This window comes from Salvelinus alpinus, chromosome 24 (assembly GCF_045679555.1).
Source record: "Salvelinus alpinus chromosome 24, SLU_Salpinus.1, whole genome shotgun sequence".
Taxonomy (NCBI): domain Eukaryota; kingdom Metazoa; phylum Chordata; class Actinopteri; order Salmoniformes; family Salmonidae; genus Salvelinus; species Salvelinus alpinus.
The window spans coordinates 27,618,852-27,680,455 of record NC_092109.1 but is presented as its reverse complement, the minus strand read 5'-3'; the positions used below and the strand labels follow the sequence as shown (position 1 = coordinate 27,680,455).

Here is a 61,604-nt window from a genome sequence, read left to right as displayed (position 1 = left end):
AGTCACTGCAACCACTAACCACTACCTTCTGCTGTAGTCACTACAACCACTAACCACTACCTTCTGCTGCAGTCACTGCAACCACTAACCACTACCTTATGCTGCAGTCACTGCAACCACTAACCACTACCTTCTTCTGCAGTCACTACAACCACTAACCACTACCTTATGCTGCAGTCACTGCAACCACTAACCACTACCTTCTTCTGCAGTCACTACAACCACTAACCACTACCTTATGCTGCAGTCACTGCAACCACTAACCACTACCTTCTTCTGCAGTCACTACAACCACTAACCACTACCTTCTGCTGTAGTTACTACAACCACTAACCACTACCTTCTGCTGCAGTCACTAAAACCACTAACCACAACCTTCTGCTGCAGTCACTACAACCACTAACCACTACCTTCTGCTGCAGTCACTAAAACCACTCACACTACCTTCTGCTGTAGTCACTACAACCACTAGCCACTACCTTCTGTTGCAGTCACTACAACCACTAACCACTACCTTCTGCTGCAGTCACTAAAACCACTCACACTACCTTCTGCTGTAGTCACTACAACCACTAGCCACTACCTTCTGTTGCAGTCACTACAACCACTAACCACTACCTTCTGCTGCAGTTACTACAACCACTAACCACTACCTTCTGCTGTAGTCACTACAACCACTAACCACTACCTTCTGCTGCAGTTACTACAACCACCAGCTACCTTCTGCTGCAGTCACTACAACCAGTAACCACTACCTTCTTCTGCAGTCACTACAACCACTAGCCATTACCTTCTGCTGCAGTCACTACAACCACTAACCACTACCTCCTGCTGCAGTTACTACAACCGCTAACCACTACATTCTGCCGCAGTCACTACAACCACTAACCACTACCTTCTGCTGCAGTTACTACAACCACTAACCACTACCTTCTGCTGTAGTCACTACAACCACTAACCACTACCTTCTGCTGCAGTCACTACAACCAGTAACCACTACCTTCTGTTGCAGTCACTACAACCACTAACCACTACCTTCTGCTGCAGTCACTACAACCACTAGCTACTATCTTCTGCTGCAGTTACTACAACCACTACCTTCTACTGTAGTCACTACAACCACTAACCACAACCTTCTGCTGCAGTCACTACAACCGCTAACCACAACTTCTGCTGTAGTCACTACAACCACTAACCACTACCTTCTGCTGTAGTCACTACAACCACTAACCACTACCTTCTGCTGCAGTCACTACAACCACTAACCACAACCTTCTGCTGCAGTCACTACAACCACTGACCACTGCCTTCTGCTGCAGTTACTACAACCACCAGCTACCTTCTGCTGCAGTCACTACAACCAGTAACCACTACCTTCTTCTGCAGTCACTACAACCACTAACCACTACCTTCTGCTGCAGTCACTACAACCACTAGCTACTATCTTCTGCTGCAGTCACTAAAACCACTAACCACAACCTTCTGCTGTAGTCACTACAACCACTAACCACAACCTTCTGCTGCAGTCACTACAACCGCTAACCACTAACTTCTGCTGTAGTCACTACAACCACTAACCACTACCTTCTGCTGTAGTCACTACAACCACTAACCACTACCTTCTGCTGCAGTCACTACAACCACTAACAACAACCTTCTGCTGCAGTCACTACAACCACTGACCACTGCCTTCTGCTGCAGTCACTACAACCACTAACCACTACCTTCTGCTGCAGTTACTACAACCACTACCTTCTGCTGCAGTTACTACAAATCAAATCAAATCAAATCAAGTGTATTTTATATAGCCCTTCGTACATCAGCTAATATCTCGAAGTGCTGTACAGAAACCCAGCCTAAAACCCCAAACAGCAAGCAATGCAGGTGTAGAAGCACGGCGGCTGGGAAAAACTCCCTAGAAAGGCCAAAACCTAGGAAGAAACCTAGAGAGGAACCAGGCTATGAGGGGTGGCCAGTCCTCTTCTGGCTGTGCCGGGTGGAGATTATAACAGAACATGGCCAAGATGTTCAAATGTACATAAATGACCAGCATGGTCAAATAATAATCAGGAGTAAATCTCAGTTGGCTTTTCATAGCCGATCATTAAGAGTATCTCTACCGCTCCTGCGGTCTCTAGAGAGTTGAAAACAGCAGGTCTGGGACAGGTAGCACGTCCGGTGGACAGGTCAGGGTTCCATAGCCGCAGGCAGAACAGTTGAAACTGGAACAGCAGCAAGGCCAGGTGGACTGGGGACAGCAAGGAGTCATCATGCCCGGTAGTCCTGACGCATGGTCCTAGGGCTCAGGTCCTCCGAGAGAGAGAAAGAAAGAGCATACTTAAATTCACACAGGACACCGGATAAGACAGGAGAAGTACTCCAGATATAACCAACTGACCCTAGCCCCCCGACACATAAACTACTGCAGCATAAATACTGGAGGCTGAGACAGGAGGGGTCAGGAGACACTGTGGCCCCATCCGATGATACCCCCGGACAGGGCCAAACAGGAAGGATATAACCCCACCCACTTTGCCAAAGCACAGCCCCCACACCACTAGAGGGATATCTTCAAGCACCAACTTACCATCCTGAGACAAGGCTGAGTATAGCCCACAAAGATCTCCACCACAGCACAAACCAAGGGGGCGCCAACCCAGACAGGAAGATCACGTCAGTAACTCAACCCACTCAAGTGACGCACCCCTCCTAGGGACGGCATGAAAGAGCACCAGTAAGCCAGTGACTCAGCCCCTGTAATAGGGTTAGAGGCAGAGAATCCCAGTGGAGAGAGGGGAACCGGCCAGGCAGAGACAGCAAGGGCGGTTCGACCACTACAACCACTAACCACTACCTTCTGCTGCAGTCACTACAACCACTAACCACTACCTTTTGCTGCAGTTACTACAACCGCCAACCACTACATTCTGCTTTAGTCACTACAAACACTAACCACTACCTTCTGCTACAGTTACTACAACCACTAGCTACTACCTTCTGCTGCAGTTACTACAACCACTAGCTACTACCTTTTGCTGCAGTTACTACAACCGCCAACCACTACATTCTGCTTTAGTCACTACAAACACTAACCACTACCTTCTGCTACAGTTACTACAACCACTAGCTACTACCTTCTGCTGCAGTTACTACAACCACTAGCTACTACCTTCTGCTGCAGTTAGTACAACCACTAAACACAAGAGAACAAACAGAGTGGAACATTCTGAACCTAAATGTTGGTAAATGTAAGCATTTCAAAGAATGTATTTGTAATATTGTGAGATGGTAATAAGATGGAAAGAGAAAGGGGGATACCTAGTCAATTGTACAACTGAATGCATTCAACTGAAATATGCATTCCGCATTTAACCCAAACCCTCTGAATCAGAGAGGTGCGGGGGGCTGCCATTATCGACATCCACATCTAATTAACTGTCAAAAGGTTTTGTACTGTCTCTCCATTGCAAGATAAACCGATACAGAACGTGTATTTTATACTTGCTATACATGTTCGGAACATGCATACATTTTTTCTGGGCTAGCTTCTTACATAAGACAGATCTGTACATTCCTATCTGATAATGAGTGAGATCTAGATGATGGGGAGTGAACACACTGACTGCACAAAGATAAGACACACACATTCCCATGGTGCTACAGCATACAGACCCCAAGACACAACAGAACTAAAAAAATGAACAGAGAGCTGTGTAGAAAGTAGGGGCAGTGGCTGGGTCATATAAGACATGGTTGCTTTAAAGGTTGAGAAGGAAAGGGGACTGGCCCTCCTGATGAAGAACAGAACACCAGGTTCAGAAAACAAAGTGGACATGTGGATGGGGAGGAACAAAGTGATGTTGCAGGAGAAGTAGAGGATCGCCAGACTGATAAGAGACCAGTGGGGGTTTAGTTCAAAGGGGGAAAATGTGTATTTTCTTTGGGTTTTCCCCCCTGTTTTTTTATCACAGTCAGGGCAAGTGTGTTTATTTACTTATTTCTTCAGAGGGCAGATAGGCGCTCTCTCTGGAGATAGAGGGAGTGATTGGATGAAGGAGGGACTGGAGAAGAAGTAGGAAGAGGGGTGATTAAAAAAAGCCTTTAGGAGTGTGGAAGACCAGCCAGACCAGGAATGTAGGGGGAAATCCTTAGAGGATTCAGAGAATAATGGAGATATATGTTTTCCCTCTGTTCGATGTGTAGCTGCTATTACCTCAGTGCTGCAGCCCTCCTAGAGGAGTGTGTGTGTGTGTGTGTGTGCCAGTGTGTGTGTGCCAGTGTGTGTGTGTGTGTGTGTGTGTGTGTGTGTGTGTGTGTGTGTGTGTGTGTGTGTGTGTGTGTGTGTGTGTGTGTGTGTGTGTGTGTGTGTGTGTGTGTGTGTGTGTGTGTGTGTGTGTGTGTGTGTGTGTGTGTGTGTGTGTGTGTGTGTGTGTGTGTGTGACTGTGTCTGTGTCAGAGAGAGAGAGAGAGATACAGTGGGACCGAAATAATTGACACCCTCAATAAAGATGAGCAATAATGACTGTATAAAATAAATAATTTAAATACTGAGCTATATTGTATGCTATAAAAATAACAGACAAGGGCCCCAGGACCAGTGAAAGCAAATAGCCCCATAACATCAAAGATCCTCCACCATATTTTACAGTAGGTCTGTGGTTATTGTCTGCTCCTGTATTCTGATTTCGTGGCCAAAGAGCATCATTTTCATGTCATCCAACAAATCTAAATGCCTGAAGTTTGCTAAAATGCATTGGCACAGATTGGAAACGGTGTGTTGGTCAGATGAGGTGAAAACACAGCTCTTCAGCCACACACACCAGTGGTGGGTTTGGCATTGAAATGAGAATGCATAAACAGAGAAGAACCCAATATACCTACTGTAAATGGTGGTGGATCTTTAATGTTATGGGGCGATTTTGGTTCCACTGGTCCTGGGGTTCTTGCTAAGGTCAACGGCATCTTGAACTCTACCAAGCTTCTCACAGGAGGCTGAAATTTGGCCTCAAGTGGATCTTCCAGCAAGACAATAACCACAATACACACATCAAAATCCACAAAGAAATGTATAAATGGTCACAAAATCTAAATGTTACAATGGGAATCTCAGTCTCTGGACTTGAAACCCATTAAAAACACGTGGTTTGATTTTAAGAGGATGGTCCATAAGCACAGACAAAAGATATCAAGGACCTAGAAAGACTCTGTATGGAGGAATAGTCTAAGATCCATCCCAATGTGTTCTCCAAAAGGCTCAGTACTGTTATCCTCGCAAGGTGAGGTATTGAAAGGTATTTAAAACAGGGGTGTCAATAATTTTTACCCCTATATTATTTCGAAAAAATGTGATTACTTGTTAAACAAAATCTCTTTGAGTATAAAATAATCACATTTCCAAATATTTGTGAGCATACAATATAGCTTAGTATTTAAGTTATTTATTTTATACTGTCATTTTTGCTTATCTTTATCAAGGGAGTTAATCATTTTGGACCCTACTGTATGTGTATGATGAGGAACTAGAGCAGGGGTGTCAAACTCATTCCATGATGGGCCTAGAGCCTTCAGGTTTTGGCTTTTCCTTTCAATTAAGACGACCAGGTGTGGGGAGTTGTGACCTTAATTCATCAGTCAAGTGCAACAGAGGAATGAAAACCTGCAGACACCCGGCCCTCCGTGGAATGAGTTTGACACCTGTGGTTTAGAGGGTTGTTAGAGGAGGAAGGCCAGTCTTCCTATCCTTGGATATTCACTGCTCTATCCATTTGTCTTGGATGAGGTGTCCCTGCATCCTCTTTAAACTAGAGGTGTTTTATTCCCATGCCCTCAACAAAGAAAAAAATGGACATTGGCAAAACACAGCAGGATTAGAGGGGGAGAGATAAATCATTACCAGTATGTTAGTAACATTCTCTTCCTTAGTAACTGGGAGTAAACCCTTTAAAGTTACTCTAAAGTCACCAGTAATCCAAACACTAACATTCTGTGTGTAATGAAGGACATTCTGGTTGATGTACTGTATTAAAACAGGCAAAGTGCAGGAAGAAAATAATGATATGACAGAAACAATGATGGGTGGCATTAACATCAGCAGGGAATGAAGAGTGGGTAGATTCTAGGGATGAAATAAATCTCCCTTCATAAGATAAGTTATAATCAGCTCAGACACAATACTCAAAAACTATCCAGGCATCTCATCAAGGCCACGACACAAATTCGATGACAATAAACATTTCTCAAAACATTTTATTTTATTGTATCAATAATACTCACAATAATGTCACAGAAAAATCACAGAGTGTTTAAGACAGGTCTGGTCTATGTAAGATATTTTTATTTTGTTTTAAAACAGCACAGCTTAAAATAAAAACAGTCAGTGGATGAGGAGCAAGATTACAACCTTGAAATTATACTCATGAGGACAGAACACTGAAGGAACCCAAACCTCACTACACATCAGTCTATTTTAAATGTGGCTAAAACTACAACTACTGCCAATCACAAATGCTTCACAATTTTATGAATTTCGTACAATGCAAAAAAGTTGAAAAAGTATTGTGTTTATCAGTTAGATACAGTACAAAGACATCATTCTATTCGTTTACCGGTAATTGTAATGACGCGGTTCTAAGCACCAACCTGTCGGTTGAAGTTATATTCCTTGACTTATATTCATAGATAATTTATACACAGTTAATGAGGAGGTGACGAGGCAAGAGGGGGTTGAGCACCATGAAAATCCAACCTCCCTCTGTTTGCTCTTCCCCGTCCACCCACAATAGGAAACCTTAAAAATATCTGGTGTCCCCAGAGAAGCACCATCAATATGCAATAAATACATTTAAGAAAACAAACATATACAATTATAAATTAAGTCACAATTTACAATTCTTAGTTTTCTCTGTAATCCAGAAAAGGAGATAGCAACCAAAAAAGAGGTATAAAACCGGGAGAATGATCCCATTAGAAAAAGAAAAAGGTTAAGGGGATCTTCTTTCGGGCGAATTGTAGCAATCACATCTCTCTCTACCAAACATTATTTAGGATTATTATGCAAAAACTAAAATCACATTAAAACACACCAGATTTCCAACAAAGAGTGAAACCAGATTAGTCCTCTAGTTCTAGTTAACCCGTATTTCAGATATATTTTTACAATTTCTTAAATTAATATTCCTAATGCTTTAGAAAGTTGTGCCTGCATGTTTGATTTTCTAATTTGCTTTCATCTAAATACAGTTCACAAGGCCAATGTGGTGTACTTTTAGGCTGGTAAAACTTTTGAAATATCTAGGTCAGAATAAATACAATGGAAATAGCACCCCAAAGAGTATACAGACAGGAATGACAAATGTCAGCGTTCACCTGAATAGAAAACCAAACCAAAACAATGGGATTTCAATGAGACTATCAGCTACTTTGCTTGTGAAGCAATTCCCCTGCTGTTACCATAGCAACACGGTAAATTCATGGACATAGAATAACTAGATTGGTGTAAAAAAGTTCCATTGGATTTGCATAAAAGTACCTGAATTAATGCACCATATACCGGCTACTTGACGCTTTTGAATCACAGCAGTGTCCGTTTTAAATAAGACCTGATTTCCAGTGCTAACAATGTTCACATTTTCTGTAGTTGTCTGACATGTTTTAACAAATAGTAGTACCAGTCTAGTCATTCTATCTCAAGACTCAAGTCCAATCAGCAGCTGGTAGGAGGGGAAGACAACAGTGAGCTGGAATTCAATTGGCTGATGGCTGATGGCTGATGGCCGATATCTTATTGTGATGTAAACAAAACTGAGTAAACATGGTTGGCTGTTCACCAAGTGTTAGCAGTAGTAGTATTCCTTGAAGACAACGTCTGTGCTGCCACTAAGTAGGAGCTTTGGTTATGGCTGCCAGACAACAGGGAGGATGCCTCACTTGGAGCAGGGTGATGGAGTCTGGAGAGAGAAAGAGGAAGAAAAAGACAGACAGAAAGGGGGGTAAATATGATGGACATAACTTCACAGCACATAGAAAAATTGTGTGTTTGTGTGTGTGTGTGTGTATGTGTATATGTCTCACCACACAGATGCTGTCATAGGTTCTCATCAGCTCCTCCATGCAGTACTGCTCCAGCACCACTACTCCTGCCAGCGAGGGGCTCTTGGACACAGTCCGGGCACAGTCCTCACAGTGCACCATGTAGGTCTTCCTGCTGCCAGACTCACTAGTTACAAACAGCAGGTCAAACACCTCCACCTGCACACAGACACAACACAATCACTCACTGCAGAAATAACCAAAGGCATACACCAACACTCTGTTGGTAAGATGCTCGGGTCATGGTAGTTCATAGCAGGTCTGATACAGGCATACACCAACACTCTGTTGGTAAGATGCTCGTGTCTTGGTAGTTCATAGCAGGTCTAAAACAGGCATACACCAACACTCTGTTGGTAAGATGCTCGGGTCATGGTAGTTCATAGCAGGTCTGATACAGGCATACACCAACACTCTGTTGGTAAGATGCTCGTGTCTTGGTAGTTCATAGCAGGTCTAAAACAGGCATACACCAACACTCTGTTGGTAAGATGCTCGGGTCATGGTAGTTCATAGCAGGTCTGATACAGGCATACACCAACACTCTGTTGGTAAGATGCTCGGGTCATGGTAGTTCATAGCAGGTCTAAAACAGGCATACACCAACACTCTGTTGGTAAGATGCTCGGGTCATGGTAGTTCATAGCAGGTCTGATACAGGCATACACCAACACTCTGTTGGTAAGATGCTCGGGTCATGGTAGTTCATAGCAGGTCTGATACAGGCATACACCAACACTCTGTTGGTAAGATGCTCGGGTCATGGTAGTTCATAGCAGGTCTGATACAGGCATACACCAACACTCTGTTGGTAAGATGCTCGGGTCATGGTAGTTCATAGCAGGTCTGATACAGGCATACACGACTTACGTCACACTCGTTGCAGTAGTAGGCTGGTTCGTCCTTCACACGGCTCTGATAAGAGATCTTCTTCCCTGCAGCAACCAGCTGGTCTCTCAGAACCTGAATGTGCTTAATGGACTGTAGGAGACAATGTCTGAGAGAGAGAGAGAGAGAGAGACAGAGAGAGACAGAGAGGTAAGGTGTAGCAAGAAACAAACATTCATACTAGATAGATGACGAGGGACACACACACACACACACACACACACACACACACACACACACACACACACACACACACACACACACACACACACACACACACACACACACACACACACACACACACACACACACACACTTGACCATCTTGTAGGTTTCTTGGTCGGTGATCTTGATAGTGCGGGCTACATTCCAGGTGACATGGATCATCGGAACGATGGACTTGACCTTCTTGACCTCATTCCACTCAAAGCGCTCCAGAGCCACTTGATACTGGTATGCTGCAAGGGCAAAGACGACACACACACACTTTACAGTAGAAAAGCACACAAAAGGATTTTGATATGAATTTGACTGAGGTAAAGGATAGTGTAGATACAGTAGTTGCACTGTGTATGACCCAGCTCCCATTTCCTATCTATGTCCTGCTGGACACTGCTAGTAACTCACAGTTGAGAGGTCCCACGTTCCAGGCGATGTTGTTGCACCAGCCCACAGCCTGCACCCAGTGGACGGACCCTGCGTTGATCCACACCAGGTCACCTGGTCTCTGGATGAAGCGGTACACTGGGATGTTGGAGCGGTACAGGTCCTCCAGAACAGGCCACCAGGACCCAGTCAGGTAGTCTACTCCATACCTGAAGGAGGGAGGAGAGATAGTAACAAAGTGGTGGTTTCTGGTTCAAATCCCCTTTGAGTCACTGTTGTTATGCCTTTCAATGAGCAGAACAGCTCAAAATGCTTAACTAATTTGAAGACAGACCCTCACACGAAAACAGAACCATGACTCACTTCTCACAGAAATTGTTGATGTGCTCCCAGTAGTGTTCATGGACTGCAAACCACTCACAATCTCCCGGCCCAATGTTGATGTTCACAGAGCAGAAGTTATTATTCTCCTGGTGGCCTGAAAACAGACAAATTTAGATATTTAAGCCAATGGACAGAGGCATGTAATATGCATATAAACACACACCAATATAACTCAGACACTGACCAGGTGTACGGCTGCCGGGGACCTTCATGTAGAGCTGGACGGTGTTCATGCCCAGGATGGTGTGTCCCACGTGGCTCAGCATGTTTCCATTGTACTCCACACGCATGAAGGCTGGTAGCTTCAGCAGCTCCTGCAGCTGGGGCTTCCACCTGGTAACACATGTCAAACACATGTTAACACTCTACTTCCTCTCTAAGGGTGTCCTTAGCCCTGTCTAAAACAATCAACCACATGTAAAGCTAATCTCACCTCTTAGGATCAGAGATGTCGATGTTGGTGCCGAATTTGATAATCTTCCCAGTTGATTTCGCCTCCGGCCTATAGGAAAGAGGAAGTGTCTTTAATAACGGCAGAACATTGTTTTGATTAAAAGTATTGTATTTGATTACATAAGGAGTCGACTGCACAGTATGCTGTGGATACTATGAGATGACCTGAGTGTGTTAGCAATAGGGGTAGGGCCAACTTTGGTAGGAGTTGCTTTGCTAGTAACCACAGTAGGGCTGGTTTTGCTGGTGCCAGATGCAGGGTTGGTTGATGGGTCAGAAGACAGAGTCTTCTTCTCTTCTTGTTCTTCCTCATCCTCATCCTCACTGTCCTTCTCTTCCTGTAGACACATTTAGGCACATGAACTTAGCTGGGCAAAGAGAGGAAGTGGGGGGGGGGGGGGGGGGGGGGGTATATGTAAGCATTATGTGTTTCTGTGTGTGATATTTGTGTGTGTGTGTTCATCCACAACCTGGAGGCTCTCCTGGAAGCTGGAGGCCTGGTACGCGGCGTACTTGGCGATGGTGGTGTGTGAGCGGCTGCTCTCGCAGGGCCAGGTCTGAGCTGAACCAGTAGCGTCCCAGTTCTCATCAGCAGGCTGCTGTACCTGGGTCCTCACCTCCACAGCATGCTCTGCATTGGCCTCCACCAGAGACTTAGTGGAGAACAGACCCAGGTCTGACAGAGAGGGAGGGAGAGGAAAGAGAGACAAAAGTATAGTGAGTAGATGATAAATTATGTTGCTGTTTTAACTTTTAGCCCTGAGAAAAATCGAAATGGGCAAACTCACTGAGTCGTAGTGATCCAGCCAGGCCTCTGATGACAGTGACAGGGTTCTTGGGGTCGGTACAGAATTGGAGGAGGACTGGGGAGAAGGCATCTCTCTTACTCTCCAACTGGACACAGACACACAGGACAACACAGGAATACATCAACTAGGCATTGCACAAATACAGAACTGATACATGAGTAATGGATATGAGAATGAAGAAGAAAAGAGGGGGGAAAAAGAAGAAGAAGATTACTTTATGGTCTATTGTCATAAGACACAGAGCTGCATGTTTTTTTTGCTTTACCCCCCCCAAGACACCCACACAGACAGGTTGGTGCATAGGGTCAGCCGCAGTGCAGCGCCCCTAGAATGTGGACTCACATAGATGCTTGGTGTGGGGGGGTTGAGCTTCTCTCGTGGGATGGGTGTGTTGGTGCTAAGGACAGGCTTGACAGAGAAAGCAGGGAGCAGATAGGACTCTCGAAACTTCCCGTTCACCTTCGCCCCCCTAAACAGACAGAGAAAGAGACAAATGAAGTGGGAGAATTCAATAAGATTTAATTTAATACACTTTTCATTGTTTTGTGCCACAACCTCTCTTCCTCCAATGAAATGTCTTGGTAGTAAATATACAGTACCGGTCAAAAGTTTGGACACAACTAATCATTCAAGGGTTTTTCTTTATTTTTGACTATTTTCTACATTTTAGAATAATACTGTGAAGACATCAAAACTATGAAATAACACATATGGAATCATGTAGTAACCAAAAAAGTGTTAAACAAATCAAAATATATTTTATATTTTAGATACTTCAAAGTAGCCACCCTTTGCCTTGATGACAGCTTTGCACACTCTTGGCATTCTCACAACCAGCTTCATGAGGTAGTCACCTGGAATGCATGTCAATTAACAGGTGTGCCTTGTTAAAAGTTAATTTGTGGAATTTCTTTCCTTCTTAATGCGTTTGAGCCAATCTGTTGCGTTGTGACAAGGTAGGGGTAGTATTCAGAAGACAGCCCTACTTGGTAAAAGACCAAGTCCTATTATGGCAAGGACAGCTCAAATAAGCAAAGAGAAACGACAGTCCATCATTACTTTAAGACATGAAGGTCAGTCAATACGGAAAATTTCAAGAGCTTTGGAAGTTTCTTCAAGTGCAGTCGCAAAAACCATCAAGCGCTATGATGAAACTGGCTCTCACGAGGACCGCCACAGGAAAGGAAGACCCAGAGTTACCTCTGCTGCAGAGGGTAAGTTCATTACAGTTAACTGCACCTCAGATTGCAGCCCAAATAAATGCTTCACATAGTTCAAGTAACAGACACATCTCAACATCAACTATTCAGAGGAGACTGCGTAAATCAGGCCTTCATGGTTGTATTGCTGCAAAGAAACCACTACTAAAGGACACCAATAAGAAGAAGAGACTTGCTTGGGCCAAGAAACACTAGCAATGGACATTAGACTGGTGGAAATCTGTCCTTTGGTCTGATGAGTCAAATTATAAATTTTTGGTTCCAACCTCCGGGTTTTGTGAGACGCAGAGTAGGTGAATGGATGATCTCCGCATGTGTGGTTCCCACCGTGAAGCATGGAGGTGGTGGTGTGATGGTGCTTTGCTGGTGACACTGTCAGTAATTTATTTAGAATTCAAGGCGTACTTAACCAGTATGGCTACCGCAGCATTCTGCAGCGATACGCCATCCCATCTGGTTTGCACTTAGTGGGACTATCATTTGTTTTTCAGCAGGACAATGACCCAACGCACCTCCAGGAGGTGTAAGGGCTATTTGACCTAGAAGGAGAGTGATGGTGCTGCATCAGATGACCTGGTCTCCACAATCACCCGGCCTCAACCCTATTGAGATGGTTTGTGATGAGTTGGACCGAAGAGTGAAGGAAAAGCAGCCAACAAGTGCTCAGCATCTGTGGGAACTACTTCAAGACTTGGAAAATCATTCCTCATGAAGCTCGTTGGGAGAATGCTAAGAGTGTGCAAAGCTGTCATCAAGGCAAAGGGTGGCTACTTTGAAGAATCTAAAATATAAAATATATTTTGATTTGTTTAACACTTTTTTGGTTACTACATGATTCCATATGTGTTATTTCATAGTTTTGATGTATTCACTATGATTCTACAATGTAGAAAATTGTAAAAATTAAGAAAAACCCTTGAATGAGTAGGTGTGTCCAAACTTTTGACTGGTACTGTACATCACATGTACCATGTACTCACTTGCAGGACCTGACGACCTCGCTGGCTGTGTGTCTGATGCTGACCTCTCCTAGTGGGATCCTGCGCTCCTCGACCTCGGAGGCGATAAACGTCTCTCGGTTTCCACTCTCCACCTTGATCAGACGGATCTTCAGCTCCTTGGGAGAGCCCATGGACAGAGCCTTCAGCTTGAGGAAATCAGCAGCAGCCAGGGGACAGGGGGTCCTCCTCACTGGGGCAGCAGAGGCAGCCGGGGTGGGGGAAGGGGAGGAGGTGTTGATAAAGCTGGTGGTGGATGCTGTTGCCAATATGTCTGGGTTGCTGCCTGGTGTGGACGTCTTGGTTTGAGGCTCACTGCGCCTCTCATTCTTCATCTCTGTTGATTGTGCCCCCTGCTCAGTGTTTCCTGTGTGCGTCTTGTCTTTCTGTCCCTGGATGTCTTTGCTCTGGAGGCCAAGGTTCCCCTGAATGGGACGGCTCTTCTTAGTGTCTTTGTGCTGCTTGGCTGGGCGACTGGGGTGAGGTGTAGATGAGGACAGCGTTATAGAGGCTGATTTTCTGTCACACTTTTCTTCCACGTTCTTCTTTTCATTTCCTCCACTCCTCTGATGACTGCTGACGCTGTTATCTTGTTTTCTTCTCTTCCTCTTCCCTTCCCCATCTCCGTTTCCATTCGCACCGCTTGGCTCCCTCTTTCTGTCTGTCTGCCTGCGTGCCTCCCTCTGTCCCCGCTCCTCCTTGATGGTGGCAGGCAGCCGGTGTGTGGTGGTCAGTCTAAACTCAGCGCTCAGAGACCCGGTCGTCTCCCCACTGTCTACACCCTTAGTCTTCTCTTTCTTTCTCTCATTCAGAATCTCCTCCAATCTCGCGTGCTTCTGTTTTGTGCGCTCCCCCACGGAGAGCTGTGGTTGGTCGAGGTTTAAAGGAGGGCGGGGTTTGGAAGGCGGATCTGAGGTAGTGTGAGTGGATGATTGGCTAGTGAGTCTTGGGGGCGTGGTGGAGTTGGATGTGGGGGAGGGGTTCTGCTGGTCCTGACAATTGGTTTCTGGATCCATGGCGAGGGATGAAGAGTACTTCACTCCTCCCATGGAGCTAGGAGGAGGACGCCCAAACGGACCGCCGCGATATGTGTACCTCTGGCCCCCCAGGAACGAGGCCAAAGACTTGAAGACATCAGCAACTCCTGTCTGGTGAAGGTGTGGCCGACGGGGAGGCAGAGAGCTGGACGATGTGTCGCCACCACTGTCCTCCTCTTCCTCCTCCTCGTCTTCCTCCTCTCCGTTGGGAGTATCAGGCAAGCCATAGAGCTTGGCCAGGTCGCTATGGCGAAGGTCATCAGCACCCCTCCCCTCACCGACACCCTCGGCCTTCTCATTGAACCCCTCTGAGTTCCCATGGTGGGGTGAGAGGGGCGGGCCGTGGGTTGGGCTGGGCTGCAGGACAGGTCTCCTCATCACTCCTCCCTCCTCTTCCTCTTCCTCACTCAGCGCTGATGCTGGGGAGCCTTGCCAACTGAGAACAGGTGGGCTGGCAGGGGGGTTGTCTCCCATCTCCTCCACACTGCCCACCCCCGCCGCAGGTTGGAGATCTGGGGCCCGCAGGACCCCGCCTTCTGGACTAACACCCCATATCTCTGTCTGGCTCTGGATGGATCCCCCTGACCCAGCCATAGGGGGAGCTGCTGGGGTTTTGGATGAGAGTGTGGAGGGGGTCAAATCAGCCTTCCTCCCTGGGCTGCATTTAGAATATGTTGAAGGGCTGGTGGGCTGAGGACTGGTATTACGGGTCTTATTGGTCGTGTTGGTGCTGATGTTGTTGTTGGTGGTGGTAGTGTGAGTGGTGGTGAGTGGAGGACAGGCTGGTAGTGGTGAGTCCTTGACTGGGAATTTGGGTTGAGTTGGGTTTGACTTGTTCAGGGTCCCTCCCCTCTCTGACTTTTTGTGTTTGGGTGGATGTGCGGAGGGTGTGGGTTGGCTGGGATGGGCTGCAGGCGGGCCAACAAGTGGGATTGTCTCTGAGCTATTTGGAGAGCTGTGCTCATGGGACTTTCCACCTCTTTCTTGGGCCTTCTCCCTGTGTATGTGTTTGCCAGGGGTGGATGGTGTCTGGGAGGGTTGGCCTGGCTTCCCTGGCGTCCCTGGAACCATAGATCCAGACTTAGGGGAGGAAGGCCATACTGACAGAGGGAGGGATGATTTACGTAGGGACTTTGAGGATCCCCTCTCTGCTTTTTCCATCTTTTTATCCCTAAGGCTCTTCTCCCTTTTCTCTGTCTTCCTCTCTTCCTCTTTCTTTTTCCTTTCCACTTTGTCCCTCCCCTCTTCTACTTTATGGGTTTTATTCTTTACCCCATCCCCACTTTTCTCTTCTTTTTCCTTTCTCCTTGTCCTCTCCTCCATCTTCCTCTCCATCTTCCTCTTCTGTTCCCTCTTTCCCTCCTCACCTCTTTCTGCTCTCCTTTCCTTATGTTTCCTTTCTGTCTGTTTGTGTCTGTGAGGCTGCAGCTCTGGCCTGTTGCCAGTAGGTCTGTTGTTGTTGACAGTAGGAGAGCTGGGTGGGGTCTGAGGCTCTGAGGCCCTGCTAGGCTTCATCTCTGACCTCTGAGCGCCTGAGCCTAGCCATGTGGGGGAGGCAGAGAGAGGGGGAGGTGTGGGACTGGGCGAGGGTGTCCTTGGTCCCCGTTTGTGGGGTGTGCCAGTGCCAATGTCAGGGCTCCTCTGATTGGGAGGAGGATCTTTCTTCCCACTGGCCTTACTAGGAGTGGTGGAGCTGGAGAGGCCAGAGGGGCTGGAGGAGCTCAGGGTGGTGCAGCATCCATCTCTGTGGTTGCTGTTGCGGTGGGGAGGCTCTGTAGCAGACGGCTGGGAGGGGGTCTGATCCCTTTGCTGTCTGTGGGAGCGTGGAGCTGGGGGGCTGTGCTGAGGTACTGAGGGGGGTGATGTGGGATGCTGGTGGTGGAGGTGCTGGCTGTAAGGCACGCTGGTGCGGTCTGCTGGTGAGGAGGGGTGCTGGGCCTGGTCATCCACCTCCACTCTGGATCCATGGTGGGGGGGTCTTCTGTTGCCACTGGGCTGGGCTGGAGAAGGGTGGCGGGGATAGGAGGAAGGAGGGGGGTCTTGACCATTGAAGAGGGCCTGGGGAACTGGAGAATGGGTAGAATGATGTGTTCTGTATTTGAGACTCCCTAATCCTGACTTGGTGGATTCCTGAAATAACGAGAGAGAGAGGATGGTTCATAGTCTTTAATAAAGCATGGCTTTCTTGAAGTTCATTGGCTGTTAACTGACTTACTTGTAACTCTATAGACAAGCTCCTCCTGTCAGCATGGGTGCGAGGACCAGGTCTGTCATATGATTGTTTCCAGAAGCCTTGTTTGGAAGGGGGGTAGTGGGGTGGTGATTGCTGCTGGTCTGGGCCGGGTAGATGCATTGATCCACGATGAGAGGGCTGGTGACAGAGAACAGTAATAACAGTCGGTATCCTGGTGATGTATACTTGATCCCTGTCAGAAGGTGGTGCTATTGTATAAATTTCACAGCTACACTCAGAGTGGTGACACATCATTCAGGGCAGGTGGGGCAGCTTTCTACTCCAAAATGCAGGTGTTTCAGCCTAGCTCAGTGCTTTCTGTGGTGGTGGTACAGCAGAAAATAGGAGCATTGCACCGTGATTGGCTCAGTGTTCTGTCACTCATGGGGACACTACGTCACCAGCCTTTAGTAAGGGTAGACATCGAGAATGTGAGCCCTTTGGCTCCTGCATAGACTTAGATTAGAAGTCCCCTTCCAAGAGGGCTGAAGGTCATTGGCCACAGATAAAATGACATCAAATCACATTATATCTACAGTAGCTTTGATTGGACTGATCATGTCAACATCATACTTTCTAAATCTTAGCTAGCAGTCATCATCATGAATCAAGTTGACAATCTACTGACAAATCCTTTTTAATCCTTGTCATATGAAGAAAAATAATGAAGAGAAATTATAGATAAAACGTATCGGTGCTTATCGGACATAAACATTACACAACAAGTTGGAAATCGTAAATTCAACAATGAGTTGTTTGGAAGGAATCGATGACAGTGGCTAACCGCAAGCATTGCAACTGGGAAGTCAGACTGGAAAAATACATTTTGAGCTGTCATCCAACTTTTTGGATTGTAAATCTTTCTCTTATGACAAAATTCACCAATGAAGTACCGCCACGCACAACAAAGTGAGTCCAAAAATGTCTTATATTCTGCTGCATAAATGATGTAATATGCCAGGGAGATATGGTCAGCCATATCAGCTATGTTTAAAAAAAAAGTCAGTAAACAAGGCTGAATTAACTGTTTCGCTGCCAGACAAGGCTCCTCTGATAGCCAGGTGTAACAGTGGTAAGGATTCACTCCATGGTGCTGAAAAGAAAGCTCTGCTGTTGGGATAGCTTTATGTAGGCCCTAACAGTTTGTGGGCACCGCTTGTCACCGTTATAGTGAAATGTATGTATTGTTTAGTATTGTGATGTGTAGTGGCTTTGCTGGCATGCATCAAAACATATGTTTTTTGAGGGGGGGGGGGGGGGGGGGGGGGTTTGCCCCACCTTCCACTCCTGGAAAACACAGACACAGGGAGAACGGCCAAGGAAGAGATGTAATGTCACGATCACTAGTTCAGGTGGCGACTAATCTCCCCTGGGCAGATTCTGTGTGTAGACTGAAGAATCTGCCGAGACTCAATGGGATGCGTGAGATAACGAGCTGCAGTAATTTCGGTCTTTGGGTTTTTAATACTGGTTATATGGACGTATCAGGTTGGGCCAAGGCAGTGCTTATTAAACTGCTTCGCTTCGAGTGCCTTGCACGAGTACCCACATGGATCCTTTTGCGAGGGTGGAGACTTCGATTTTGTTTATTTTTGTATTCTACCCCCTTTTCCTCCCCAATGTCGATCTTGTCTCATCGGGCTCGGGAGGCGAAAGTTGAGTCATGCGTCCTGGAAACATGACCCGCCAAACTGCGCTTCTTAACACCCTCCCGCTTAATCCAGAAGCCAGCCACACCAATGTCTCGGAGCAAACACCGTTCAACTGACGACCGAGTTCAGCCTGCATGTGCCCAGCCCGCCACAAGGAGTCGCTAGAGCGCGATGAGCCAAGTAAAGCCCCCCTGCCAAATCCTCCCTAACCCAGATGACTCTGGGCCAATTGTGCGCCGCCCTATGGGACTCCCGATCACTGCCGGTTGTGATACAGCCCGGGTTCGGTCTTAGACCACTGCGCTACTCGGGAGGCCCAGAACTCTTGATTTCTAATACGTATAGACCAAGAAGTTAATCACACAGCTGACCAAATTAACATATTACGGAAGATTTTACTTCTGGGTTAACAGAGAATAGGTGGTGACTGACCTGCTCAGGACCAGAGCTCCTGCTCCTTTTGGCAGGGCAGTCTTCCCTGGGAGGGGGGGGATGCTGTGAGGGTGGGGAGCGGTGTTGAAGTTGGTCACGGTGGTGGTTGTGATGGTGGGAGGCCGGGCGCTTCCATGGTCCTAGTTCCTGGTCCATCATCCTGCCTGGGAAGGCCCTGGAGCGATCTGAAGGTGCCCACCTCTCTGCTGGGGAGTGCAGGTCTCTTGGGGGGTCTCTGGGCAGTTGGTGCTGGTGGGGACCCCCATACTGGGAGAGACAATTATCATTATTAAAGTCATGCAATCAATCATTAAAACAATGTAATATATTTAAGCAATAAGGCACGAGGGGGTGTGGTATATGGCCAATGTACCACGGATAAGGGCTGTTCTTAAGCACGACGCAACGCGGAGTGTCTGGATGCAGCCCTTAACCGTGGTATATTGGCCATATGCCACAAACCCCTGAGGTGCCTTATTGCTATTATAAACTGGTTACCAACGTACACTACCGTTCAAAAGTTTGGGGTCACTTAAAATAACATCAAAATGATCAGAAATACAGTGTAGACATTGTTAATTAGTAGAAAGAGGAGGAAGGGAAGTGCTACTAAGGTACACAATAGTACATTTTGGTAGACAGAAGGTGCTCTTTGGTAAAAGGGGTAAATTGGTCATCAAAAAGAAAGGAGGACCAAGGCACTCTTCATATAATTAATTAAAATGCCTTTATTAGTACGGCATGTTCAATAAAAACAAAGTTTTTAAAAACCGATGTGTTTTGGCTGCATGGCCTTCGCCAGGGAGTACAAAAAAAGGAATACAATGTCCTCTTTTTAACAGCTTTTCCAATTAGCCCTAATTGGAAGAGGGAGTGGTTACAAAATTGATTGGACACACCTAGTAAGCAATACTATACACATTAAAAGGTGAAATACTGTAGCTATGTTATCATAAAAATACAACTCCAAGCTAAAAGTATCAGAACACTAAAAGGTAGTTCTAACCTTAAATATGAGAACACTAAATTAATGTTAATGTTGTAAATTACTATTGTAGCTGGAAACGGCAGATTTTTTAATGAAATATCTACATAGCTACACGTTGTGTTAGCTAATCCAAATGTATAATTTTAAAAGGCTAATTGATCATTAGAAAACCCTTTTGGAATTATGTTAGCACAGCTGAAAATTGTGTTATGATTAAAGAAGCAATAAAACTGCCTTCTTTAGACTAGTTGAGTATCTGGAGCATTAGAATTTGTGGGTTCGATTACAGGCTCAAAATGGCCAGAAACAAATAACTTTCTTCTGAAACTCGTCAGTCTATTCAAGTTCTGAGAAATGAAGGCTATTCCATGCGATAAATTGCCAAGAAACTGAAGATCTCGTACAACGATGTGTACTACTCCCTTCACAGAACAGCTCAAACTGGCTCTAACCAGAATAGAAAGAGGACTGGGAAGCCCCGGTGCACAACTGAGCAAGAGGAAAATTACATTAGAGTGTCTAGTTTGAGAAACAGATGCCTCACAAGTCCTCAACTGGCAGCTTCATTAAATAGTACCCGCAAAACACCCATCTCAACGTCATCAGTGAAGAGGCGACTCCGGAATGCTGGCCTTCTAGACAGAGTTGCAAAGAAAAAGCTATATCTCAGATTGGCCAGTAAAAAGAAAAGATTAAGATAGGCAAAAGAACACAGACACTGGACAGAGGACAGAGGAAGACTGGAAAAAAAGTGTTATGGACAGACTAATCTAAGTTTGAGGTGTTCAGATCACAAAGAAGATCATTCGTGAGACGCAGAAAAAATGAAAAGATGCTGGAGGAGTGCTTGACGCCATCTGTCAAGCATGGTGGAGGCAATGTGATGGTCTGGGGGTGCTTTGGTGGTGGTAAAGTGGGAGATTTGTACAGGTTAAAAGGGATCTTGAAGAAAGAAGGCTATTACTCCATTTTGCAACGCCATGCCATACCCTGTGGACGGCGCTTAATTGGTGCCAATTTCCTCCTACAACAGGACAATGACCAAAAGCACAGTTCCAAACTATGCAAGAACTATTTAGGGAAGAAGCAGTCAGCTGGTATTCTGTCTATATTGGAGTGGCCAGCACAGTCAACGGATCTCAACCCTATTGAGTTGTTGTGGGAGCAGCTTGACCGTATGGTACGTAAGAAGTGCCCATCAAGCCAATCCAACTTGTGGGAGGTGCTTCAGGAAGCATGGGGTGAAATCTCTTCAGATTACCTCAACAAATTGACAAATAGAATGTCGAAGGTCTGCAAGGCTGTAATTGCTGCAAATGGAGGATTCTTTGACGAAAGCAAAGTTTGAAGGACACAATTATTATTTCAATTAAAAATCATTATTTATAACCTTGTCAACGTCTTGACTATATTTCCTATTTATTTTGCAACTCATTTCATGTATGTTTTAATAGAAAACAAGGACATTTCGAAGTGACCCCAAACTTTTGAACGGTAGTCTAATTAGAGCAGTAAAAATACATGTTTTGTCATACCGGTGGTATGTGGTCTGATATACAACGGCTGTCAGCCAATCAGCATTCAGGGCTCGAATCGCCCAGTTTATAAAAAGAGTTATGTACAGTATTTATAGCGTGCTGCCCTCTTCCCATCTCACCCTGGTAGGCTGGTTTTTGTAGGAGTCCCAGCTGGTGAAGGGTACCTCAGGTCCTGCTTGGTAGCCCCCTTGGTTGCGACCATGGTTGTGAAATGACCGTGGAGAGTCCTGGTGCCAGCCATGGGTCTCATAAGCCTGGTCCTTCTGGTCCCAGGGTCGTGGTGCTAATCTCTGGTCCTGCTGAGGGCCCCTTCCCTGGGCATGGAAGGGTGGCCTGCCCCCCCTATGTTCCAGAGAGAAAGAAGGAATCACTACATTAAGGTGACTGTGGACTTTCTACACACAATGTAAGATCTGAACGATTGAGATGTTTCACTCACCTGTCTGAATAAATCTTGTTTAGGTGGTGAGATTGGTTGATTCCTCCATTGAACCTACAGTAGAGAAAGGAGGGTTACCATTGGCTCAGCACAGACTACAGAACAGGAAGAAGGGTTGTGATTGGGTCAGTAGGCAGTGGTGCAAGAAGAGAGCTCACCTATTTGGAGCGCCCCAGGGGCGACTGTTGACGCGGGCCCATGTTCCTCTGGAAGGTCCTCCAGCAGGGTAGGAGTCCCTGGTGTTACGGTCAGAATACTGCTCTGCTGGGTGATACATCCAGCCTGGGAAAGGACAAGCACACACTTAACACACACCATGCATACATAATATACACCCACACAACTGCTTTAGGAACTTCAGGGAACAGATTTTCAGAAGTTAATAATTGGAAATAGTGTATCTATAAACACAGCAATGAATCTACATAATAATGGGTTAAGATAGAACATGAGAAAACATACATGAACACACACTTTAGTATACAAGCAAGACGAATGGTTGCCATGGATACAAACAGTAAAAAAACAACTGTAAAATAAACAAAAACGTACAATTGTTTTTTCCTACTAGCACTGACTTTATTGAGAAAAAATGTACTTACTAGCTGTGATATGTGGTATGTGGTTGTCTCACCTAGCTATCTTAAGATGAATATACTAACTGTAAGATGCTCTGGATAAGAGTGTCTGCTAAATGAATAAAATGTACTGTACACAGAGGTAGAAATACCCCCCACACTTGGTCTGTGTCTGTAAAGCCCTCCACTATAAAACTGAGGGTTACACAACCTGTCTGTCTTTATTTTACTAACTCTAATTCACAACCTAGAGAGAGAGAGAGAAAGGGTGAGAGACTGTTCAGTGTTCAGTTGCTAAACTACAAAATAATGTTCAGTTTCTAAACCACAAAAACAACATGTAGAAATCAACCACTAGCCACATCATGCTTGACATTCACAGTCTCTGTACAGAGTCTCTACACCAGGGGTACTCAACTCTTACCCTACGAGGTCCGGAGCCTGCTGGTTTTCTGTTCTACCTAATATTTAATTGCATACACCTGGTGTCCCAGGTTTAAAGCAGTCCCTGATTAGAGGGGAACAATGGAAAAATGCAGTGCAACTGGCTTCGAGGTCCAGAGTTGAGTTTGAGGGCTCTACACTGTCAATGGTGGGAAAGCACCCGATTGTCATACTTGAGTAAAAGTAAAGATACCTTAATAAAAAAGTGAAAGCAACCCTATAAAATACTAATTGAGTAAAAGTCTAAATGTATTTGGTTTTAAATATACTTAAGTATCAAAAGTAAAAGTATAAATCATTTCAAATTTCAAAAACCAGACGGTACGATTTTCTTTTTAATTTTTTTTTACAGATAGCCAGCGGCAAACTCCAATACGCATAATTTACAAACAAATAATTTGTGTTTATTGAGTCCGCCAGATCAAAGGCAGTAAGAATGACCAGGGGTGTTGTCTTGATAAGTGCGTGAAAAGCATAAAAAATGTAACGAGCATTCAAAATGTAACGAGTACTTTTGCGTGTCAGGGAAAATGCATGGAGTAGAAAGTACATAATTTTCTTTAGGAATGTAGCGAAGTAAAAGTAAAAGTAGTCGAAAATATAAATAGTAATTGTGGAAGGACCAAGCTAACCCGTCGTCAGCCGACGACATAGCCCAGGATGTGGAAACGTACCAATCTACATGGGAGCTGTTAAAAGGGGACGAAGAGGACCGGAAGGACTCTGCCAGGCCCGTTCCCCGACTAACCCCGGCATGTCCGCCACCAAAACAACCAAACCCACTTCGGAAGAGGGAGAAGTCACACAACAGGGTCGGTGCTATAAATGCCAGTCTCCGGAACATTACGACCCACAATGTCCCAGAAAGGACGAGTCCATGGCCACTGAGTCAGCGCTGGCCGTCCCTGCGCATCCTGGTCCGAGAGGGCAGGATTACCCCTGTTGGTTAGCAGAAATAGCCCCAGCCCCAGAGATTCCGGTTCGAATAGAAGGACGAGACGTGGTAGCCATTCTCGACTTGGGAAGTATGGTTACGTTAGTGGAGGAGCAGGTGACCATAGCAACACTGCTACCAGACAAAGTAGCCGTGTCCTGTATCCATGGAGACACCCACTATTACCCCACCGTGAGTCTGTCCATTCTCACCCAAAAGGGAAGGTGTACAGTCAGGGCAGGGAAAGTACCCCAGCTGAAGGTTCCATTATTGATCGGGAGAGACTGTCCCCTATATAAGGAGCTTCGGCAGGTGACGTTACGCACCGGACAAAGGGGATCAGGTCTTCCTATCACACTCCAAGAGCCGGGCCACCGCAGGGGGGCAGGAATGCAGAGAAAGAACAAAACCAAGTCCAAGCCTGAAGTGGTAGTCCTACAAGGAAACCTAGCCTTAGCCTCGTCCTCTGGAGCAGAGGAATAAATACAGACACAATGCCTCCGACAGCTTTTCCAGGAAACCTCCGATGAAGACACCTGCGAAGGGTTATACACAACGAAGGAAGGAGCCACCAGAGGCTAAGGGGTATATTTGAAGCCCCATCAAAGGAAGGAACATAGAAATGATTTTCCACCGGCACCCCCGACGGGGATGGGGAACAACCTCCACACCCCTCTACCGAGGTCGACCTGCCCCAAGAATTAAAGGGATAGTTTGGTACCTCTCAGCATAGAGACCCAGACCTACGGGATGCCATGAGGGAGGTGAAGGTGATCGACGGGAGGAATGTCGACGGATCAGGTGAGCCCTCTCTTCCCTACTATGCAATCAGGAGGGGCCTCTTGTATTGGGTCGTGCAACAAAGGGGGGGGAAACAGGAATGACTAATGGTGCCTAGACCTAGGAGGACACCTGACATGGGACAAAATGATCAACAGAATCATGCAGAGGTTCTATTGGCTCCGTGTCACCCGAGATGTGGCCAGATATTGTAGGACGTGTGATCAATGTCAGCGTACGGGCCACACCTGCGTAATCCTTCCCCCCTCCCGAAATTCCACCAGAGGACATGAGTACATCCTGGTGGTCGTAGATCACGCTACCAAGTTCCCAGAGGCCATACTCCTTCGCAACATGTCGTCAAAGGGAATTGCCAAGGAATTGTTTATGCGTTTCTCCCAGGTGGGCCTTCCCAATACGATCCTAACCGACCAGGGAACCCCGTTCATGTCCTGGTTGATGAAGGACTTGTGTCGGTTATACCAGGTTCAACAGATACACACAAGCATATTCCACCCGCAGACAGACGGTTTGTGCGAACGCCTGAACAAAACGATTAAAAGCATGTTGAGAAGAGTGGTGTCCAGAGACGGGAAAAACTGGGACATGCTTCTGCCCCACTTAATGTTTGCCCTGCGAGAAGTTCCCCAGGCATCCACTGGGTTCTCCCCATTCTAATTGCTCTATGGCAGGCCATGTCGAGGGATCCTAGCCAAGGAGACCTGGGAGGCCGAACCATGCCTGTTCCGGTTGACGATAGAACATGTTACATGTCGGCAGTCTGGCCCATAGTAAAGGATCATATGGAGAAGGTGCAACGGACTCAAGGACGGGTCTACGATAAGTCAAGCGACACCCAGGGTGTTCACAGTGGGAGAGAAAGTGATGGTACTCGTGCCCATGGCCGAACACCACTTGCTGGAGCAGTGGAGGGGGCCCTATGAGGTAACGGAAAGGGTCTCACCGGTCAATTACCTCATCAAGCAACCGGACAGGAGGAAGAAGGTCCAACTCTATCATATCAACCTGCTGAAGAAGTACCATGGGAGAGAGGATGGTGTGACTTTGATGGCCGTGGAGGACAAGGAAAAAGAGGAGGCCCTGCTACAGGTGTGCCGGTCGAACTCTCCTGCCGGAGCAGTCGAGACAACTAGACAAGCTGATTATGCAATTCGGCAGGGTATTCTCACCCTTTCCAGGACAAACAGATGTCCTGTTTCATCATATCCACACTGAACCCGGAAAGAAGGTGCATATTAAGCCTTACAGGATTCCTGAGGAACGCCGAGTCATCGCAAAGAACGAGATAAGGGAGATGCTGATGATGAGGGTGATTGAGCCATCTACGAGTGAGTGGTCCAGTCCCATAGTTCTGGTCCCCAAACCCGACGGTAGTATGAGGCTCTGCAACGACTTTAGAGGTGTAAACGCCATCTCTAGGGTCGACACGTATCCCATGCCCCACGTGGATAAACTCCTGGAGCGCTTAGGAAAGCCAAGTTCATCACCATCCTGGATTTGACGAAGGGATATTGGCAAGTGCCGGTGGCTACCGAGGACAGCCCAAAGACTGCCTTCGCCACACCGGAGGGGCTTTTTCAGTATGTGAGGATGCCCTTCGGATTGCGTGGGGCTGCAGCAACTTTCCAACGCCTCATGGATGCCATTCTACAACCCCATCAATAGTACGTGGCGGCGTGCATAGACGATGTGGTCATCCACAGCGAGGACTGGGATAGCCACCTCCTGTGACTACGGGCGGTGCTCATGAGCCTGGAGGGTACAGGGCTGACTGCCAATCCCAAAAAACTCTGCCTGGGTCTGTCCGAAGCGGAACACCTGGGATACACCGTGGGGAAAGGAAAAATACGCCCACAGGCAGAAAAGACCAGGGCCATTCGAGACTGACCTCGGCCCCAGACAAAGCGGGACGTCTGGGCCTTCTTGGGGATAACGGGATATTATCGCCGTTTCATCCCTGGATATGCAACCATTGCCAACCCCCTCACAAACCTCATCAAGAAAAACCTGCCAAACCGGTTAGTGTGGAAGGACGAGACGGAAGACGCCTTCCAGTTGCTAAAAGATAGCATGTGCTCTGATCCCATCCTGCAGGCTCCTGACTTCTCCCAAGAGTTCATTGTGCAGGTAGACGCCTCAGATACGGGGCTTGGCGCCATCTTAGCGTAGGGTGAAGGCGAAGCAGAGAGTCCTATTCTCTTTATAAGTAGGAAGCTCAGTGATCAGGAACAGAGATATGCTACCGTAGAGAAAGAGGCCCTAGCCATTAAGTGGGCCCTCGATTATCTCCGGTACTACCTACTCGGGCGTAGGTTTGCCCTCGTTACTGACCATGCTCCGCTCACGTGGATGGCCGGTAAGAGAAACAATAACAACAGAATAGCCAGATGGTTTCTTGCTTTACAACCGTTCTCTTTCCATGTCTTCCACAGGGCTGGATCGAGGAACGGGAATGCGGACGCGCTGGCCCGACGTGACCAAGACAGTGCGTCTGGTGCCCGACCCTCCAGTCCGGTCCTGAGGGGGGAGGTATGTGGAAGGACCACCAGAGGGCAGGCTGCTCCTACAGCCCGGCATATGAGTCAAGGTGATCAGAGGCAATTAAGCACAGCTGATGGTACTAATGAGCTATTCCCTTTCCCCTACAAGAGAGAGGAGGGAACCGGCAGGGGGGGAGAAAGAAAAGAGTGTTTGCTTCTCCAAGGGAGAGGACGTACCTTTCGGAAGGGAGACGAACGGGACAAACTACCTCTTGGGAATGGTCACCACGGATCCGGACCACCACCCGAAGGGACCTCTCCATGGACGGATCGTTAAGGCGGTGACGCACCCATGATTTGTGTTATTGTTTAAAGATACTCTCCTTATATTCCTTGTTCTTGTAAAGAAGATTTGTGTTTTCATTGGAAGATAATCCTTGATTGTGTTGGAGTGTTTAAGAAGAAAGAAATACCTCAATAAAGAACTTTGTTCAATTAAGAAAACCTGTTCCTGACTCGTTTATTCCACCTTTCCGCTTTAGAGCAACCTCAAGGTACTTGGTCCGCTTACATAATGTAAAGTATAGATACCCCAAAAATATACTTAAGTAAAAGTAATTTTACTTAAGTAATTTACACCACTGTACATGTTAATGCACCTCCAACACTGCACTACAACTCCCTACAATGGTACACATTATAACTGCTATCGCCCACACGCCTACTTACCTTTAGGCACTGGTCCAAGATCAGCTTTACTTAAATAACAACAAAGAAATGCATTGCAGCTACACACACACAACACTATCCTCTCCTCTCTCCTTTTCTGTTTCACTTTCTCTCCGTGTCTGCCTCCTAATCTGCTGGAACAGTAGTTTGTTTGGGGTGAGCAGGCAGGCAGTTTATCACCAGTCAACCAGACCTGCACCCTGCATCCAGCCCCTCTCTGATCACCAACTCCCAGCAGCAACTGCAGCCTGTGGCCATCCACTGATAAAGGCCTGCCTGCCTGGTTCTCTGAAGAGGACGGATCATAGCAACCGCTTTAGTCTCCAACCATTCTAGTCTGAGCATAAAGAAGGCCACAGAGATAGCAGGGAGGGAGAGAGAAAAGGGGGCAGAGCTGATTAGCAATTTATAGATGGAATATGCATGGGTGAGACAGCAACAGAAATGGAGAACGTGTGTGTGTATGAATGTACTTTATCTGACAGTGAAAAAGGACTTTCCCATTTTTAAAATCTTATTTTTATTTCACCTTTATTTAACCAGGTAGGCCAGTTGATAACAAGTTCTCATTTACAACTGCGACCTGGCCAAGATAGAGCAAAGCAGTGCGACACAAACACAGAGTTACACATGGGATAAAGAAACGTACAGTCAATAACACAATAGAAAAGTCAATATACAGTGTGTGCAAATGTAGTAAGATTATGAAGGTAAGGCAATAAATAGGCCATAGTGGTGAAATAATTACAATTTAGCAATTAAACACTGGAGATGTGCAGAAGATGCATGTGCAAGAAGAGATACTGGGGTGCAAAGGAGCAAAATAAATAACAATATGGGGATGAGGTATTTGGGTGGGCTATTTACAGATGGGCTATGTACAGGTGCAATGATCGGTAAGCTGCTCTGACAGCTGATGCTTAAAGTTAGAGAGGGAGATATAAGTCTTCAGCTTCAGTGATTTTTGCAATTCGTTCCAGTCATTGGCAGCAGAGAACTGGAAGGAAATGCGACCAAAGGAGAAGTTGGCTTTGGGGGTGACCAGTGAAATATACCTGCTGGAGCGCGTGCTACGGGTGGGTGCTGCTATGGTGACCAGTGAGCTGAGATAAGGTGGGGCTTAACCTAGCAAAGACTTATAGATGACCTGGAGCCAGTGAGTTTTAGTGACGAATATGAAGCAAGGGCCAGCCAACGAGAGCATACAGGTCGCAGTGGTGGGTAGTATATGGGGCTTTGGTGACAAAACGGATGGCACTGTGATAGACTACATCCGATTTGCTGAGTAGAGTGTTGGAGGCTATTTTGTAAATGACATCGCCGAAGTCAAGGATCAGTAGGATAGTCAGTTTTATGAGGGTATGTTCGGCAGCATGAGTGAAGGATGCTTTGTTGCGAAATAGAAAGCCGATTCCTGATTTAATTTTGGATTGGAGATGCTTAATGTGAGTCTGGAAGGAGAGTTTACAGTCTAACCAAACACCTAGGTATTTGTAGTTGTCCACATATTCTAAGTCAGAACCGTGCAGGGTAGTGATGCTAGACGGGCGGGCGGGTGCAGGCAGCGATCGGTTGAAGAGCATGCATTTAATTTTACTTGCATTTAAGAGCAGTTGGAGGCCACGGAAGGAGTGTTGTATGGCATTGAAGCTCTATGATGTTATTATGTTTATAATAATGATAATACTACTCTGTACTAAAGTACAATCCAAACCCACATGCACATAAGGAAAGACACCTCTTATATGTTCCATATGGACAGCTGTACATTGCAAGTTATTACATGCCCTAAATTATCTCTCTGTAATAAATTGTGGTTTGCAAACCAGCTCCATTCCATTCAGCTGTTTGGTACAGTAGTTGCAGTGACAAGGGAAAACAAGGCCAGCCAGCTGTGTGTGGCCATGCCCATGTCTGACCTACCTTTGAATGAGTCTCTACTTTCTCTCTCTTAATCCTCATCCTTCTCTCTTATCCCTAGATACTATGATGCTAAACTGAAACGCCAGTTTCGCCTGTTATGGTTTCACTACTTTTCTTATACACTGAATAAATAACTTCAAGCGCTGCCCATCCATAGGATCTGCTCAATTAATACAATTGTGTGTGCGAGTGTGTGCGTATGCTTGCATGCGTGTGTGTGTTTGCGAATGTGTGTTTGGAATCAAGTCAAATTGAGGTAAACATGCCGCCTTATTTTCAGTAAAACCTAATATCCTGACCCAGGGGACTGGCCTGTGACTCAGTGAATCAGAGTAAACACACATTGTACTCGTTGTGTAAAGCAGCCAGAAACACTAATTCCTTCTTTCCCTCTCCACTGCTCCTTCACTTGTCTGGTCACTCAATCAGCCACACCCCTCCCCCATCCTCTGTGCACTTCATTCTGATGAATGGACAATCGCTCTTTCAAACAGGGGTTATGGATGGGGGGGGGGGGGGGGGGGGACTGCTCAAAGTAGCCCTTGTGCATAGAGTTGTATGGTTTGTTAAACTCTGAAATCAATGGTTTTTGTTTGACATATATTTTAAAGTGAAAGATCTGAGTCAAAGTGTAATTCCGTTACCGTCGAATTGACCAAAGCGATATAGACTTTAGGTAGAACAAGAATTCAGAACATTTTATGAGACAAAGTTAGCAAATATATGGTCAGAGATGTTTGTGAGGGCTGCAACTATGCATTATAATATCTTGATTCTATAGTGTTCTTCCAAGTTACATATCCAATAATCTAGCACTTCTAGAGATCTATGCTACATGGATGCATGCTTCACCATAATGTATGTCAGATCTAGTAAATCTACAGGTACATGTCTGCCTCCAGGCTTGTGCCATTAATGAATTAGGACAACAAAGGAGGACAGGTGAGAGGGGCTTCAAGAGTGGTAACATGATATCAGCCCTGTGTGTGTTTTTTTATGTAAAAAGAAAAATGTAACCTACATTTAACTAGGCAAGTTAGTTTAGAACAAATTCTTATTTACAATGACGGGCTACCGGGGAACTGCCTTGTTCAGGGGCAGAACGACATATTTTTACCTTGTCAGCTCAGGGATTCGATCCAGCAACCTTTTGGTTACTGGCCCAATGCTCTAACCACTAGGCTACCTGCTGCACCAATGTTTGTCTATGGAGTGTGTGTGTGCACGTGTGTGTATACGTGCGCGTGTGCGTGTGTGTGTGCGTGTGTGTGTGTGTGTGTGTGAGACCGCAGAGGGATTATAGTATGTCAGCACACAGGAAATCTCTCTAATTCAGGGGGTGATAGGGTGTAGGGGAAAAATAGCTATTTGTACATCCTCCTTGTGTCCACAGGCAGAGAATAGACTTTTGCTTACTCATCTACTGTAGCTCTCAATATACAGCAAACACGGTATACACACATACACTAACCCTCTCTCACACAGATACCAGTATGCAGCACTGTGCATTGTCTCGCACAGAAACATTATGCACACAAACAAATGCACACACACACACACACACACACTTAGAATAATAAAGAATGTATTGTTCATGCAAAATACATGATAGATAGACCGCTCATACAGTGTATATACAAAAGTATGTGGACACCCCTTCAAATTAGTGGATTTCGACTATTTCAGCCACACCTGTTGCTAACAGGTGAATAAAATCGAGCACAGAGCCACGCACTCTCCATAGACAAACATTGGCAGTAGAATGGCCTTACAAAAGAGCTCAGTGACTTTCAACATGGCACTGTCATAGGATGCCACCTTTCCAACAAGTCAGTCCGTCAAATGTCTGCCCTGCTAAAGCTGCCCCGGTCAACTGTAAGTGCTGTTATTGTGAAGTGGAAACCTTTAGAAGCAACAACGGCTCAGCCGCGAAATGGTAGGCCACACAAGCTCACAGAATGGGACCGCCCAGTGCTGAAGAGCGTAGCGTGTAAAAATTGTCTGTCCTCGGTTGCAACACTCACTACGGAGTACAGCGTCAGCACAATAACTGTTTGTCTGGAGCGTCATGAAATGTGACGCGTTTCACTACTTCACTTTCTTTTTAACCAAAATGTGTTTTTTGGCAGAAATGCCTTCTGGAACATATGAACTTTCATGTGCCTTAATAACAGACTTGTATGCCATCTGTAAATACGAATAAAATTGTTCAATTACGAGCCTAGTTGGTTTAGCCACAGAAAAAGACAACAATCTTCCCGCTAGCCATGATTGGCTGAGATAATGAATGGGCTGGACATGCCGAGAGATTAGTTCAGATTGGTCTGCCATATAACACACTTCTGTCTATTTGAGCTGATCAGTATGTGTAGGTAATCCTGTCTAACACAGCTTTTTTTTTTTTAAGTATTGCATAGTAGAACTGCATAAGTGTTGCTCTCCACTTTCTGGAGGACCAAGTTTTGAAATCAGTGGAATTAGAGCTAAGGAGACGGGGAAAACAACTGTCTCTGGATTACATCTTCAAACTAAGGGCAGCCGTGACATTTGTGACAGGGAGAGGCGTCCATCCATGATGTATAAGGGTAAGATAGTCTAGCTAGCTACATTGTCAGATATTAGACATTTCTAATTTTGACAGAAAGTTGTTTTCATTTCAAGTTAGTGTACTGTTAGCTAGCTAGCTAACATTAGCTGGCTGGCTCGCAAGCTAACATTACATGTATGATCTTATTATTCGTATCTCAGAGCCATTTGCTTTGCTAGTTATAGCCTAATGTTAGCTAGCTAACATTGAACCTGGTTGGTCAGCTACCTGCAGATTAATGCAGGGTAGTAACATCATCAATTGGGATTATGGTTCATTGTTGACCTAGCAAGCTAGCTACATGTCTTAACAAAAGACACCACTATGCAAGTAACCATTTCAATAGACTGTCACTGCGACAACTGTTGATCGACGTAGCTGGTAAATTTGCTCTGGCTATCTACTCCGATTTCAGAGCACTCTTATCTGAGTGTGCCAGAGTGCAGAATAACTGATGAATTTACGAATGCTCAACACCCGTTGAATATGGCCGGTGTCAGTAAACGTTGGCAAAAAAGCGTAAATTGCTGCCAGTAGCACAGTTGCAGTCACCAACGCTCTGAATAACATAAAAACAGCCTTACCAGCTCTGCAAGGGCGAGTAAAATGGTCAGGTAGCTGTTCTCTCATTTGTATCTGGAATATTGTTAGACTGTTGTTGTTAGGACAGAACGCTCGGATCAACCCTTAAAGAGATGGGTGGGGCTAAAGCTTAAGAGGGTGTAAACGATGCTGAATGTTTGTAAACAAAGAAGAGCTCTCCAGTATGTACCAAAATATTCAAAGGCCCTTTTCTCAAAAGTGAGGTTATAAATTTATCAACTTTCGAAGCAGAATTACTTTCCCATTGTTCCTCAAATGCAGTGTATGATAAACTATTTTGTATCTCTGTGTCTCTGATTTTATCCAATGCAAAAAACACAATTTCAAATTTTGCTACATAAGACCAAATCAAGGAGGTTGGTCACAAACGGGTTTCCATGGCCGAGCAGCCTTACACAAGACCAAAAACACCATGTGCAATGCCAAGCGTCGGCTGGAGTGGTGTAAAGCTCACCGCCATTGGACTCTGGAGCAGTGGAAACACGTTCTCTGGAGTGATGAATCACGCTTCACCATCTGGCAGTCCGATGGACAAATCTGAGTTTGGCAGATGCCAGGAGAAAGCTACCTGCCCCAATGCATAGCGCCAACTGTAAAGTATGGTGGAGGAGAAATAATGGTCTGGGGCTGTTTTTCATGGTTCGGGCTAGGCCCCTTAGTTCCAGTGAAGGGAAATCTTCACGCTACAGCATACCATGACATTCTAGACGATTCCGTGCTTCCAACTTTGTGGCAACAGTTTGGGGAAGGCCCTTTTCTGTTTCAGTATGATAATGCCTCTGTGCACAAAGCAAGGTCCGTACATAAATGGTTTGTCGAGATTGGTGTGGAAGAAGTTGACTGGCCAGCACAGAGCCTTGACCTCAACCCCATCGAACACCTTTGGGTTGAATTGGAACACCGACTGCGAGCCAGACCTAATCACCCAACATCAGTGCCCGACCTCACTAATGCTTTTGTGGCTGAATGGAAGCAAGTCCCCGCAGCAATGTTCTAATATCTAGTGGAAAGCCTTCCCAGAAGAGTGGAGGCTGTTATAGCAGCACAGGAGGGGACCAACTCCATATTAATGCCCATGATTTTGGAATGAGATGTTCGACAAGCAGGTGTCCACATACTTTTGGTCATGTAGTGTATCTCATCTCTGTCTAGTTCACATCACACACACAATACAGTATACAGAGTTAATGGTCAGCGTGTCTCTAGTGCTGCGTGCCTGGTGCCTGAGATCACCATAGCAATCAATAATGATTCCATTTCCTCCACAAATGCCTCTATCTGTACCCCCCCACTACTATTCTACCCCAAGCTGTGTCTCACACATGACCTCTAACACACACATGCAGGAATTATGTTTCCAATGCACAGAGAGGGAGTAGAAGGAGAGTCAGAGAGAGACAGCGAGAGAGAGAATGGGCATTTCATAAGACAAATGGAGAACTGTACTGTATAGCTGAGTGAGTGGAGGGTGGAGGAAGGGGGTGGCTCCACATTTCATCTTTAGTATCTCCAGCAGCACAACGAGAGGGACAGTCAGTCAGTCAGTCGCTTCAGTCTGCAGCCCTCCATCTGTCTCTGTCACCAAGAAGACTGGTGTCTCCATCCATGACACTCTGTCACCAGAGAAATCACTGACCTCAAACCTGACTATATCTCCATGGTAACCGGTGTCTCTGTCACCAGAGAAATGCATATCCCTCTCCGGGGCAACCTTGGTCTCTTACTGTGACCCCCTGCCAGTGTGTGTATGTGAGAGAGGAGAAGGAGCATTCGAGTCTTACCTTGCTGCTGAGTGCTGTGAGAGAGAGAGAGAGAGGGAGAGACAGTCTCTCTGGTCCCAGCTGTGTGATGATGCCACTCACTCAGGGAGAGCGAGACAGCAGCCCACTTCAGCTTCAGCCTGACGTCCCGTTAAACAGAACGGGCATCCACTACCTCTGCTAGCCGGCACACACACACACACACACACACACACACACACACACACACACACACACACACACACACACACACACACACACACACACACACACACACACACACACACACACACACACACACACACACACACACACACACACACACACACACACACACACACACACACACACACACACACACACACACACACACACACAGGAGAGAGGGAGGAGAAACCACTGTCAGGTAGGACACAGATGTGAGGACATGAAAGGGGTTATTGTCTGAAAATAAGGTATGTATTGCCATTCCATTCTTCCATCTTGTCATTCCTCTCTTGTCCTCCCCTCTCCCCCCTCTCTTTCCCTCTTTCTCTCTCGCCCCCTCTCTGTTACAAACACTGTTTTCTCTGGCGTTTCTCCCCTCAGTAGACAGACAAAGAAAGGGAAGGAATGGCTCAGTAGAGAAGGCAGAGAGGAAGAGAGAGAGAAGCGAGAGTGAGGATTGCCCTGCCCCCTTTGACCAACCAGTCGGATTTCATTTATTTTTGCCTTCCTTTCTCTGGCCACTCCCATAACGCCTCATCACATCTCCTATTCCAGCCCCATTCAACAAGACTGATTCCTGTCTACCTCACTCCTTCTTTCATTCTATCTCTCCACATGTATGCCTCTCTCTCTCTCTCTCTCTCTCTCCACATGTCTGTCTCTCTCTCTCTCCAAATGTCTGCCTCTCTCTCTCTCCAAATGTCTGCCTCTCTCTCTCTCCACATGTCTGCCTCTCTCTCTCCACATGTATGCATCTCTCTCTCTCTCTCTCCACATGTCTGTCTCTCTCTCTCTCCACATGTCTGCCTCTCTCTCTCTACATGTCTGCCTCTCTCTCCACATGTCTGCCTCTCTCTCTCCACATGTATGCATCTCTCTCTCTCTCTCTCCACATGTCTGTCTCTCTCTCTCTCCACATGTCTGCCTCTCTCTCTCCACATGTCTGCCTCTCTCTCTCTCCACATGTCTGCCTCTCTCTCTCTCCACATGTCTGCCTCTCTCTCTCTCCACATGTCTGCCTCTCTCTCTCTACATGTCTGCCTCTCACTCTCTCTCCACATGTCTGCCTCTCTCTCTCTCTCTCTCTCTCTCTCTCTCTCCACATGTCTGTCTCTCTCTCTCTCTCCACATGTCTGCCTCTCTCTCTCTCCACATGTCTGTCTCTCTCTCTCTCTCTCCACATGTCTGCCTCTCTCACTCTCTCTCTCTCGTCCTGTATCCTTGGCAACAAATGATATAATTTACCCCAGAGTCAAGATCAAGACTCTGCCTTACAGAGACACCTTTCCTTCACTGTGTGCTTGTGTGCTTGTGTGTGTGTGTGTGTGTGTGTGTGTGTGTGTGTGTGTGTGTGTGTGTGTGTGTGTGTGTGTGTGTGTGTGTCTGTGAGGGCTGCACCTGACTGTCTGCATCCCTCTGCTATTTGTGTGTGTGTGTGTGTGTGTGTACATTTGTGTATGTTTGTGCATGCATACACCAGTTTCTAGGGAAATTAAAGCATAAGGAAGGTTTGTATGCTCTGGCGTCTGACTTGTTTTTCAATTAGCATGTGGATTTGAGTGCAGAGGGAGTGTGATTGTGCATCTCTCTGACACTCTCTGTGTGTGTGTGTGTGTGTGTGTGTGTGTGTGTGTGTGTGTGTGTGTGTGTGTGTGTGTGTGTGTGTGTGTGTGTGTGTGTGTGTGTGTGTGTGTGTGTGTGTGTGTGTGTGTGTGTGTGTGTGTGTAAATGGCCCTTGAGATATATGAGTGTCAATGTTATTATGACATTCCCATTATTATTACCCATTCATTAGTTCAGATGTCGTTATGTGGGTTGTGTTATGTGGGTTGTGTTATGTGGGTTATGAAAAGGGAAAAACATCTAAAATCTGTTATTAATTGCATCTCTTTTTAACATCTGGAAAGATAAACATCTAAGAGGATAAGTCTCCTCTAAACTGTGATGTGGGCCTTTAGATGTTCATAAAGAACTGAAGATCCCCCGCTGCTGCAAGAAGCCCTGCTCCACTGACTTATTATTCAATCACACTACTAAACAAGTTACATTCCTTTCCTGAATAACCTTGTTCTTAGTCAACTCCTCCTCATCCACTATCTATATTTTCCCTCTCCTCCATCCCTTCCCTTCTCTCCTCTCTTCCTATCTCCTCTCTCAAGTCAGGTGCCAGCTCCAGGGGTGAGACTGACCCTCCCACTCCTTCAGAATGAGTTTATACTAGAAGACATGTTGGCCTCAGTGACCAACCAGCCATGGTGCAGAATAAGACTGAGCACAATAGACATCTGCCAATGGAAGTCATATGCTTACAATTCTCCTATTTTAGTTGCCTCAATAGACAATAGTCTCAAAGTTTGCAAAAATTTTGAGGTTAAAGCAAAATGTCTTTGCACTGTCAAACCCTGGCTTTGAACTTTTCTGTAAATGACTCAAGAACAGTAGTGTCCCTCAACCAAAGAGCCAGAGACAACTGATTCTAATACAGCAACAATCCTCACCATGTTACGCTACACTGACACACTGAACAATGTGTTTGTATCAGCCTGCTGGTGGCATAGCAACCCAATGTTCGCCTTAGCAATCTTATTAGGATAAAGACCTCCTCCATTCCTGCCATCATTGAAAGAGATCGTGATACCTCACATCTCAAAATAGGGTTACTTAATGTTAGATCCCTCACTTCAAAGGCAGTCATAGTCAATGAACTAATCACTGATCATAATCTTGATGTGATTGGCCTGACTGAAACATGGCTTAAGCCTGATGAATTTACTGTGTTAAATGAGGCCTCACCTCCTGGTTACACTAGTGACCATATCCCCCGTGCATCCCGCAAAGGCGGAGGTGTTGCTAACATTTACGATAGCAAATTTCAATTTACAAAAAAAAAAATGGCGTTTTCGTCTTTTGAGCTTCTAGTCATGAAATCTATGCAGCCTACTCAATCACTTTTTATAGCTACTGTTTACAGGCCTCCTGGGCCATATACAGCGTTCCTCTCTGAGTTTCCTGAATTCCTATCAGACCTTGTAGTCATAGCAGATCATATTCTAATTTTTGGTGATTTTAATATTCACATGGAGAAGTCCACAGACCCACTCCAAAAGTCTTTCGGAGCCATTATCGACTCAGTGGGTTTTGTCCAACATGTCTCTGGACCTACTCACTGCCACAGTCATACTCTGGACCTAGTTTTGTCCCATGGAATAAATGTTGTAGATCTTAATGTTTTTCCACATAATCCTGGACTATCGGACCACCATTTTATTACGTTTGCAATCGCAACAAATAATCTGCTCAGACCCCAACCAAGGAGCATCAAAAGTCGTGCTATAAATTCTCAGACAACACAAAAATTCCTTGATGCCCTTCCAGACTCCTTCTGCCTACCCAAGGACGTCAGAGGACAAAAATCAGTTAACCACCTAACTGAGGAACTCAATTTAACCTTGCGCAATACCCTAGATGCAGTTGCACCCCTAAAAACGAAAAACATTTGTCATAAGAAACTAGCTCCCTGGTATACAGAAAATACCCGAGCTTTGAAGCAAGCTTCCAGGAAATTGGAACGGAAATGGCGCCACACCAAACTGGAAGTCTTCCGACTAGCTTGGAAAGACAGTACCGTGCAGTACCGAAGAGCCCTCACTGCTGCTCGCTCATCCTACTTTTCCAACTTAATCGAGGAAAATAAGAACAATCCAACATTTCTTTTTGATACTGTTGCGAAACTAACTAAAAAGCAGCATTCCCCAAGAGAGGATGGCTTTCACTTCAGCAGTAATAAATTCATGAACTTCTTTGAGGAAAAGATCATGACCATTAGAAAGCAAATTACGGACTCCTCTTTGAATCTGCGTATTCCTCCAGGGCTTAGCTGTCCTGGATCTGCACAGATCTGCGAGGGCCTGGGATCGGGAGAGACACTTAAGTGTTTTAGTACTATATCTCTTGACACAATGATGAAAATAATCATGGCCTCTAAACCTTCAAGCTGCATACTGGATCCTATTCCTACTAAACTGCTGAAGGAGCTGCTTCCTGTGCTTGGCCCTCCTATGTTGAACATAATAAACAGCTCTCTATCCACCGGATGTGTACCAAACTCACTAAAAGTGGCAGTGATAAAGCCTCTCTTGAAAAAGCCAAACCTTGACCCGGAAAATATAAAAAACTATCGGCCTATATCGAATCTTCCATTCCTCTCAAAGATTTTAGAAAAAGCTGTTGCGCAGCAACTCACTGCCTTTCTGAAGACAAATAATGTATACGAAATGCTTCAGTCTGGTTTTAGACCCCATCATAGCACTGAGACTGCACTTGTGAAGGTGGTAAATGACCTTTTAATGGCGTCAGACCGAGGCTCTGCATCTGTCCTCGTGCTACTAGACCTTAGTGCTGCCTTTGACACCATCGATCACCACATTCTTTTGGAGAGACTGGAAACCCAAATTGGTCTACACGGACAAGTTCTGGCCTGGTTTAGATCTTACCTGTCGGAAAGATATCAGTTTGTCTCTGTGAATGGTCTGTCCTCTGACAAATCAACTGTACATTTCGGTGTTCCTCAAGGTTCCGTTTTAGGACCCCTATTGTTTTCACTATATATTTTACCTCTTGGGGGTGTTATTCGAAAACATAATGTTAACTTTCACTGCTATGCGGATGACACACAGCTGTACATTTCAATGAAACATGGTGAAGCCCCAAAATTGCCCTCGCTAGAAGCCTGTGTTTCAGACATAAGGAAGTGGATGGCTGAAAACTTTCTACTTTTAAACTCGGACAAAACAGAGATGCTTGTTCTAGGTCCCAAGAAACAAAGAGATCTTCTGTTAAATCTGACAATTCATCTTGATGGTTGTAAAGTCGTCTCAAATAAAACTGTGAAGGACCTCGGCGTTACTCTTGACCCTGATCTCTCTTTTGACGAACATATCAAGACTGTTTCAAGGACAGCTTTTTTCCATCTACGTAACATTGCAAAAATCAGAAATTTTCTGTCCAAAAATGATGCAGAAAAATTAATCCATGCATTTGTTACTTCTAGGTTAGACTACTGCAATGCTCTACTTTCCGGCTACCCGGATAAAGCACTAAATAAACTTCAGTTAGTGCTAAATACGGCTGCTAGAATCCTGACTAGAACCAAGAAATTTGATCATATTACTCCAGTGCTAGCTTCCCTACACTGGCTTCCTGTTAAGGCAAGGGCTGATTTCAAGGTTTTACTGTTAACCTATAAAGCGTTACATGGGCTTGCTCCTACCTATCTTTCCGAGTTGGTCCTGCCGTACATACCAATACGTACGCTACGGTCACAAGACGCAGGCCTCCTAATTGTCCCTAGAATTTCTAAGCAAACAGCGGGAGGCAGGGCTTTCTCCTATAGATCTCCATTTTTATGGAACAGTCTGCCTACCCATGTGAGAGACGCAGACTCGGTCTCAACCTTTAAGTCTTTACTGAAGACTTATCTCTTCAGTAGGTCATATGATTGAGTGTAGCCTGGCCCAGGAGTGTGAAGGTGAACGGAAAGGCTCTGGAGCAACGAACCGCCCTTGCTGTCTCTGCCAGGCCGGTTCCCCTCTCTCCACTGGGATTCTCTGCCTCTAACCCTGTTACAGGGGCTGAGTCACTGGCTTGCTGGTGCTCTTTCATGCCGTCCCTAGGAGGGGTGCGTCACTTGAGTGGGTTGAGTTACTGACGTGATCTTCCTGTCTGGGTTGGCGCCCCCCCTTGGTTTGTGCTGTGGTGGAGACCTTTGTGGGCTATACTCGGCCTTGTCTCAGGATTGTAAGTTGGTGGTTGAGGATTTCCCTCTAGTGGTGCGGGGGCTGTGCTTTGGCAAAGTGGGTGGGGTTATATCCTTCCTATTTGGCCCTGTCCGGGGGTTTCTTCGGATGGGGCCACAGTGTCTCCTGACCGCTCCTGTCTCAGCCTCCAGTATTTATGCTGCAGTAGTTTGTGTCGGGGGGCTAGGGTCAGTTGGTTACCTGGAGTACTTCTCCTGTCTTATCCAGTGTCCTGTGTGAATTTAAGTATGCTCTCTCTAATTCTCTCGTTCTCTCTTTCTCTCTGAGAACCTGAGCCCTAGGACCATACGTCAGGACTACCGGGCATGATGACACCTTGCTGTCCCCAGTCCGCCTGGCCTTGCTGCTATTCCAGTTTCAACTGTTCTGCCTGTGGTTACGGAACCCCTACCTGTCCCAGACCTGCTGTTTTCAACTCTTAATGATCGGCTATGAAAAGCCAACTGAGATTTATTCCTGATTATTATTTGACCATGCTTGTCATTTATGAACATTTTGAAAATCTTGGCTCTCTCTAATTTTCTCCTTCTCTCTTTCTTTCTCTCGGAGGACCTGAGCCCTAGGACCATACGTCGGGACTACCGGCCGTGGTGACTCCTTGCTGTCCCCAGTCCGCCTGGCCTTGCTGCTATTCCAGTTTCAACTGTTCTGCCTGCGGTTATGGAACCCCTACCTGTCCCAGACCTGCTGTTTTCAACTCTTAATGATCGGCTATGAAAAGCCAACTGAGATTTATTCCTGATTATTATTTGACCATGCTTGTCATTTATGGAAATTTTGAAAATCTTGGCTCTCTCTAATTTTCTCCTTCTCTCTTTCTTTCTCTCGGAGGACCTGGGCCCTAGGACCATGCGTCGGGACTGCCGCCCGTGGTGACTCCTTGCTGTCCCCAGTCCGCCTGGCCTTGCTGCTATTCCAGTTTCAGCTGTTCTGCCTGCGGTTATGGAACCGCCACCTGTCCCAGACCTGTTGTTTTTCAACTCTTGATGATCGGCTATGAAAAGCCAACTGAAAATTATTCATGATTATTATTTGACCATGCTTGTCACTTATGAACATTTTTGAACATCTTGGCATAGTTCTGTTATAATCTCCACCCGGCACAGCCAGAAGAGGACTGGCCACCCCTCATAGCCTGGTTCCTCTCTAGGTTTCTTCCTAGGTTTTGGCCTTTCTAGGGAGTTTTTCCTAGCCACCGTGCTTCTACACCTGCATTACTAGCTGTTTGGGGTTTTAGGCTGGGTGTCTGTACAGCACTTCGAGATATTAGCTGATGTACGAAGGGCTATATAAAATAAAATTGATTGATTGATTGATTGATTGAATGCAGATGTGTTTCCCTCTGTGTGGGTGAACATGGCGGAGCCTCTACAGTCAGTGCAGGAATCACAATGATACTATCTTATATGGGGGGGATGAGCTGCACCACCACACCACACCTGGCTCTGATCACACCTACACAAATAGAACAAACTGAAAGAGAGGGAGCTGGGAAAGTGAGGGCTTTCTCTTCTCAGTACTTAGGGTTGCAACATTCTGGTAACGTTCTCAAATTGCCCAGGTTTTCCAGATATCCTGGTTGTAGGATTTCCTGCTGATCGGGAATCTTCCAACTGGGATTTCTGAAAAACCTGGGAATTTTGGAAAATGTACTGAAATTTTGTACCCCTACTTCTCAGTCAGACCTATAATACATAACTACACAATTCACCCTGAAATACAGACGGACATGGTAGCAAACAGACAAACTGACACATACACCCTCAACACCACAAACACTGATGTGTATGTAGCCTACTGTAGGTAATCCATGTTTTTAAGACAATGTAAAGGCTGATGCTGACCTGAGTTGACACAAAGCAGAAAGCATGAGATGAATATAAATTGCTTTTCTAAAAATAACTTTCTACAGCTTTGCTCTCCGTCCCCTTCTTTCCCACATCTACCTTCTCCTTCTCTCCAAAATGGAGGCTTCTTCCTCTGTATGCTCCAGAAAGCACAGACCTCAGAGGGGTACTGGAATGTACCACTGCAGGCTTGGAACAGGGGGGACGGAGGTGAGCGTCTTTTTTTACCAACAGAACAGGTGGCAACAACACCAACAGACCAGGTGGCATTTCAAAGACGACAACAGTGAAGGAGTGTGTGTGTGGTTGTGTGTTAGTGAGCGTGTCTGTGTATGTGTGTGTGTTAACGTGTGTCAGAGAAAGTGTGTCTGGGCGAGTACATCCAAAGGGCTGGTTGTCATGGTGACAATCACTAGGAACATGCATTGGCAGGGCAGGCACTGTATGATCTGTGACACTGCAGGGGGTGGAGGGGCTGTGTCCTCAGACAGCCGTCACACTGACCTCTAACCTCAGCCTACTGACCTCTAACCCCAGCCTCTAATAACAAATACAAACATTTACCACTAAATTCCTGCAATGAAACACAAACACCCACACAAATCTGACCACCTGGAACCTATTTGGGAGGAAATTAAAACAGACAGCTGGTGTGTGTGCTGAACATTAACCTCATAATAGAATCACCATGGTCAAGTGGTTGGGTGTACTGGTTGGTAACCAGTTGTGGACACAGAAGAAACGCATCCTGATGCCCAGAGTGTGTGCTAGGGTGTTAGTATCCACATGGGTGAGTTGTTGTGATTTAACGAGGGGGAACAAGGCTATTCTTTACTCATTCTATTTACAGCCACCAGAGGAGAGTGAGTCACTGTACTGTATAAATACTGCACTAAATGTGGGTCAACGATGCCCAACCATTTTTAGCACAAGGAAGACACCAGCGTCTTCAGCCCACTATCAGGCTCCCTGTCTGGGCTGTGCACACTAGGAAAACCACTGGCAAGCTTGAATCTAAAAGGCCTGCATTGTCATTAAACTTCTGAACAATACACTGGGTATATCCAATTCATTTTAACCCCATAACATCTTTTAGCAATAAACTGGCAAGCAGCACTCCCTATTGGAAAGCTTTCTATTGACACTATGTTAATCACCTCCAGCACGGGAATATAAGGTTACTATCTCTGTTTTACTACCGTGTCACAGCAACCAAACACACTCATCAACACAGACCAAAAACACTGTTGCTATAAAGTGCAAGTCGATGCCTGAGTCTAAACAGAGGCTTAGAGACAAATCAGCTGACTGTGTTTATGTACAGTGTGTGTGTGGGCCTGTGTGCATATGCATGTCTGTGGGTGTGCATGTGTGTGTGTGTGTGTGTGTGCATGCTTAACTGTGCTGCACAATCTGCAGACATAGACAGAATACAGTATGTACACATTAAGCTACAGTTTGTGCATTGTGCTGTAGTCAGATATGAACACAGACTTACAGACATGTCCCAACACACAAACACCAATAGACGTACCATAACAATATTTGCAAAAAGGCATACACAATTGCACACCTACTACACACATACACACATTTCTTGTTTTACCTGTTATTTCCTTTGTTTTCACCCCTTGGCTCCTCTCCCTTTTCCTCTGTCCTCCTCCTCGTCTCCCCCAATCCTCTCCTCTTTCTCTCGTCCCTCTCCTCTTCTCCTGGTTTCCTCTCCTCTCTGATGCTCAGGCTCTAACACCAGACTGATCCACGTGCAGAGACCAGAGGGGCGGGGCCACACACCGCCATTTAATTCACACCAGCCAATGAGGAAGGAGGGTCTCCTGTCAATCATCCAACATTAAAAGGAGGAGGGGACAAAGACAAGTTCGTTTTGCATGTCCCGGTGCCCCGGGTGGGAGAAGTTTGTTCATTTTAGACCATTCCATTGGTCCTTAACTGAAATCTCCTCCCACCCGAGGCACCGGGACATGCAAAACGAACCTCACCAATGAAAGATAGAGGGTGGGTGTGTGTATTTGGAATAAAGCCAACAGAACTAGAAGCTATTTTTAAACCACCACACTGTGGTAGCAAAGACTCCATTTTCTCTCTGGCAGATATTCCCCAAATCATACAGCATCCTCCATACTCAGTAATGACAACTGTAAAGCTTTCCATCAATACATTTATTTAAAGAAGTGACAGCAATGCTCCTACTGTCCCCTTACTGTATTCAAGTGTTGGAATCAGTTGTATTGTGCTCCAATCAGAGGGACTAACTCTCTCCTTTCATACTGTATGAGACAAGCACTTTATTATTCATTATTATTCAGAGTGACTTACAGTAGTGAGGCCATACATTTTAATACTGGTCATCCATTGGCATTGAACCCACAACCCTGTTGTTGCAAGAACCTGCAAGAATGCTCTACCAACTGAGCCACACAGGACCCCTTTTTCTCCCAAACATAAGATTAACATGCACTGAATCTTGTCTCGAATACTGTGTGAGCTCACAAAACCTTCAGTGCAAAAACGCCACAAGAGAGCAATAAAGTGCCATGGGAAGCTAATGACTGGGATTTCAATTATGTCAGAGGGTAAGACATTACATATGTCACGATAAATCATTTGCAGACAATATATTGGAGGAATATAGAGTCATACTGGCAAAGTAGGAGGCTGCACAGACTGTCCTCTGATGGCTGTGTAAAAATGTATGTCTGTGTGATTAATGCGGAGAGAGGTGATTATGTGCGTGGCTCTGGCAGACAGACATTGGAATGAGGGATGACCAATACGTCGTTAGAGGGCGGCTGACCAGGCCAGCAGCACTGAACCCACAGGATGTCAGGTGACTTCTACATGGTCCGGGGGAGGCGGGGCAGGGGGCACTGGGTTTATGTAGGGAGGGTCTTGGTTACATGACTCACAGCGCATACCCTCTAGAGCTGCCTCTCACTGGCCCCTTCTCCTCACCTCACCCATAATCAACCAATACACCAGAGACACAGAGAGAGTAAGAGTAGTAGATAGACACAACTTCTGAAGGACAGAGAGACAGAGGGAGAGTCAGTGAAAAACACAGAAGGAGCTAGAGAGAGGAGAGAGGAGAGAGAGCGAGAGAGAGAAGAGAGAGAGAGAGAGAGAGAGAGAGAGAGAGAGAGAGAGAGAGAGAGAGAGAGAGAGAGAGAGAGAGAGAGAGAGAGAGAGAGAAGAGAGAGCGAGAGAGAGAGAGAGAGAGAGAGCGTAGATTCCAATGAGTCCAGCTGACTCCCCTTAGCAACAGCCCCAATGCTGTCTCTACCCTATTGGCCAGCCATCTACTCACAGCACAACCCCAAGTGGGCATATCAGCCAATCAGCAGGCCTTGCCGCAGAGCTGGATTCCATTTTCACCATGGAAACTGAACATTACACTCTCCATGTGTGAGTCGTGTAACATGGACCCTCATCCTGGCACTCACACATACACACAGCTTGAATGTTATGTGTCCCTTTCGACCACTTGGCCATCTTGAAAAGCAAATCCAGTGGCTACTTATTTGTATACACTATACATGCTGCATATAGCATAGTGGCTGCCGTGCTGTGGCTGCATAATGTTGATGGTGAAATGCTGTGCATTCAGACACAGTATTATGAATCTGTGGAGGTGAATATATTGTAGTAATTGAAGAATCGATACTTGTAGCAAGAGATGATTTGTGAATGCAAATGAGAGCTTGCTTCATTTACTTTCATGGATTTGTTTATTTTGGTCATCAATGCTAAAGGATGCAAATAGTGTCTGTGTGTGTACACAGGAATGTGGATCACACAATCATAGACTATTTGAGTAATATTCATAATTTGGTTGAGCTATCTCTTTAAAGGGATACTGCGAGATTCCAAGATGTAGGTAGTTTCCTACTTACCCAGAGTCAGAAGAACTCATGTATACCATTTTTATGTCTCTGCGAGCAGTTTGGAGATGATTGAAGTTAGGATATTGTTAGCTTAGCGCAATAGCTGGAAGTCTACCGGTACAGTAGCCAGCTCCTCTCAAAAGCAGAGAAATATACCTTCAAACTACTCCAAAGCTGTGTGGTTGGTCATTTATCGTCTTACAAAGCTATACTCAGTAATCAATATTTTATTAATATGTTAATGTTTAATCCTGGCTCTTCATCACTTTGTGGTTTATGTGTCGGTCTCTACTTGCCTGACTACCCAAACTCCTTGCTCTGACCAAACGCTACATGACGCCCATGGATGTTAGTTTCTTCTCTGCAATGAGTCTGGATCTGACTACATCTGATGATTTCTAGAATGAAAATCCATTTTAGTGTCACATCTGCTCCTGCAACGCCCTCTACTGCTCATCCTGTGTCTCCTTGATCTGCTGCCACTCCCCCAGTACTCTCTCCCTCTCCCTCTCTCTGTGTGTGTGTGTGTGTGTGATTGTGTGGGCGGAGACAGGTGTGCTGGAGTCAGAGCAGATCCTCACCAGCTGCAACCTGTTCCATAATCAAGACCTCTACAAATACTCAGCCCTGCCACTTCCACTCTGCCAGATTGTAATCTCTGCTCAGTCAATCTACGTTTCTAGCCGTTTGATACTATTCAGATCCTGTTGTGCCTGTTTTCCTTGCCTGACACTGTTTTCCTCTCTGCTGCAGTTCTGCCCGCTCTGACTCTGGTCCCTGTCTCCAGTCCCACGTCTCGTCATCCTGCTACTCTGTCCTGGATTCCCCACTCTACTACTCCCTTGGATTCCCTTCTGGACCTGCATACCCTGTCTCAACCCCTCTTGCCTCAGCCTCCGCACCTGGTTTCCAGCAACCTGCTTCCCCTGACCTGCACTCCATCTCCCCCCTGTGTGTCAATAAATACCTTTTGGTTACTTAATCTCAGATTCTCGGCTGAGTCTGCTCTTGGGTTCCACTCCCCATAACATTTAGAGCGTCTGATTGGTCCCAGAAACTGTTGGGTTGGGCCAGAGCCAGAACACAGGTGGGTAAAGGGGGATTTTTTAAAATTGTCATTGGCTTTGATACTGATTAGTTTAAAAAAAGACTCATTTTGACACATCACCATAAACGACTTCAATGATGGAAGTCGCAGACTGAAGTATGTAGCGAACGATATAGAAGCGGAAGAATTCCGTTTGAGTCGTCAGGCAAGGTCTCTATCCCTCTAGTGGTCTATGCCAATCATAATCCTCTCGTATTCCCGCAAAAGACTAGTTCCACAAATCGCTGACTCCTTAGCTGGGGTGTGATATTGAAGGAGTTTCCCCTTGAAATCCGTCATGTCCATGGTAAAGAACTTGGTGGTTGATTGTCTATCGAGGGTGGGCAGACAATATAAATTATATCCAGCCAGTGAGACCTGGCGAGCATTTGTTTGGCTGCATGTTTTGCCATATCGGATATTGCGCTCGTCCCGAGGGAATAAGTATATAAGGAAATAATAGTATATATAAGGAAGTAATAGGAAAATACAGTGCCATTGGAAAGTACTCAGACCCCTTGATTTTTTCCACATTTGTTATGTTACAGCCTTATTCTAAAATGGATAAACTAAATAAAAATCCTCAGCAATCTACACACAATACCCCATTATGATAAAGCGAAAACAGGTTTTTACAAATGTATTAAAATGACCCTTTGCTATGAGACTCGAAATTGAGCTCAGATGCATCCTGTTTCCATTGATCATCCTTGATATGTTTCTACAACATGATTGGAGTCCATCTGTGATAAATTCAATTGATTGACATGATTTGGAAAGGCACACGCCTGTCTATATAAGGTCCCACAGTTGACGGTGCATGTCAGAGCAAAAACCAAGCCATGAGGTCGAAGGAATTATCTGTAGAGCTCGGAGACAGGATTGTGTTGCAGCACAGATCCGGGGAAGGGTATAAAAACATTTCTGCAGCATTGAAGGTCCCCAAGAACAAGTGGCCTCAATCATTCTTAAATGGAAGAAGTTTGGAACCACCAAGACTCTTCCTAGAGCTGGCCGCCCGGCCAAACTGAGCAATCGGGGGAAAAGGGCCTTGGTCAGGGAGGTGACCAAGAACCAAATGGTCACTCTGACAGAGCTCTAGAGTTCCTCTGTGGAGATGGCAGAACCTTCCAGAAGGACAACCATCTCTACAGTACTCCACCAAACAGGCCTTTATGGTAAAGTGGCCAGAAGGAAGCCACACCTCAGTAAAAGGCACCTGACAGCCTGCTTGGTGTTTGTCAAAAGGCACCCATAGACTCTCAGACCATGAGAAACAAGATTCTCTGGTCTGATGAAACCAAGATTGAACTCTTTGGCCTGAATGCCCAGCATCACGTCTAGAGGAAACCTGGCACCATCCTTACGGCGAAGCATGGTGGTGGCAGAATCATGCTGTGGGGATGTTTTTCAGTGGCAGGGACTGGGAGACTAGTCAGGATCGAGGCAAAGATGAAAGGAGCAAAGTACAGAGAGATCCTTGATGAAAACCTGCTCCAGAGCTCTCAGGGCCTCAGACTGGGGTGAAGGTTCAACTTCCAACAGGACAACGACCCTAAGCACACAGCCACAGCCAAGACAATGCAGGAGTGGCTTCGGGAAAAGTCTCTGAATGTCCTTGAGTGGCCCAGCCATAGCCTGTATTTAAACCTGAAAATAGCTGTGCAGCAAAGCTCCCCATCCAACCTGACAGAGCTTGAGAGGACCTGCAGAGATGAATGGGAGAAACTCCCCAAATACAGATGTGCTAAGCTTGCAGCGTCCTACCCAAGAAGACTTGAGGCTGTAATCGGTGCCAAATATGCTTCAACAAAGTACTGAGTAAAGGGTCTGAATACTTATGTAAATGTTATTTTCAGTTTTTAATTTTAATAAATTAGCAAAAATTTCGAAACCTGCTTTTGCTTTGTCATTATGGGGTACTGTGTGTAGATTGATGAGGGAAAATTTATTATTTATTTAATACATTTTAGAATAAAATAGATCAGTGACACAAAATATTAATTTAAATCATTTTAATTTCATGCTGTAACACAACAAAGGCACTGTATAAAAAGTGAAATGTTCCCTCTGTTTCAAATCTTCTGAGCTTTACTTAAAAAAACGAAACAAATGTAATTCATAAATGATGTATATACAGTGCCTTTCAAAATTATTCATACCCCTTGACTTTTCCACATTTTGTTGTGTTACAGCCTGAACTTAAAATTGATTCAATTAAGATTTTGTGTCACTGATCTACACACAATACCCCATAATGTCAAAGTGGAATTATGTTTTTGGAAATGTTTACAAATTAATAAAAAATTAAAAGCTGAAATGTCTTGAGTCAAGAAGTATTCAACTTTTTTTTATGGCAAGCGTAAATAATTAAACGAGTACAAATGTGCTTAACAAGTCACATAATAAGTTGCATGGACTATGTGTGCAATAATAGTGTTAAACATGATTTTCAATGAGTACCCCATCTCTGTACCTCACACACAATTATCTGTAAGGTCCCTCAGTCGAGACAGTGAATTTCAAGCACAGATTCAACCACAAAGACAAGGGAGATTTTCCAAATGGAGGGAACCAACTGGTAGATGGGTAAAAAAAGCATACATTGAATATCCGTTTGTTTGCACATGGTGCAGTTATTAGGAAGGAAACCGTTTAGGGATTTCACCATGAGGCCAATGTGTAACGTTCGTCGTCGGAATGAGACCAAAGCGCAGCGTGGAAAGTGTTCATGATTTAATGTTCACAAAAACAACATGACAAAAGGAGAAAACGAAAGCGCACAGTTCTGTCATGGAAACAACCTAAACAGAAAACAACACCCCACAAAACCCAAAAGGAAAATGACAATTTATATATGATCCCCAATCAGAGACAACGATAGACAGCTGCCTCTGATTGGGAACCACACTGGCAAAACAACAAAGAAATAGAAAACATAGATTTTCCCACCCGAGTCACACCCTGACCCAACCAAACATAGAGAATAAATAAGGATCTCTAAGGTCAGGGCGTGACACAATGGTCACCTTAAAACAGTTAGACTTTAATGGTTTTGATAGCCCATCTGTAAATAGCCCACCCAACTACCTCATCCCCATATTGTTATTTATTTTTGTTCTTTTCCACCCCAGTATCTCTATATCTGCACATCTATCACTCCAGTGTTAATGCTAAATTGTAATTATTTCGCCTCTATGGCCGATTTATTGCCTTACCTCCCTAATCTTACTACATTTGCACACACTGTATGTAGATTTTTCTATTGTGTTATTGACTGTACGTTTGTTATCCCATGTGTAACTCTATGTTGTTGTTTTTGTCGCACTGCTTTGCTTTATCTTGGCCAGGTCGCAGTTGTAAATGAGAACTTGTTCTCAACTGGCCTACCTGGTTAATTAAATAAAGATGAAATAAAAAAAAATTAAGAAATAAAAATAAAAACAGAAGATAACTGAGGACGGATGAACAGCATTGTAGTTACTCCACAATACTAACATTAATGACAGAGTCAAAAGAAGGAAGCCTGTACAGAATAAAAATATTCCTAAACATGCATCCTGTTTTCAATAAGGCACTAAATTAATATTGCAAAAAATGTGGCAAAGAAATTAACGTTTTGTCCTGAATACAAAGCGTTATGTTTGGGGCAAATCCAACACAAGACATCCCTGAGTACCACTCTTCATATTTTCAAGCATGGTGGTGTCTGCATCATGTTATGGGTATGCTTGTCATCGGTAAGGACTAGGGCGTTTTTTTTAGGATAAAAAGAAACAGAATAGAACTAAGCACAGGCACAATTATAGAGGAAAACTTGGTTCAATCTGCTTTCCAACAGACACTGGGAGACAAATTCATCTTTCAGCAGGGCAATTACCGAAAACACAAGGCCAAATATACACTGGAGTTGCTTACAAAGACGACACTGAATATTCCTGAGTGGACTAGTTACAGTTTTGGCTTAAATCGGCATTCAAATCTATGGAAAGACTTGAAGACGGCTGTCAACCAACAATCAACTTGACAGAGTTTAAAGATGTATTTTAAGAATAATGGGGAAATATTGTACAATCCAGGTGTGCAAAGCTTAGAGACTTACACAGAAAGACTCACAGCTTTAATCGGTGCCAAGGGTGACTCTAACATGCATTGACTCAGGGAGTTGAATACTTATCTAATCAAGATACACATATATACAAAAGTCTGTGGACACCCCTTCAAATTGGGGGATTCGGCTATTTCAGCCACACCGTTGCTGACAGGTGTATAAAATCGAGCACACAGCCATGCAATCTCCATAGACAATTGGCAGTAGAGCTCAGTGACTTTCAACTTGGCACCGTCATAGGATGCTACCTTTCCAGCAAGTCAGTTCGTCAAATTTCTTCCCTGCTAGAGCTGCCCCGGTCAGCTGTGAGTGCTGTTATTGTGAAGTGGAAACGTCTAGGATCAAGAACGGGTCAGCCGCAAAGTGGTAGGCCACAGAAGTTCACAGAACGGGACTGCCGAGTGCTGAAGTGCGCAGCTCGTAAAAATAGTCTGTCCTCGGTTGCAACACTCACTACCAAGTTCCAAACTGCCTCTGGAAGCAACGTCAGCACAAGAACTGTTCGTCGGGAGCTTCATGAAATTGGTATCCATGGCCGAGCAGCCGCACATAAGCCTAAGATACCATGCGCAATGCCAAGCGTTGGCTGGAGTGGTGTAAAGCTCGCCGCCATTGGACTCTGGAGCATTGGAAACATTTTCTCTGTAGTGATGAATCACGCTTCCCCATCTGGCGAATCTGGGATTAGCGGCTGCCAGGAGAACGCTACCTGCCCCAATGCATAGTGCCAACTGTAAACGTTTGGTGGAGGAGGAATAATGGTCTGGGGCTGTTTTTCAAATCTTAATGCTACAGCATACAATGACATTCTAGACCATATATGTCAGAGTCAAGGCCCGCGGGCCACATCCGGCCCGCGAGAAGGTTTTTTACGGCCCCTGGGATGATCTTGATTTATTATTAGAACCGGCCCGCAGACCGCAGCAAGCCGGCAGCCCGCAGATCTTTTACACGCACCAATACTACATTTCCCACAATGCAACGGTGACGCACCGAGCAGTAGGCTGCTGTGTAAATGAGATGGAGCTGCCTTGGGAAAAACTCGTGGGTTTGACAACCGACGGAGCACCTGCGATGTGTGGACACAGGAGCGGACTGGTGGCGAAGATACGGGAAAAGATGCAAGAGGAAAACGCGACAGGTGAGCTGACAGCTTATCATTGTATCATACACCAGGAAGCGTTGTGCGGTAAAGCCTTGAAAATGGAGCATGTAATGAGCATCATCACGCGCACAGTTAACTTTATCAGAGCCAAAGGTTTGAATCACCGCCAGTTCAAGGCATTTCTGACGGAGTTAGAAACGGAGCATGGTGATTTGCCTTATCACACAGAGGTGCGATGGCTAAGCCAGGGAAAGGTGCTTCAAAGATGTTTCGAGCTTCGTGAGGAGATTTGTCTGTTCTTGGACAGCAAAGGGAAAGACACAACACAACTCCGAGACGAAATGTTTCTGTGTGAAATGGCTTTTCTGTGTGACATTACGAGTCATCTGAATGCAATGAACTTGCAGCTGCAGGGTCGGGATCATGTCATCTCTGATATGTACAGTACAGTGAAGGCATTTAAAACCAAACTGACTCTGTGGGAGACGCAGATGCGGAAAGAAAATTTGAGCCACTTTCCCAGCTGCCAGACCATGAAAGAGAAGCTCTCTACCAGTGCGTTCCCGAGCGCACAGTTGGCTGATAAAATAGGTATGCTTGCCGCTGACTTTCGACGCCGATTTGCTGACTTTGAAGCACAAAAAAGCAGGTTGGAACTGCTCGGTAACCCATTTGCTGTTGACGTGGAAAGCTCACCACCAAACCTCCAAATGGAGTTGATTGACCTCCAATGCAATGATGCACTGAGGGCAAAATATGCGGCAGTGGGTGCTGCGGAGTTCGCCCGTTTCCTCCCCGACACAATGCCCCAGCTGCGCATCCAGGCTGCTCAAACGTTGTCTATGTTTGGCAGCACATACCTGTGTGAACAACTGTTTTCTTTGATGAACCTGAACAAAACATCACACAGAAGTCGACTTACTGCTGAACACCTCCACTCAATTCTGAGGATTTCCTCAGCTCAGAGCCTTACCCCGAACATTGATGAACTTGTGGAAAAGATGGGACACCACCAAGTATCACCCTCAACCTCAAACAAGTGAACATTACTGTGCAATCACATATTTAGAGTTTTTACTCAGTTCAAGTTTAAAAGTTAAAGTTTAATATTTGTTTTCACTGCATGTTACTTCTCCTTAAACAAAGTGTTGTTTTTGATTAATAGATTTTTGCACTTTATTTTATTGTATTTCAATCCAATTATATTTTAAAAATATTTCAGTTGAGTGGATGATAGAAAATTGCTATTATTGTTTTTTTCTTTGAAGTAAATTTAGCCCACTTTTGCTAAAATAGAAAATATAGGCTACTGATGGTGCCTTGAATACCGGTTTCTTTCATTTAATGTTCATGTTATGGGGATTTTTATATAAAGGAAATTTGTCTTTTGTGTCTGTTGAAAATTAAAGATTACTGACAGAGCCATAAGAAAATATTGCTTTATTTATCTGATCATATTGGAATATATTTGTTAGGTTTTCAGTAGGTTCAATTAGGTTCACTAGACTATATGCGTCATTTAAAAATTTTTCAATGAACATTCGAACAGTCCGGCCCTCGGCTTGTAGCTAAATTTTTTATTTGGCCCTCCGTCCATTTGACTTTGACACCCCTGTTCTAGACGATTCTGTGCTTCCAACTTTGTGGCAATAGTTTGGGGAAGGCCCTTAATTGTTTCAGCATGACAATGCCCCGGTGCACAAAGCAATGTCCATACAGAAATGGTTTGTTGAGATCGGTGTGGAAGAACTTGACTGGGCTGCACAGAGCTCTGACTTCAACCCCATCGAACACCTTTGGGAGGAATTGGAACGCCGACTGCGAGTCAGGCCTAATCGCTCAACATATGTGCCCGACCTCACTAATGCTCTTGTATTTCCTGCGCCACTGACTTGTTGCAGTAGAAATCTTCATCCAAATCAAGGTTAGTGATTGCTGTTCTGATGTCCATATGCTATTTTCGGTCATAGGAAATGATGCCGGAAACATTATGTTCAAAAGTTAAGATCAGCGCAAATAAAACACTAAATACCATCTATCCATTGCAGCACCATTCTATGAAGCACGTTGGCGCGCACTGACTGGAGTCACCTCGTTAGTCAGGGTGTTTCACCTGTGCAGGCCCAGCTGGTATTTAAGACCTGCTGGCCTAGCACATCAGTTGGAGAGGAGACGATTTACAGCTTTTCCACTTTAGGTAGCTAAACAAAGCCTGAGTCTGGTGTTTTCCACTGTTTAGTTTGGTCCATGTTCTTTGTTACTCCCTATCCTAAGTTTGAGTGGGTTTTTCCTTCAGTTTATCTTTTCTGAGGCACATTTAGTGGGCACCCATGGTGGCTGTCTTTTAGGACCCCTTTGCTAGTTGTTTTGCCAACTTTTTTTTTTTTTCAGAAACCCTTATAAAACCCCTTCTTGTTTTGTTTGTTTGTAGAAGGGACCCTTTTGTTAGTTCCCTTTTCTTCTGAGCGATGACATTTTAGGTTTGTCTTTGGGGATAGAGATTGCAACGTTGCATCTGTCTCAATAGTGCTGCCCATGCGCTCACAGACGCCATAACGTGATCTCTATAAATCTATGCGACAACAGGGAAAGAATGAGGAAGTGGATAGAATCTAATTTCTTATGATTCAACAGGGAAAGAATGAGGAAGTGGATAAAATCTCATTTCTTATAATTATCAGTCAAATGAACAAATGTATAAAATATTGATTACTATGTATAGCTTTGTAAGACTATAAATGACTAACCACCCAGCTTTGAAGTAGTTAGAACGTCTATTTCCCTGCTTTTGAGAGGAGCTGGCTTGGAGACTTCCAGTAATTGCGCTAAAGTAACGATATGCTAAATTCAATAATCTCTAAACTGCACGCAGAGACAAACTCATGGATACCATTTTTATCTGACTCTGGGTAAAACATTTTTTAAAGACTTAAATCTCTAAATCTCGCAGTATCACTTTAACTTGTGATAATACATCCCTTCCCATTGGCTTAGCAGATTTGGACACCTACCTCATCCTGAAGGCTATTGGCTTCGTTGGACAATCATCTTCTGCAAGTCAATCAAACCATGACTTCCATTGGCTACAGCTGACACTTCATCTTCTGTCCTCTTCTCCTATTACACACCCTGTCCAAGGTGTGGATGCATCGCTCTCTGCTATTGGCCAACAGAACGCACTACTCGATTGTAGGTGTCTTATAGGGTGTATACAAAAGTTGAGACATTTTTCACCTCTCATTACCTGCCACCCACTGTCAAGAGAAATTAAAAACCTATTAGCATGTCTCAATAGCATGCAACTGACTAGCAGGGCTTCCCAATTCTGGTTCTGGAGTGCCCAAAACACTTCTGGTTTTCATCCACTCTTTCTAATCAGGGACTATTTCAGACCTGGGACACGCAGTGACAGCAATTAACTTCCAGGTAGAAACAAAAAGCAGAAGTGTTCTGCCCTTCAGGACCAGGATTGGGCAGGCCTGGGTCACTAGAGCAAACATTGCATTGTTCATTTAATCAGAGAGTAACACATAGAGAGATGGGTGGTGTTCAGGAGGGCACAATGGCAGAAGCCTCATGTCTGTTCCATGCCCTACTGATCACCACCCTGGAGTCCATTTGATATGACAAACATGCAGAGCAGTACTAGATTGACACCTGGTTAGAATTCCACTGACTGAACATACACTATCTACCAACTGGTCAATGACCAGTGACTGAGAAATGTAGTTAAATTACAACTATTAATTGAGAAAAGAAATGTCATAATCTAAATTAGACAATAATCTATAATCTATTATTTACACTAAACAGACCTACATGTAACTGTATGAAAATGAACTCTAGACCTCGACACAAAAGTAGGTTGTTATATCCATGTACAGATATCCCCACCTTGTGGACAACAATCCATATTGCATCACAGAAACGAAAGGTAAAAATGGGAATGTTTCATTGTGTGTGTGTGTGTGTGTGTGTGTGTGTGTGTGTGTGTGTGTGTGTGTGTGTGTGTGTGTGTGTGTGTGTGTGTGTGTGTGTGTGTGTGTGTGTGTGTGTGTGTGTGTGTGTGTGTGTCAATTCTGTATTCCTCTTATTTCCCAATTCCCGCTGCAACTTCAAGTGATATTTAACGGTGATAACATTTTCCTAACGAAATGGACATATTGAGAATGGTAATGAATTCATATTATTGGGTAAGTAATAGCCAACTAATTAATTGAAGAAAAAAAATGTACACCATCAGTAGCATGCATGGAAATGTCCTCTAGTTCTCTTTTTGGGGTGTACATTACAAACATAATTAGCCTAATTTACGTTTAAAACTACAGGATGATAACACAGTAACTTAGACTAAAATGTGTAGGCGTTATAGGCTAAATTGAAATTTATGTAACTTTAATGAAAGGGATACATTTTATAGACTAATTGTAGATCCCGATATACAGTAAATCCCTTACATTTTAATACATGTATATTTTAGTCATTTAGCAGACGCTCTTATTCCTTCTCATGCATTGTCCTTTTAACATTATGGGTGAATTGATTGACCGTTGGCTTTTCAACCGCATTATGTAAGCTTTTCAACAATCAAGTTATGGATCAGAGAGATTTTTAATGAGAGTAATTGCTAGACAAGGTTAGTCGCGTAAATAATATACAAATAGCCTACAAACTAAGTGAAGCTGTTCCTTGCGCTTACCTCTGAGAAATGAAGAAAGAAATAATTTCGAGAAGCAGAACACATGTAATGCACTCAATACGCACGCCTCTGTCTATGGCGCAGCATTTTCCCACCCCTCCGGTCCTCCGTGGACGATACCGCTCGCGACACAGTGCACCATCACTCTTTATGAAATAGAAGACAAGTGCCACGGAATTTGAATAAGACGTGCGGTAAGGTAATTTGTCAAAATTACCCAAATAAGCCCTGTGTGGTGCTACACGTGTCCACAGTGGAGACAAAGTTAGAGAACTTATATTATATTTATGAATCACCTTTTACAGTTGTCACTAAGGGCTTTACAGCAACTGGGCCGAGATCCCAAAGCAGCAGTGGCAAGGAAAAACTCAGAAGACGACAAAACATGGAAAGGAACCATGAAAGGAGGCCCATTCAGATAGTTGAAGAAATTTACTAACTTTTAAAAGGGTACTATAACACCCAAAGGTTCTAGATAGGGCAATGAAGCCACACAAAATATAGATTTTATTACAGCGAATTAAGATTAAAATTGCACAACAGGTCCATAGCTGGTGGACTTGGAATTACTTTGAAAAGGGGAGTATCAAGTTTTCAAAAAAAGAAATGCAACATTCCATTGTCAAGTACATGTATCTCAAAAGGCACAGCAAATCTAAAGGGATGATAAGTCGCTCTGGATAAGAGCGTCTGCTAAATGACTTAAATGTAATGTAAATGTAAATATCAAAGCAGCGTTTGTACAGAAAATGGCAAGTCAAATCCAAGGACTTTCAAACACTTTTTCAAGCACTAATATTTATTTTCAAGGACCATCAATTTGTAATAGTTCCTGTTCCTGTACCCAAGAAAGCAAATGTAACTGAACTAAATGACTATTGCCCCGTAGCACTCACTTCTGTCATGAAGTGCTTTGAGAGGCTAGTTAAGGATCATATCACCTTTACCTTACCTGATACCCTAGACCCAATTCAATTTGCTTACCGCCCCAATAGATCCACAAACGATGCATTTGCCATCGCATTGCACACTGCCCTATCCCATCTGGACAAGAGGAATAACTACGTAAGAATGCTGTTCATTGACTATAGTACCCTCCAAGCTCATCATTAAGCTCGGGGCCCTGGGTCTGAACCCCGCCCTGTGCAACTGGGTCCTGGACTTCCTGACAGGCAGCCCCCAGGTGGTGAAGGTAGGAAACAACACCTCCACTTCACTGATCCTCAGCACAGGGGCCCCACAAGGGTGCATGCTGAGCCCCCTCCTGTACTCCCTGTTCACCCATGAATGCGCACGCACGCCTCCAACTCAAGACGACACAACAGTAGTAGGCCCGATTACCAACAGTGACAAGACAGCCTACAGGGAGGAGGTGAGGGCCTTGGGAGAGTGGTGCCAGGAAAATAACCTCAACGTCAACAAAACGCAGGAGCTGATCGTGGATTTCAGGAAACAGCAGAGATAGCATGCCCCTATCCACATCGACGAGACCACATGAAAAGCTTCAAGGTCCTTGGCATACACATCACTGACAATCTGAAATGGTCCACTCACACAGACAGTGTGGTGAAGAAGGCGCAACAGTGCCTCTTCAACCTCAGGAGGCTGAAGAAATTTGTCTTGGCCCCTAAGACCATCACAAACTTTTACAGATGCACAATTGAGAGCATCCTGTCGGGCTGTATCACCGGCAGTTATGGAAACTGCACCGCAGGGCAATCCAGAGGGTGCCCGACACCTACAGCACCCGATGTCACAGGAAGGCCAAAAAGATCATCAATGACATCAACCACCTGAATCACTGTACACCCCCTATCATCCAGAAGGCGAGGTCAGTACAGGTGCATCAAAGCTGGAACCGAGAGACTGAAAAACAGCTTCTATCTCAAGGCCATCAGACAGTTAAATAGCCATCACTAGCCGGCTACCTCCCAGTTACTCAACTCTGCACCTTAGAGGCTGCTGCCCTATATACAAAGACATGAAATCACTGGCCACTTTAATAATGGAACACTAGTCATTTTAATAATGTTGACATACTGCTTTACTCATCTCATATGTATATACTGTATTCTATTCTACTGTATTTTAGTCAATGCCCCTCTGACATTGCTCGTCCTAATATTTCTATATTTCTTAATTCCATTCCTTGACTTTTAAATGTGTGTATTGTTGTGAATTGTTAGATACTATGGCACTGTTGGAGCTAGGAACACAAGCATTTCACTACAGCCGCAATAACATCTGCTAAATATGTGTATGTGGCAAATAAAATTTGATTTTGATTTTATTATACAATTGTTTCAAGTCACCACCAGATGGCAGTTGTCGTGTCTTTGGCTATGCCGGATTAATTGATATGACATGCTATTCTATAAAATTATTTCTCTGTAATTAATATTACCTGATTGAGCTAATCATGTAAACGTAATTAACTAGAAAGTTGAGGCACCACGAAAGACTGTTTATAGAGCTGTTATCTTCCGAATAAACTCTTAAAGACCTAGTAATATTTTACATCAATAGCAGTCAATATTAATCGTCACCTTATTTCAGTCTCATCTGAAAGTTGTAAATTCTTGGTTATCTTCACGAACCCTGGCTAACAAGTTGAATCAGCAATACAAAATTGGGTTGAATTATTTATTTACAAAATACCTAACTAATCACACAGAATTACATATACACAGAATGAATCATACCTTGATTACAAATTATGTCATAAAGGAAAACGTCCCTAGCGGACGGAACAGATATGACAGCTGGTTACACAAAGAAAAGGGGGTTGGGTTTGAGTGAAAGAGCGGGAAGACTGAAGAACAAAGGGAGAAGCTATCTCTCTATGGGCCGTAGGCAGCTACTCTATCGTAAATACAGAATCTTATGCATTCTAAATTACCTCCCATTTGGAAAAGGAAAATCCTATAAATATTTACTCTGAGCTGCGCTTCAATAGGTTGGTGGTAGATGGAAGGTCGTGTTGCCCAACAGAGTCCTTTGTCCTTTGAAGAGTGTCTCTGGTGGTGAACGGGAAACGTTGTAGTGTCGTCGTTGTGTGGTAGACGGGATACTCTGTCTGTCCTCTCCTAGCACACGTTTACAGCGGCCGCTGCTAACTCAACGGCTAGGAGGTATCATTTCTGTAGCGAATAAGAGTTCAAAGTTCATACCATTCGCAACCAAAGCTCACACTGAGGTTGGCTTCATTCTGTAGTTATTATCTGAATCCTTCTGACATCGGACCGTCGTCCTAATGTACCCGGAACAGGAGGTTACATTTTCATCAAGGGTATATATAGTGGAGGGAGAGAAGGGTGTGTTTCATAGTTTATAACCCATGTCTCTTCACAGGGGCGGGCGACTGATTGAGCAGAGCTCTAATCTTATGAAACCCCAATTCTCTCATTTGGAACCTAAAATTACATTTAATCTTTTCACAAATAGTTTCATTTAAATTGCATTTAAATTGCACAACAATTCCATGTGAATCTGATAACTATAATGTGTAGACTTTCCCAGATACAGTTTATGTCGTCCTGTCATCAGTCATAATGTCTCAGATGACAACCGAACTGACATCATATTCATTAAGTACCAACGCATATTTTCAACTGGTTCTATTACCGAAATATGGTTCCTGTCCTTCCACTTGTTTGATGTTCCCAGACTCTCTATGTTTAACAAAGGCTATTCAAGAGTCCCTCAGTAGAGTCAGAGAGAGAGGGAAGGGAGAAAGGTATTTATGGGGGGGGGGGGGGGGGTCATAAACCTTACCCACAGGCCAACGTCATGACACAGTCTATCGCCAAAACCTAAAAACAAATGTACTATTCATCACTACCTTACAAGTTCTATTCAATAATATGTGTTTCACTATTTACTGCATACATGAGCGGTAAGTCAGAACTAATGCTGTTGACGAATTTCCTTATATGAACTGTAACTCAGTAAAATCTTAGAAATTGTTGCATGTTGCATTTATATTTTTGTCCAGTGTACATACTATTAAATTGTCTTTATATTGAAAATGTTATAGTTCACAAAAGTTTTGGTCCCACAGGCTGTCCCAACACATAATGACATGGAAGTGAATTATGATGGTGTAAAAGGCCCTTAGTTTACTCAAAAATATTGTATTCTATACCCATTTGAAGATAAAAACGTTATTAATGTGTTAGATAAGGTTCAAGACTCTCTCAGGGGAACCTATTTATATTTTAGGATAG

General features: G+C 44.9%; 1 protein-coding gene across 6 annotated transcripts; it reads right to left on the bottom strand.

Moving 5' to 3' along the window:
• Positions 1 to 6,228: 6,228 nt before the first annotated feature.
• On the bottom strand, positions 6,229 to 44,232 carry LOC139552463 (lysine-specific demethylase 6B-like). Of its 6 annotated transcripts, none has more exons than XM_071364228.1 (20): positions 44,081 to 44,232; positions 34,626 to 34,781; positions 21,924 to 22,047; positions 21,766 to 21,819; positions 21,446 to 21,668; positions 18,801 to 19,067; positions 16,699 to 16,854; positions 13,429 to 16,613; positions 11,571 to 11,697; positions 11,208 to 11,313; positions 10,890 to 11,095; positions 10,585 to 10,757; positions 10,400 to 10,468; positions 10,151 to 10,299; positions 9,946 to 10,060; positions 9,604 to 9,791; positions 9,293 to 9,434; positions 8,959 to 9,085; positions 8,071 to 8,247; positions 6,229 to 7,946 (listed from the first exon to the last, which is right to left on the bottom strand). In XM_071364228.1, the coding sequence occupies exons 3-20, from the start codon at positions 22,040 to 22,042 to the stop codon at positions 7,923 to 7,925; spliced, it is 5,607 nt and encodes a 1,868-aa protein (XP_071220329.1). In that variant the 5' UTR covers positions 22,043 to 22,047; positions 34,626 to 34,781; positions 44,081 to 44,232; the 3' UTR covers positions 6,229 to 7,922. The 6 variants fall into 6 exon arrangements, with proteins under 6 accessions (XP_071220329.1, XP_071220330.1, XP_071220328.1 ...); XM_071364229.1 differs by having other exon boundaries at positions 34,626 to 34,784; positions 44,081 to 44,219; XM_071364227.1 differs by lacking the exons at positions 34,626 to 34,781; positions 44,081 to 44,232 and adding exons at positions 27,925 to 28,068; positions 28,261 to 28,309.
• Positions 44,233 to 61,604: the final 17,372 nt, after the last annotated feature.

Excerpts from the sequence above, each read along its gene's own strand:
- LOC139552463 (XM_071364225.1), bottom strand. The coding sequence starts at position 32,871 with ATGAGAGAACAGCTACCTGACCATTTTACTCGCCCTTGCAGAGCTG. Across the intron at positions 11,698-13,428 it reads GAGGTCGTCAGGTCCTGCAA|GGGGGCGAAGGTGAACGGGA; the intron begins GTGAGTACATGG and ends CTGTCTGTTTAG. Across the intron at positions 7,947-8,070 it reads CCTATGACAGCATCTGTGTG|ACTCCATCACCCTGCTCCAA; the intron begins GTGAGACATATA and ends TTCTCTCTCCAG.